This window comes from Arachis stenosperma, chromosome 3 (genome assembly GCF_014773155.1).
Source record: "Arachis stenosperma cultivar V10309 chromosome 3, arast.V10309.gnm1.PFL2, whole genome shotgun sequence".
Taxonomy (NCBI): Eukaryota; Viridiplantae; Streptophyta; class Magnoliopsida; order Fabales; family Fabaceae; genus Arachis; species Arachis stenosperma.
Window position 1 is genome coordinate 172471647 of NC_080379.1, and position 71635 is coordinate 172543281.

Below are 71635 nucleotides of genomic sequence, written 5' to 3' on the forward strand. Positions count from 1 at the left end.
GGGTCTCTCCTGTGGCAGATTGAATGCTGGTATTGTAACTCCATAGAATTTATGGGATGAGGTCGGCCCATTCTCCTTTAGCGTCGCCGAGATTTTTCTTTAACCCCTGCAAGATAATTCTGTTAGCCAATTCAACTTGTCCGTTAGTTTGCGGGTGCTCTACTGAGCTGAAATGGTGTTTGATGTTAAAGTTTGTTAGAAAGGTGGCGAGCTTATGATCTGTAAATTGTCTCCCGTTATCCGAGATTATCTCTCTTGGGATACCGTATCTGCATATGATATTTTTCCATAAAAAGGATCGCACTTTTTCTGCCGTTATGTGTGCTAATGGTTGTGCCTCTATCCACTTAGAGAAATAATCTATTGAAACTAAAAGGAACTTTACCTGGCCTGGCGCTTTCGGGAAAGGTCCGAGGATATCTAATCCCCACCTATCGAAAGGCCAGCTTACCTCTATGGTATGGAGTTCTTCGGCCGGGGTCTCCGAGAGGGTAGCGTGCTTTTGGCAATTATCACATGCCTTGACTTTGGAGATGCAGTCCCGTTTTATCGTCGGCCAATAATATCCTGTTCGCAGGATCTTTGCTACTAAAGCTCGGCCACCGATATGGTTGCCGCAGACTCCTTCATGTGTTTCGGCCATGACATCCTCGGCCTCCTTGTTGCTAATGCACTTGAGTAGTGGTTGCGAATGCCCTCGTCTGTACAAAGTGTTTCCTAGCACTGTATAAAATCTTGCTCTTCGTCGGAAGAGCGGCAAGTTCGGCTCGTCATTTGGTATAGTGCCTGTGTTGATGTAATTGAGAAAAGATGTTCGCCAATCTGGGACCTGTGTAATACTCAGAATTGTATCCTGCTCAAAACTCGGTTTGTCAAGTGTTAGCTGGGACAGTGCCGATGTGTTTTCGGCTTGCCGAGTTGTGGCTAGCTTAGATAACACGTCGGCCCTGGTGTTTTGTTCTCGGTTTACATGAATAATATCAAATTCTTTAAATTTTGAAATTAGATCCTTTGTTATGAGCCAATATTTCTCTAACAAAGGATCTTTTACCTGGAACTCGCCCTTTATTTGATGTACCACTAACGAGGAGTCGCAGTAGGCTGTTATTCGAGGTATTTGTAGTTGTAGGGCGAGCTTTAGTCCAGCGAGTAGGGCCTCATATTCTGCTTGATTGTTGCTTACGTTGAAGCGGAACTGTAGTGACTGCTCGGCCACCACTTTGTCTCCTTCTTTGAGTAGTATCCCAGCTCCACTGCCTTCTTTGTTGGATGCTCCATCTACATGTATGGTCCAACTGACTTCTGTATTATGTGTGTCATTGGTCATCTCTGATATAAAGTCGGCTAGCACCTGTGACTTCAGTGTTTTCCTTGATTCGTACTGAATGTCAAACTCGGAGAGCTCGACCGACCATTTTATTAATCTGCCGGCGAGCTCGGGTCTGGTTAGTATCTGCCTTAATGGTTGGTCCGTTCGTACTATGATTGTGTGGCTCTGGAAATAGTGCCGCAGTCTTCTTGCTGTTGTGATTAGTGCCAGTGCCAATTGTTCTATCTTCGGGTACCTTGTTTCTGTTGGTTGCAGTACCCTACTGATGAAGTATACTGGGTTTTGCTTTTTCCCTGTTTCTGTTACTAGAACCGAGCTTATAGCATGGTTAGATACTGATAAATATAAGTACAATGGTTTACCTGTCTCTGGTCTTTGGAGGATTGGTGGTGATGTTAGGCTTTGTTTGAGTTCGGTAAAAGAGTTCTCACATTCGTCTGTCCAGGTGAACTTCTTGCCTTTAGAGAATGTCTGGAAGAAATGATAAGATCGGTTTGCCACTGCTGGTAGGAAACGAGATAAGGCGGCTATTCGTCCTGCTAATTGTTGGACTTCTTTTACCGTTTTTGGACTTGTCATGTTCAGTACGGCTTTACATTTTTCTGGGTTGGCTTCGATGCCTCGTGAGGTTAGCATGAATCCAAGGAATTTCCCTCCTTGGACTCCGAAAGCGCATTTGTCCGGATTAAGTCTCATGTTGTATGCTCGGAGTTGTCTGAATATTTCTACCAAGTCATCACAGTGTGACCCTTGTGCTGGTGTTTTTGCTACCATATCATCTACATAGACTTCCATATTCCGGCCTATTTGCTGTTGGAATACTTTGTCCATTAACCTTTGATATGTAGCACCTGCATTCTTTAAGCCAAAAGGCATTACCTTGTAACAAAAATTTCCATGTTCTGTTATAAAAGCCGTTTTGCTTTGGTCTTCTGGGTGCATAAGAATCTGGTTATAGCCAGAGTATGCATCCATAACACTCAAAGCTTTGAAACCAGAGGCGTTATCAACTAATTTATCAATGCAAGGTAATGGATATGCATCTTTAGGACAAGCTTTATTTAAGTTTGTAAAGTCGACGCACATGCGCCATTTACCTGAGCTCTTCCTTACCATTACCATGTTGGACAACCATGTGGTGAAACGAATTTCTCGGATGAATCCTGCGTTGAGGAGCTTTTTGGTTTCTTCTAGCGCTGCTTGCTTTTTCTCCTCTCCGAGGTTCCTTTTCTTCTGTGCTACTGGTCGGACTGTTCTGTCGATTGCCAGCTTGTGGCAGATGACTTCTGGGCTTATTCCGGGCATATCATCTGGTGTCCACGCAAAGAGATCGGCGTTCTTGCGCAGTATCTGTATGAGTTTTGCTCGGTCTTTCCCTTCTAATGCCTCTCCGATGTATGTGCATTGATTGTCATCTGTCGTTAGTGTTATTCGTTGGAGGTTGTCCATTAGGCGAGGTCTTTCGCCGAGGTCTTCTCTTGGATCGAGATCGGCTAGCACGGTGGTGTCAGCCGAGCTATGTATGGATTGGACCTGGGGCCGAGTTATATTTCTCGCCTGGTCCTTCTTTAGACAAGCATTGTAGCACTGCCGAGCTTCTTGATGGTCGGCGTGAACTGTAGCTATCTTGTTTTCCTGCACTGGAAACTTAACACACAGATGTAATGTGGACACCACCGCTTTGAATATATTCAAGGCGGGTCTCCCGAGTATAATATTATAAGGGCTATAACAGTCTACTACTAGGTATTGAATATCGATGGACTTCGACATAGGGATTTTTCCCATTGTGGTCTTTAGCCATATATGTCCCATGATGGGAACTCTCTCTCCGGAGAACCCAATCAGCTCTCCCGAGGAGGGTTGTATTAGTTTTTCTGATAATTTCATTTTTGTAAATGTAGAATAAAATAAAACATTCGCAATACTACCTGGGTCTAGCAATGTTTTTCTTACCAACAGGTCTCCGACCTGGATAGTAATTACCACCGGGTCGTCGAGGTTAGGGCTTGCCGATCTGAAGTCTGCTTGGTTGAAGGATATGGTGACGCCAGGGTCTTTGTCCCTCTTTGGCTGTATGGTTCCTTCGATTGCTAGCATCGTCCTGTAGCTTCGCTTCCTGGCCGAGTTTGTTTCTCCGCCGCCTGCGAATCCTCCTGATATGTGGCTAATGATTCCTCTTGGTGGATCAGGAGTTGTCCGTTCTTTTTTGTTGTTGTCCGCCGTTGCCTGTTTGTTCTCTCCCCTATCCGGGTTTCCTCCTTTGCCTCTCCGATTCTCGATATATTTGTCCAGGAGCCCTTGGCGTGCCAGCCTTTCCAGGAGGTCCTTGGCGACTATGCAGTCATCCGTGGTGTGACCGAACTTCCGGTGGAAAGCACAATGCTTTGTCTTATCTGCAAACCTTTGATCCTGGTAATTTCCTGCTCGAACTGGTGGCTTTATGATTTTGGCGTTGAGAATTTCTCTGATGATGTTTTCTCTTCTGGTGTTGAATCTGGTGTACGTATTGTATTTTGATGCGGGCTTGGAGGTCTTCTTAATGTCTCTGCTCCCTGGGGATCTGAAAGTTCTTTATTCCTCTTTCCGATGAGGTGGTTTGTCCGATTTCTGGGCTTCTCGGAGTTCTTCAATCTCCATTTGACCAGCCGCCCTTTCTCGGAATTTCTCTAGCGTTTTTGGCTTTGTTATGGCAATGGTCTCCCGGAATTTGCCGGGCCTGAGGCCGGCCTTGAGGGCGTGCAGGTGGACGGCCAGATCTAAGTCCTGGATCTCCATAGTGGCGTCAGCGAACCTGGTCATGTAGTCCTTCAGGCTTTCGTGTTGACCTTGCTTAATGGTGCCGAGGTAGTCTGAGCCATGTACGTAGATTCTTGAAGCGGCGAAATAATCAATGAACGATCTGGCAAGATCTTCGAAGGAAGAAATTGAACCTTCAGGAAGTTTAGAGAACCAGAGTAATGCGGCGCCGTCGAGGTAGGTAGGAAATGCTCGGCAAAGGACGGGCTCGTTCTTAGGGCCGTTGAAAAAAATCATTGATTGGAACTTCTTTATGTGGGCTCGGGGGTCGCCGAACCCTTTGTATGGCTCCAGCGCGGTTGGGAGAGTAAAGTTTTTTGGCATCTGATAATTTGTGATCTCTTCGGAGAAGGGGTTGTCGAGGGTGAGCTTCTCCTTTGGCGGGGCAATGTTCAGAGGGTCTGTGGCACCTTGAGCCGAGTTTTTGGAGCTTTCTCCATTGTTCTGTGTAGACAACTCGGCTATTCTTCGTACTTCCGCCTGCAGCTCGGCGATTCGAGCCAGGAGGTCATCCTGTGAAAGTTGTGGACTTTCCTTGTCAGCCATGTCCGAGGATCGGGAATCCTGCAAAATAGGGTAGAAGACTAAACAAAGAAAAGAGTGGGGTTAGATGTACTCTGGCCCCACGGTGGGCGCCAAGTGATTCGTCCGAACACTAGGGAGGCTGAGCTTAAGCGCTTCCGAGCAAATCTCTGATGAAGGGGAAGAGCTTTACGTCGGCCAAGATCAAACACCGTGGCGGGAATACCTGCACAAGATACTCCGACGCTCAAGTTAGCAGTAATTCTCAGTAAAATGAGAGAGAGAATAATTGAGTGAAAGTGAGATAAGTTAATATGAAAACTGATAGTTGAACCTGACTTTAGCTGAGGATATTGGTTCGGCTTTATAGGGATTGTTTTACCGTTTTCATGTGGATCAGTCCTAGTTTGTAGGTTGGTTACGATATTCTGTTTTTATGTGATTTGATTTGTTGAGCACGTGTCTTATTTCTTCAAATGGTTGAGGCCGAGCTTATCTGCGTGCCTGCCGAGCTTATCGGGCGGTTGGTGCAACGTCGGCCTCGAAATGTTTACTTGCCGAGTATGCCGGGCGGCCGAGGATACAGGTAACGTATCAAATCTAATTACCTGGGTCATTTCAAAGCACAAACCCAAAACCAAAAAGTCCCTCTTCATGGTATACGCCACCGTCAAAATAATTGAGTTTTGAGAAATTCGGTTAAGGCCTAGACCATGAGCTTAGTGGTAATTGGAACCATCCATGAGAAGCTGTAAGCTCGGAATTATTAAACAATTCCTCCTTGGATCAAGTTTTGAAAGCAATTGATATTGTCGAATTGTTTGAGTTGTCATTTCTATCAACTCCCACAATCCATGGCCAGCTGCAAATGTCATGGCCTTCTCACTTCCAAAACCCTTCTTGATCCAATTAAAAAAATATTGCTCAGTGAAAAAGGTTGCGTCAATAAAACCTAATATCCTCCATACTTTCTCCACTTTGAGACAATCCTTAAGACAGTGAAAAACATTTTCTTGATGGCACCAACAATGTTTGCAACTATCAGAGCTTGTCATATGAGGACGGTGCCATATAGTTGCAGTTGGAAGGACTTCGTGTAAGCTCAACCAAATTAGGATAGTTTCCAAGGCCATTTCCAATTCGAACCAGTACCCCAAGTCACTGTGCACTCTAGTAGCCAGTAATAACCTAATTTAGCTGAATATTCATTGTCATTCCGCAACCAACTGCCTCGGCGTTCGTAGCTTGGTCTCTTCCATAACACAGAATCTCCATTGCAATGCTTTTTGGAATATGTGAATAAATACGACTAAGTTCCCAATTGTTATATTATCTGTAACACCAAACCACACATAACTTTACGCTATAATCGTAAATTAAAATTGGTGAGGCATCACGACACAAAAACAAAAGATACATATATATTACTTAAAGAATAATATAATTAAGAGCATGTGAAGAAAAGACAAATAAAATTGCCAATAGTCATCACATACGTAAAATACTAACGTAAGTAAATATTGTATTCAGAAGTTATATATATAAGTTCTAGAATAGGATACATAATAGTTACTAGTCTCGACCTTAAAAAAAATGCTGGTTAAAATATTATAAAATCAAAAAAGTATACAAAATAGAAATCGTGTTTTCTCCAAATAAAAACTTCTAAAAAAAATATACAATAAAATTTTTAAAAATGGAAAAAGTTTTAAATAAGCTCAAATAAACTTCAAAAAATCTTCTTCGTTTCGCTAAACCAGATCCTGCACACTTAGCGATGTGCATCATGTCTTACATCTGAAAAATAGAAAATTCACGACAGGTGATAATCCAAAGATTCTCAGTAGGGTAATAGTTCCAAATAAAGACTACATAAAAAAATATGGACTAGGCAATTCTAATCTCCAACTTCATAGAAGTTCAAACCTAGGTTTTTAATTAATCTCAGCAGGATTAAATCTTTTAAAGTCTCAGCTATATATACACGTCTAGTCTCATTTATTTCCGGCACATTATCATTGTCTTACGTCAATCTTAAGATCTCTTAGTCATATATTCAATTCAGTAGGATCAATCACAATCACAAAGTAAATACAAAGCAATCACATTTAAGCATAATTAGAACAAGTAGTCCGGTTAACAGTTAAGCAGCATAATCAGCTAGGCAAACTAAAGACAATTATGCACACTAAAATTATAACAAACAAATGTACATGATGCAGCCTATCTTATTAGCCGTGAGTTCACGTGTTTGTTATAATATTAGGCCCGACATATCTAATAACTAATCCGAACATCGTCTCTCATTGCGCATCTTCAATAAGTAATAGTTTCATGTATTATATAATACAATCTCGCAAAAAGAGTGCCTTGTTTATATTTTGCAAGGAGAGTGTCATGTATACCTCGCATAAAATATTAAAAAGAAGAGAAAATTTGAAAAAAACTAAAGAATGTTAGGACTAAATAGAAAAAAAGAAACTAAATTGGATTTAAATTATAATTTTGCCATTTAAACTAATTAATAATTATTATATACTTCTTATGATAATTATATTAGCACTAAAATAATTGAGTCTTCACCAAAAAAATATTCAAAAATTATTATAATGTCTGAAACTCAATCTAAAAACTATTATAATAAAATTAAAATTTCAAAAAATAAATCAAATAATCTCGTAAATCTCAAAAATTATTCGAAAATTTACTCATTTAATCATCAAATTAGTCTATAATCAATTAATAGTTGAGGTGATCCCAAGTATCTCTCTCATCATCGCATCTTTATCTTATGCACACGTTAACGGCTGAAATCGACCAACAACTATTACTAATTATTAATCAGTAATCACCGATTACTACAGTAAGAAGCAGAATTAGAAAGTGTCCTTAATTAACTCGGCAGTTAGCTCAACTACTCCTCCGCTTCACACACTGCAGTTTCCTCGCCTGAGAATCCCGGAATTAGAACAGAACAAACAAATCTAGTTAATCAACCATTACCAAAAAGGAAAAGAGATGTTTTCTTCTTCAGCAGTTTCTCTCTCTTCATCTGCAACAACTTTCTCTCTCTACAATACCAAAAGGATCGTGAGCACTGCTGGCAGCAGGGCTTCATGCCTCCCTATATCTTCTTCTCCTCCACTCTCTCTCTCATCGTCGCTCTCCCTCTCCCATGCCTTCAATCCCCTCAGGTAGGTCACTAACTAACTCCATTACTTCTCCCTTCCAAAACGACCTCGTTTCGCATCTGATTTTATTTATTTATTTATTTAACTATGCAGCTTAAGGTCTTTGATCGCTCAACGTGATGAAAGGATCGCCAAGTCGAGGAGCAGAGTCCGAGGTGTTAATGTTGTTTGCTCTGCCGTTCCTCTCACCTTTCGCGATTTGCGGTGGATCTCCACCGTTTCTTCTGTGTACGTACTTCCATTTTCATCTGCATATATTTAATTCAATTTCATGTTAAATGATGGAAATTTAAGGTGTGGATGATGGATTTTTAGAATTTTCACAGGGTTTTGATACTGGCAAGGGGCACCCCTGTGCATAAATCATTCCTTGTTCCATTGTTTGCTTTGCAAGCACCTGCTGCTGTCATTGCCTGGATCAAGTATGTCTAATTATTTTTTATTTTGTGGCCTCAACATATGCTTAGAATTGGTTTTCCTCTGTTTGTTCAACAAAATTTGTGGAATCTTATTAATTATTCATTTATTCTATTTGTATTATTTGTATACCAAGAGTTTTAGATTATTACTCTCTGTATCAACTGTGTTATTGTCTACATTTTTTATTTCATCAAGATGTTTTACACAATTTGGATATACGACAGAGGTACATATGGTGTGTGGTTGGCATTTGTAGCACTTTTGGTTCGACTCTTCTTCTATATTCCTGGTATGTGCTCCTATCCACCCACACTTGGACACGTAAATGAAATATAGGAAATCTAGAAAGAGTAAGAGTAAACTTTTTTTTTAATCGATAATTATTGCAATGTTTTAAAGCAGAAGCACTTACATAAGTACATAGACACCATCACACCATCCACCGGTAGATCTGCAGATATATCTGGCTCATATTGGATTGACCTCAATAAAAGCTCAAAGGAGTAAATCCAGTGGGGGTAAAACCCCTAATTAGTGAATTGTATTACTGACTTCAAGAACACTATTTTTGGAAATAGATATAGCCAGTGGCGGAACTTGAAGAATTTTTTTTTTTTTTTGTGTGGGGGGAGGGAAAATTTTTACGTTGACATTATATAAGCTATATTTTCTCCTTCTTGAAGGTTAGTATTCTTCTTAATGAAGAAAATGAGTGTTGAACCTCTTGACAATCAATTGAAAGTTCAACTGTGCTAATTGTTTTCTTTGCTAAATACTACTACTCATTTAATAAAAAAAATTTTTTTGGGGGGGATTGCCCAAGCTAAGCTCCGCCACTGGGTATAGCCATTATTTTTGGAACCTTTGGATGGGCTTAATATCTTATTTTTGCTGTAAATAATGCAAATAATTCCTGTTTATTTTGTTCTTCACACTTTCAAAAACTAATTGAATAAAGAATTTTCTGCTGGATCTTTTTTTCAAGGTGAACTTGAGTTGCCATTTCTAGCACTTCTCTTGGTCATCCTTTCCCCTTATGAGGTCATGAGATTTAGGTAAGCAAATCCATCCTTTTGGGTTTTGAGTTCATCAAGTCATTGCCTCTTCTTCATAAAACGATTCAATGTTGTTGTCTTTGTCAGGGACACAAAAGAAGGTGCTATCATTTCATTATTGATTGCAGTGTATTTGGCTTACCAGCATTTCTCAAGAACAAGTTTACAGAAATCACTTGATCAAGGTTCAATTGTTGCCACCATAGCTGTTGTTTGTATCACTATTGCATCTTTGTTGCTTCTGATCTGAGTTGCTTTAGAATGATGTAAACTCATAATATGTTGTACATAATAATGCCTGTCAGTGGTGATCATTGTGTAATATATCATATCTGGATTCTGTACTTTTTCCACTAATTATTGCTGATTCAAATAAAGAGGTTAGGTTTGTTTTGTGATAGAAATTGGCATTCAGAGAATGATTTTATTTACATATCATTGTAGAAGCTAGTTTTATTCTTAGATTGCTATGAACCTATCATAACGCGGTTCTCTATTTTACCCAAGTTGTCTCTACTGCATTTTTATAGATTGCTAGAACATATATGAAAATGCTGCTCCTGATATTTTGTTTTATTCTAATATGGTTCACCAAATATCAAAGCATTGTGTTAGAAAGTGATGGTACTATTCTTCGTTTTTTACGGGTGTGTTTGTTTGCACTTCTGGCTACCATGACTGAGATTACTGTATCACGATTCCACCTCAAAAGAATGGTTCCTTGAAAATTGAAAAGTGTAGGAAGTTTTCAATTTACGCATTTTAGTAGAATTCCTTACTAGTGTTACCTAGCCAAATTAAGTTGCTTGCTATCCCATTGCACCAAACTTCAGAAGTTATTTCGAATGGTTAGGCAGCTTTTTGTGTAATCTACCACTATTTTGGTTAGCCAAAATGAAGCCTGCATGCTGACATAGTTAAATATATGTGTGTGCGTGACTGCATGTGGTGGATAAGGTATATTTTTGTTAATTACATGTGGAGCTTCGCTCGCATAATTAAGACTAACCTGTTTTAGCCTAACCAATATATTTTCAGAAGTGAAGTAATGTATTTATTTCACTAAATTAAATGGCATGCTAGCTGATATTAGTTACAGGGATTCTCTATGGAAGAGAAAACTAATACTGCAGAAAAACTTCCTACGAAGACCTATAAATCTTTTTGGCTCTACTGTATTTCTGGGGATTTATGATCAACTAACAGCCATACATAGATGAAAGGTAATAATGGTACTAATTACTTTAAGGGAAATACTTGTTGACTTGGAGTCCTTGAAATTTCGCAAAAACTGCTGGAAGACAGTGAAATTCCAGCTTATCACTTAAAGAATGGCTGGATCTTGTTTGCTTTCTAAATAAAATTTGCTAATTGAAGTGGTACAAGGAGACTGCATGCGACCAACAGCAGCAAGGAAGAAAAGGCAGTTGTGGCTGCATTGGGGCTTTCTGTTGGTTCTGAACCATAGACTGATGATCCACCTGGCATTGTCATATCTGGTGGAGTTGGGGTCATAGTAGTTGCTGGACTTGGTGGACTTTCATATGTTGCTGGTGGCGGGATGACATCCGTTGGTGGTGGTGGCGTGCTTGTGCTACATTGATAATATTAACATATTAATACTCACAGGATTGCATACTGATATTATTCATCATAGGGTGTGAATAAGAGGTATAGGTGCTGTAAATCCATACCTTGTTGAAGTGGGTGATGCCCAGTGGCAGTTCCCAGTACCTGCAATGATATTAGATATTATTTTCTGTTTTTAATTTAGAGAAGCACATATAATAGGCATGATAAATCAGGAGTTATTGGCCTTCTAGTCCAAACAAAAAACAGTGACTAATTGAACTCTACAATCCTTGGACAGGAACTCAGAAAGCTAACTAGATTGCTGAAACTTTTAGGACATTAAACCATCACCAAAAAGGACTGAATAGACAGCAGGTGGGGGATTGAGCAGCTACTGAAAGAAGGGAACTTATTGTCCATAATTCTTAGGAATGACTTAGCTTGATTCCTTCAAGCTATGCACCACATAGCAAGGTAAAGGCATATTTGAGATAGAAACAGGATTACGGGGTAATCAAACTAGAATAATTCGTTTATTTTTTCTGTTTTGGTCCCTAAACTACATCTTGATCGTCCTAGAAAATTTTTGAAAAATATTCATTTTTCACAAAGACCCAGTAGATATGATACATTGGCAATACCACATAACCTTTAAGATTTTGGAATTTGTGTTATTTTATTTTAGGTTTTTGTTGTGATCCCAAGAAGAAAAGGAGAACGAAGTAACTAAGATTTGAGTTTGCTTGGAACTTGATGAAGTTCTTACTTGGATCATTGTTTGATAATGTTGCTGTTCCTCCAAAGTCACAGCTGGTAGGTACAGGATTCTTCTGGAAATATTGATTGAAAGCATAAGAAGCATGGTCACGGACAGTGTTTGGTTCATAACAGGAAGCTCCTGGTTGAATTGCTGAGCAGTCTGCACCTCCATAACCACAAGCGTAGTCAAGGGCAACCTGTAGAGTAGTGTCTGAGGCCCCTTGTTTAGCAACACACCATTGCCCACCTGATGATGACGTAGGAGTGGTAGTTGGGGTTGTAGGATTTGTGTTTGTGGTTGGGGTTGTAGGATTTGTGTTTGTGGTTGGGGTTGTAGGATTTGTGTTTGGGGTTGTGGGGTTTTGCCCTGTGGTGTCTGGTGCTTGATATGTTGGGTTTGTCGAAGGATTTGGATTTTCTGTCCCTGGAGTTGTAGGATTGACTATAGGAACATCATCCAGTTGTGTACCTAAACCATAGGATATTCTTAAACCTGAAAAGAGAAATCAACAAAAGATCATATTAGACTCTTCAATAAGTCAAATGAAAAGAAGTTGATGAAACTTAACCAGTCAACCCATATCATGGATCAATATATGTGAATCATGAACTCAAATTTCTTCTTGTTGAATGCATAGGGTGCATGACTATGATCTCAGAATTGAAAACTGCCATTATTAACACTTGACGATGAACTAAATCATATTTCCAATTGATGATGGCTTCCATTTTTTATGTCTCAGTAATAAATTGGTTTTGCTATATATGTGCACAAGAGAGATTAGTAATGTTACCTGAGCTGAATATAAGGCAGATGGAGAATAATGCCAGGTGCAAACTTCTAGTTCCCATTCCTGAAGGTTGGCGCTCTCTGATTGGATTGCAGATATTTTCTTCTTAATTTTGGAGGAATGTTTACGAGCAAAGATTTATTAAACAAGGTAATCACCTTAGATGTTCCTGTGCAGAAGAATTTTTTTTCTTTTAATCTACATCTATATATTATAATATAAGAAAAACCTGAAGAATCATAGCTTTCTTGGATCAAAGAGAGAAGAAAGAATATAGGCAAACTTGAGAAAGGAGGCATTGGATAGTTGAAATAAACAAGCAAGAGAAGGTGCAAAAAAGAGATTAACAAAAAAAAGGGTGCAAGGCAAAGTTGGAAAAGGCAAAAGGGTGATCTGTTTGAGATTAAACTTGATGCTTGAGGAGCTGCAATCTATTAATATAATTAATATGACGGTGATATATGTGCAAGGTTCTTTCTCTTTTTGTGAAACTCTTTTCCTACTGTTTTATGGGACTGGAACAAAAGCTAAAGCCTATACCCTCTGATTTTGTTGCCTTTCAGGGTTTGTGATGAAGAATGTTGTCTCCTTTCAATTCTTGTTATCCTACACCTCTAAGACACAAGCCTTTTTTTCCTCTCCGATTTGAATAAGTAGCTCCTCTGAAATGTTTTCTACGATTCCTTTCCTCAGTAACTCGAGTTATCTGATTGCAGCCTTGTCCAACAAGAATTTGGGTTGTTCATGTCATTCTTAAGCTACCTTGTCCCAATGTTCTAAGCAGTCTACAGCAAAACTCAATTGCCTTATTCTTCTATTAATAATATTGGCCAAAAAAAATAATACAATAAATAAAATAATAAAAAAGGAAAACACTTGTGGAAAAGTGTAATGGATTATCTGGAGTTTAGTGGCAGAGAGATACTTCTTTCTTTTATTAATTTATTTATTTTTATTTAATGCAAGGATTATGCTGCAAGTAGAGACATAAAAAAAAGGTTAGGCCTCCTATATAGTAGTTATGTAATGGAAATCTTTAACAATAATAATATAAGATGTACCTACCTTAAGTTTTGAATTTGTAAATATTATTCGACAATTAGTTGCACAAGTTATATGCATCAAAAGAAAGATTATTCAGCAGATCATTTGTGAACTAGGAGAAAAAATGTTTAGGTGATTAGCTATGACTAAGAGTTCATATTATATGACATCTTAGTTTTACGGGTCATGAATAAATAGTAAGTAAAATACAGTAAAGCTATACAACAAACAGATGATAAGAGATTTGCCTTGTAAACATGTAAAGTTCTACATTATGATATATGAACAAGCGATGACAGGAAAATTGGCATCATGCTTTTCGCAACATAAAATCAATAATATGTCAGTCATGGGCCTCATTCAGCACACAACATCTTGGAAGAACATAATAATACGTTCAAGAAAAATATTACCTGTACTTACGGTGGAGGAATGATTCGAAATTGGTTTTTAGATTCAGCTCTCTTATATATTTTGTTCCTGTTAGTTTTTGGCTATTTGTAGTCATCCCCATTACTGAATCTTAATAGTAATTCTGATCACAACTGAATCACAAATTATGTCATTTAAATGAAAAAGGTCAATTAATATGAAATCATGCGAAGGTTTAAACACTTTTATCCATCAATTCAATTCTTTTAGTCTAATAATCCAATAATATACTTTAAATTCATACTTTTAAACACTGATGACCAATTGATGGTCAAAAACAATAAATTCTGACAACCTCTTAGTATTCCTCTTTAGAAAAAAAAAAAAAAAAACATTAATGCATCGAAAAATGCAAAACCGTAACAACTTATTATAACCAATATGAATAATACAACCAGTTTATGGATATGATAATACAACATAACCAATTTGAAGAAAGGGGAGAAAATATACACCAAGGGAAAGATGAATGGTTAATTTGATATAGTTTGGGTTTCCTATGTTAGTAAGTATAAGTTAGTTCGGTTCTGCACTGATACAATTTTGCTTGCTTCCTGAGTTCACTCCTCACCCCCATATCCATTATTCAACAAGGTTCAAGAAATATAATTGAGGTTCATCTTGATTGACACACTTACAAATGTTCAATAATCAAAGACCAATCCCTCACCAATGAATCCTGGTTGTTGGAACAGCTTTATGTCGATTGCCATTGTGATCAAGAAGATTATGCAGACCGTTTGGACATTCCATCTATTATTAATGTTGAGAGCAAGTAATGTTCATGGTATCTTCCAGCAAGTAGATTCTTCAAAAATAGCAATCGAAGCAATAAAACCTGATTGAGTGTTTGCAACAGAATACAAAGAAACCTGTATTATCCTTGGTGATGAATACTACATTGCGAAAGATGTCGGTTGACGTCATCCCAAGCTGCAATTATGGGTTTAAGATCATGAAAGCCATATTATTATATCACCATTTGGTTATGAAGGGGAGAAAAATTGTAAAAGAGAAAATGTTCTACCTGGAAGTTTCTGGAAGTCAGGCTCTATGCCATTGCCATTTATGTCCATGTGATTCGGTGTTACATATTTACCAACAGTGATTACCACACCAGATCCATCTTGAAGCTCAAATACAGACTGGATTAAGCCCTATTGAAAGCAATGTGATTTTTTGTTTAGAATAGACGCATTCAAATGGACATTGAGACTCTCAAAACCAAAAGGCAGAGCGAAAATGTAGACTTCTACATTTTCAGGGGTTGTGAGCAAATTCATAAACCTTGCCAAACGTGCGTTTTCCAACAAGAACAGCTTTACAATTATCATGAAGTGCAGAAGCAACCTGAATAAGCATCACCATGTACAGTATCATAAGTAAGAGTTAAAAAACAGTTAAAAATGGCAGTTTGTGAGTGTGTCTGCGAAAAAATAAATTGTAAGATATTGAGGTCCTCACTATTTCACTCGCACTAGCAGTTCTGTCATTTACTAAAACCTGCAAGGATTAGAACCAAGAGCCTTGTCATGTGGTCCACAGTAAGAGAATTTTAATAATTAATTACAAGTAATTACCATTCAAAAAGGAACTATTTTTTAATGATTGTTTTTACAAAAGAAAGCCATCTCGTGTTAGATTTTTTAATGCTGTATTCTAATTAATATCATATTACTACCAAAGTTCATGAGACAGGCAGCTAGAAACCAATGAAAAGCAGCAATTGAAGAGTGCTTATATTTGGTAGTAGTTAGTTTAATGATAAAAATGAACAGATGGAGAAACATTTACAATAACAGGAGCTTGAACCAAAGGAGAAGTATCTGTAACAATAACTTCTTGGAACTGTGGATCTCTCCCGACGGTGTAGATGACCTGCCATGAAGTCATTATAAAAGGACAAGTAGGTGTTAAGCAATGAACGGCAAAAGTATCACCAAGCATCCTACATTACGTACGGTCTGAGGAAGGGCCCAAAGGGTCTAATGTAGACAGCCTAACCTGATGCAAGCATCAGTGGCTGATTCCACGATTTGAACCTGCGACCAAGAGGTCACATGGAAACAACTAAAGTACTACATAATCAGAGCAGATTTACCCTTAAATCAGAGCCATGTATTGAGCAACAAGCAGAAAACAAACTTACCGTGTCTCCTTCGCTGAGGAAAAGCTTTGCAATTTCAATTCCAGCCTAAATAAGTTAAAAAGAAGCAACAAAATTAGATCATTTCAAAACCAAAGTAAATTGCACTCAATATGGAAATAATTTATGAAAATAAGTTTTATTTTGTCACAGCATTTCCTGCAATTCACAAATGCCAACAGGCAAATATGTACTGATCATTGATCAAGTAAATGAAAATAAATTCTACAAGTCCTCAAAGAAACAAAAAACTGAAAGCTAGCTGTTATGCTCCAAGTCAGTTTTCAAGTTCTTCATATAATTTACCTTAAACACGTCAAATTCAAAAAGAAAAGAGGAGAAGAGAAAAAGATAGAATTTCATTTCTCATATAACATACGATTAGGATGAAATATTTATCCCAACGAATCACCAAAAGGGGTATATCATGGAAAAGCAACCTGTACTAGCCCACCAAGATTGTCTCTAAGGTCCAATATGAAATATGATGCACCCATGCCTTGAAGTCGCTTCATTGCTGCAAAATTCATAATTTAAGTCATAAAAGGACAGTAAATAACTATTTGGATATCCATACAAGTGAATATAAGGATCCAAAGCAGTTGCCATTAACACAAGTTAAATACATAAAATAAAAGAAACAAGGTACCAATATTTGGTTGGTTCAAGTGGTTTCACACTTCCTTTATTTTATTTTCTTTTTGAGCAAGACTTCAAGTTCAAATTTTGTTAGTCTGAACCAGAAAAAAAAAAGTTGCATAAAAAAGTAACCCTGACCAATAACTAAATCTTTTCTGGCCAATGCATTGAACTCTTTGAGGCGTATGTACCCAACAGGAGTAGCACCACCATCCATTTGTTCCAGCCGATAAAAGACTGGTGTACGAGCAACAAGTTGCCGCTGGACTTCTACTAATTCAACAGGACCACAGTTGCCATGCCTTACCTGAGAATAGTAGTACCAGAATCAAACCTGGACAACATCAAACCTACAGAAAAGACTAGAGTAGGTTCCAAACTAACTTGGAATCAGAATCCAAAACCTGAATAGTGACAGAAGTGCCATTAGGACCTTGCAATATGGACGATGCTTCAAATGCTGATTTTCCCTTTAACTCCATGTTGTTGACAGCCAATACTTCATCCCCCTAGCCAAGCAACCGAAAGAATAGAAAACATGTTTTATGAACAGTAGTTCTTAATACATATGCCACTCAACAATTCCAAGAGAGACAATAAATCAGGAAAGAGTTTATGCCAATAAATGTCAAAGATGGGACAATAGGTTGTTCTAATGCCCAAAAGAACAAATCAAATTGTTGATCAAGACAGCAATTCTGTCCAGTGCTATACCATGTTGCAATTGTAACACATAACAAGCATGTTTTCAAAATCGATATTAAGAGTTACTTTCTAGAGTTGTCTTTGTTACCTGTCTTACACCAGCAGAATAAGCAGGGCCATCCAATATGATTCCAAGCACTTTCAGTCTGGGTTCTCCATTTTCATCAGGAATTTCCCTAAGGTTTATTCCAATACCAGTCATGTCATACCTCGCCATCTTGGAGAACTTTTAACAGTGAAAAGAAATCCAAATGCCATTAAGTAAGAAATGTGAGAAGCACAACGTTATAAGCTAGTAGTCTGTATATTATATCATTATACAGAAGCAAAGCAAAGAAAAACTATGAAATCGTCAGATTGATGATGCAAGAATCCAACTACTTGAGAGATAATAATTTGGATTCTGTAGAAATTATGAAATATATACATATTGCACAGGTGTGTGTAAGTCTGCATTTGTATGTATTTATATATGCTGATATGCATGTATGTATGTTTCTTATGTACATCCCTTTTTTGAATTAGATCATGTAGGGATAGTAAAGCAAGCATCAGCGAGCAATTCAAGCCATGTGGCTGGTACCTCAAGACATCTCATGACACAAAGAAAAACCTCCAATGAACAAGACCATGAAGTTCCTAGAATCAATTACCTCCTCAGGGGAAAGAAACCGCGTATAAGGATCACCCAAGCTGGCAAGCATTCGCTTGATTATCTGGTGTGCCTTTGATCTTGTCTGAATGGAATTACTCAAGAGATCCTCCCTTTTCATCTGGAAACAAGAAATGCTATTAATATAAACACAAAACCATCAATATAACACACTGGCATCATAATAACAGTGAATTAACATTGAAAATACCCACTTTTGGAGTCTATACTAATTGTGGAGCACATAATCTTCAAAATTTTCTTTTTTATCTCTCACCTTGATTTTCTTTTTTCTTTGACTTTTTTCCTTATGCACGTTGTCCAAATGACAAGATTCACATTAACAAGATTGTTTAACATTAACACATAATAAAGAAGCAAACTTGGGTTAGAAAACGTAAAGGGTGTAAACAAAAAAATACCAGCCATCAAGGTTCATCACTGTGGTCTAATGTCTATGGAAAAAACGGAAAAAAGCCAAAAAGCTGCAAACTTTTGAAGTGGGGTGGGTGTGATTCTGTGATGCAAGTTAATACCTGCCAAGCATCCTGCGACCAACGGTGGCGACCAGCATCAAGAAAGCTGTCATTGACAATCTGCCAAGCTTCTTGAACAAGCCCTTCATTGGTGACAACCTCAGGAAGCAGCTCCTCTTGTCGTGGCTCAACAACATCATCACGGCATGTTTGAAGGGAACGTGGTGGAGGTTCAAGAAGTGCAGAAGTGGCGGCAGAAGAAGAAGGAAGAGGAAAAGGCAAGGAGAAGAACAAGCCAAAGGATAGGGCACCAGAGATAGCTCCAATGAGTGTGCTCTGGACCCAGTTACTGCTGCAGCAAAGGATTCTTGGATTTGCGGTTGGGATCGGAAGTTGAGGCCTTGATAGAGAAGAAGAAGAAGAAGAAGAAGAAGAAGAAGGTCTTGAAGAGGGAGTTGGGAGTTTCAGGAAAACACAACAGGAACTCATCTTTTTGGAACTGTGTTACACACTTGAGAGTAAGGTGTTGTTTATCACTCACTCTGCTACATCACACATCATCAATTTTTGATAATGTTAACAAAACCCATTTATCTGATATGTCTTTAATTGTCCAGTGAACTACCAACTTGGTCTTGGTCCTGTCCATTCCTTAGAATGATAATCTGTTCATGACATAACGCGGTTTGTGCGAATATTTTTCTATTAACTCTCAACCAAAAATAGGACATGTCAAATTTAGAAACGGACAAAACTTAATTGTCCATAAATTTAAATTATTAAGAATTTATTAAATATATAATATAATATATTTTTTAAATTTTTTATTTATTATATTAATATTTTTTTAATAAATTATTAAATATATAGTATAATAAATATAAATTAATTAATAAATTATTTAAATTTAAAATATCATTTATTTTTAGAGACAATTAGATTTTTATTTATTTCTAAACCTGATATGTGAACATTTTTCATCCAAAATTGACAGAAATTGTATTATGTCATAAAAGTAGAAGATAAATCATTTTTATTCTGAAAAATCATGTTGTCATTTTAAGAAATAGACAAGAACCAATTGGTAATTCGTTTTTAATGGTTTATTTATAGATTTTCAAGTCTGATATAAAATATAGTATAAAAAAATTTCAAATGTACCTAAAACACCAGTATTTCAATAATTTTAACCGTTGATTTTAATTAATATATATTATATATTTTTTATAATTGAAATTAATAGTTAAAATTATTAAAATACTGGTGTACTTAATACACTTAAAATTTTTCATATAATATATAATATAAGAAAGAATTTTAAATATATCAAGAACACCGGTATTTTAATTGTTTTAACTGTTAATCTAAATCATAAAAAATATATATAATATATATTAATTGAAATCAACGGTTAAAATAATTAAAACACGATATTCCCGGTACATTTGAAAGTTTTCCTATAGTATATACAATACAACCTACCTCCATAGCCTAATGCCACTCATGGCTTTTTCCCCCTTCTAATCAAAATAGTATTATTAGAATGCCATTAATTATCCCTTTCCCCTCACCGTAACTAAAAAAACTTAAAATTTGTTAGAAGTAACTAAAATGATTTGATTAAAAAAATTATTTCTAATTATCTTTAAAATAATATTGGTTATGTTTTTTTTCCTATATATCAAAAGAGGATAAAATTAAGTGATTGGATTATTGAAATATTTTTTGAAAAATATAACCTTTCTTTATCCAGCTGTATTCTGTACATATTAGTGTATTCCATTGAACTTGCTTATCGCACTCACCCAAACTCAGTCCCTCGTCATTTCTCATAAGAAACTTATAAGAGGGACAGTAAACCTGAGTTTCTTGATTTTGGGTTTATTTAAAAATCAATTTTTTTTCATTCTTTCGTTGAATTTCGGTGGGTCAGTATTTATCTAAAGTTTTCAACTTCGATTTTGTTGACGTTGCTAAAGCTGATGTCAGTTCCTCTCTTCAACATTGCTCCCAATCTTGCTGTTTCAAGACTATGCTTAGGTGCGTGCAAACTTATCCACCATTTCAGCAAGTTAGAGATTCTTTGAATTCAGTTCAATTCAGCTGAAAGAAAAATCCCATTTTGTTTTTTAATTCTCCCAGGAACGATGACTTTTGGGGAGCAGAACACACTGTCTCAGTCATTTCGCCTTCTTGACGAAGCCTTTGATGGCGGCATCAACTTCTTTGACTCAGCAGAAATGTACCACCTTTCCTTTCTCAACTACTCATGTTATCTTGTGATTTAATTAAATATCTAATTCAAGATTTTATTTTTATTTTTTGGTTGCCATTGTAGGTATCCGGTGCCTCAGCGGGCTGAGACTCAGGGTAGGAGTGAGGAATATCTTGGCCGGTGGATTAGAGAAAGAAAAATCCCCAGGGATCGTGTTGTAATTGCAACAAAGGTTGTGTATTTGTGATTATGTTAAGCTTAAGTCTCATGTTTTTTGTATGTTTGTGATTATGTTATGCAACAAAGATTGATTCCATACTTTTGGGGGCCTGCTCATTAATCTTGTTAAACATGGAATTTCATTATTAGCATGTGAACTTTCTTCATACTGAGTGAAGATATGTGACTTTTCCTTTGAAGGTAAGGTGGCTACTTTGTGAGGATGATAACTAAGATTTGAATACATGCTGTATTAAGCAATTTAATCAAACCATCTGACAGCTCTCAGTTATCATCTTCACATGAATCCTTACGGGAAGATGTGAGTAGGCACCAATTGTTAAAGGCCTCGACACATGGATGTCAATATAAACAAGCATGTTGCTGCTTCTTTTCTTCTTTTCTGAGTAAAAACTTTGTTACTTTCAGTTACATATACATTGTGTGATCTGATGAATTCTTTTTGTTCAACTTAAATTATCTTATCATTGTTGTTTATAATGTCTACCTTTAATTTTGTACAGGTTGCTGGACCATCTGGGCAGATGACATGGATTAGAGGCGGTCCAAAATGTTTGGATGCCAGCAATATTATTGAAGCCATTGATAATAGGTTGATTGCTCTCTTTCTGAATTCACGGTTTTGTTTGGTCTAGACACTGGAATTTGTAGGTACTTAGGAATAGTTGTTTATCTTCCAATGGAATTCTTTAACTGAATGAATAGTGATCATTGTAAAGTTGATGCTATATTACATTCTGTTTGAAAGGGATTGCATCTCATGATCCTTTGTCTGGAACTATATTCTAACAAAATTTTGATTTGATTTATGCAGTTTGTTACGCATGCAAATGGATTATATTGATCTTTATCAAGTTCATTGGCCTGATCGGTTTGTATGCTTATGTTAGCTCATACGTATTTTGGCCTGATCGATATATGTATATATATTCTCTAATTGATACATTGACATTGTAGGTATGTTCCAATGTTTGGAGAAACTGAGTATGACCCAGTTCGTCAATACCCTTCAATTGGTATAGATGAACAACTTGAAGCTCTCGGAAGAGCTGTCAAAGCTGGGAAGGTAATTGGTGTTATCAATCTAGTACAAATTTCAATCTTTCAATAAATAATTACCGAATCATGACTAATAAAATGTGTTGAACTTCTTTGCAGATCAGATATGTTGGTCTTAGTAATGAAACTCCATATGGCATGATGAAGTTTATTCAGGTTGCTGAAAAAGATACTTGCTACCCAAAGATAGTAACTCTGCAGGTTTTTTTTTTTCCTCCCTACCATTCAATTCATCCTCGTAGTTGTTGCTTTATTTCCATCATGGATCCCTTGCCCTCAGCTCTGCAAATCCCTCCATGGAAATTTACTTCTTGTTCTGATATTCTTCTGTTTAGTGACAGAATTCATATAACCTGCTATGTAGAACTTTTGATTCTGCATTGGCTGAGTGCTGCCATCAGGAGAGGTATCCTACTGTAATTAATCTATAATTTTGATATTACTTGATTTACTTTAGGTTAATTGTTATGCACTAATAATGTCATCCAATTAGATACTTGTGTTTGTAAAACTTTCAAGTTAAAAGGAGTCAAATATTTTTTTGCCAATGTGACGATATATTATAGGAAGAATTTCAAGTGTACCAGGCACCACCGGTGTTCCAGTAATTTTAACCGTTCATCTCAATTATAAAAAATATATATAATATATATTAATTAAAATCCACGGTTAAGATTACTTGAACACCGGTGTTCCAGGTACATTTGAAGCACTGGAAAGCTCCATTTTCTGAGCAGTAAAAGCTTAGTGCATAAAAATTTCTAACTCTTAACATCTGTACTATGATAAACTAATCCAAAACTAATCTCGTTAGATTTTAGCAAATGCCTCATTGTTGGAGATTTCATTTATTTTTTTAGAATAAGCTTGTTGGCCTACAGTCCCCTGGCAATGGGTATCCTTACAGGGAAATATTTTTCCCCTGGTGGTGGTCCGACAGATGCTCGGTTGAATCTTTTTAAAGGTTAATCGATATTCGAACATTTTTACAGACGTTGATGATGACTTGAAGGGAATCTTACATTGTTGTTGTCATTGACAGGGAAATATTCAGAAGGAGAATCCAGATACAACTTGTCCAATAAAATTATAAAGGCTGCGGCTGCGGTAACTAGATTGTGTTTGAACTTGATTTTCCATATATATATATATATATATATATATATGTTGAAGTGTGAACTAATCAATAATTTTAGAATCTCTTGTTTCTGACTTAGTTCTATATAATCTCTATATCTTTCCCACTTTGCAGGAGCACCTTACCATTGCAAAAACTTATGGTCTTCATCCTGTTTCTCTAGCAATAGGTTTGATAAGATTATAACTCCTTATGTGCAAATCCTAAACCCTTAACCCTCTTGCTCTTTGATTTTTCATTATATCTGCTACTCTTTATGTTCCGTCGCAGCCTTTGTTTTGCGGCATCCACTCGTCGCCAGTGCTGTTTTCGGGGCAACTAAATCCTGGCAACTCCAGGAGGTGCTTAATGCATGCAAGGTTGAGCTCACATCTGGTGTAATTGAAGAAATTAACAACATTCATTCAAGGCTTCCCAATCCATGTCCCTGATTAAAAAAAAATGCATACAATAGGTTATAAGCTGGTTGTTACTATTACATCATTATAAAATTGGAAGAATATCAAATGTACCAAGAACACCAGTGTTCGAGTAGTATAAATCGATGATCTTAATTATAAAAAAATATATATAATATATATTAATTGAAATCAATGATTAAAATCATTGGAACATTGGTATTCCGGGTACATGTTAAAATTTTCCTATAAAATTGATCAAGCATGCGAAGTTAATGAAAATTGAAATTTAATAAACTTTTAATAAACGAGCAGAGTAGCAGATCTTACAGAATATTTGTTGGTTGAACGTTATCTAGCAATATAGTTGGGGCTGTATTAATGACATTTTAAATAAAAGAAAATAGAATTTGTCTCATAATTTTTAAGAAAGTTATATTCTGTCTTTCATTGTAAACCTTTTGGATGTGAATGGATTTGATTTTAAAATCAAATTTTTTGTTTTAAAATTGATAAAAAAAATAGAAATTAAATTGATTTGCAAATCTATGAGATTTACATTATAATTAAATTTAAATTTGTTGATCGAAGAATTTTGATCGATTGAATCTACAAGGACGTTGACTCGAGGGATAGGAGATCGATTTGTCATGGCTTGTTGAAAAATAAGGTCAACAAATTAAGTATTAAGATGGATGGTGAATTGTGCAAGGGAAGTTATTTGATTATACATTTGGCCGGAGCAGATATTTTTAAACTTTTCAAGGGATGACACTTGGTAATATAAGATTGGTCGACTTGTTCTATAAATTAAGAAGGTTTGGAAGTGGCAAAGGATTGGAATTTTTCATTAGAAAATATTCTCGCACACTTACGTCCCAACGACTTTTTGAGGCTGCCAAGAGTTTATTCTCTATAAGATTCTTTTCATATCTTTACCTTTTTTTTAAATTTTTTGTAATTTTCTTTCTTGCAATTTACTTTTCCTTTGCAAAGTCTTTTCTTTTATTCTTTTAAATTATGCGTTGTCTTTTTAAATTCAAAGTCCTTCAATTATGTTGGAGGCATTTATTGCTTTTTTTAATTTGAAGTCATTTATTCTGTTTTCTATAATTTAGAATTTAAGTAATTCAATTCCAGTTTACATTCTGAGTTTTTCTCTCTTTTACTTGTTCAAAATGGAGTCTTTGGTGCAATTTCTGGTATCCATAAAAAATGAGTAGATTTTGCTCCTAGATCATAGATATCGAACCAAATAAGATTTACTTAAAATCTGCATAATAAATTGGCATGTCCAGTGGGACAATTTTTATAAAATTGTGTCAAAGATTTTTATTCTGGGCTTATTTTAGTACATGCAACTTCGAAGTAGAAGAATTATTAATATGGCTGAAGAAACTTCAAATAATAATGTTCCTGTTGTTGTGGAACAAACTTTTGCAAGTTTGACATCACATGCAAATGGAGTCATTCAAAATTCTGTTTCTGGAAAAAAATATTGCAATTAATAATGCAACCGTTGGAGATAATGTGCAAGGTTCTGAAAATCGGACCAGATCGATTGAACCAATCGGGTTAACTGGGAATCGGTCATCTGGTTAGTCCGGTTGATTTCCAGAACCGTCCTACAAAAAACCGGCGAAAATTTGGTTGAATTGATAGTTAACCGGTTAACCAGCAGAATCGACTAGGTTTTTAAAGGTATCGGTTTTTTATTGTTGGTTCGAAACGGCGTCGTTTTGACCTAAAAAAAAAAAAGAAAACCCATTACTGAACCCACATAGCTGACCCAAGTCACCCAATCCCTTTTGCGAAGAGCTCCCCTCACCACACCTCAACCCTAATTTCTTCTTCCAATCTTCCTCCAACTCCAATGAAGGCCACCGTCCTTACCACAATCAACGCGGGATCGGAGCTGCTGTCGCCGGGTAGAAGGAACTCACCATCGCGGATCGAAGCTACTGTCAACGGCGTCGTCGTCTGGTCATCTGAACTCCAAAGCTTCCGTGGTCAACTATTCGTAGATGTTTGGTGGTCTGGTCGTTGGAAGCTTCTCTGTTAAGGTTAAGGTTAGGAAATGCATTAATGATTTGGTTCCAACCAACATTGCTGTTAAAGGGTTAGTTATCCTTAAAGTTCAAGTTAGTTCTTCAATACAAACAACTGTCTTCGTGGTGGTAACTTCAAAGGCAAGTTATAATACTTTGTTGGGTCAATATTGCATTCATGGTGTCGGAGCGATACCTTTGACAATGCACCAGAAACTCCTCCTTTGGACTAGTGAGGAGAAGACTGAAGTGGTAGAGGCTAATGATAGTCTTTATATTGAGCTAATGCTTGTTGACTTCTAAGGTTATAATAACAAGCTGAAACCTTTAGATGTTGACAGAAATTTGACTTTTGCTAATTGTGAAGGCTGTTTCTTGACTAAGGAAGGTCTCAACATAAAGTTCAAGCTTCTGATACCAGAGTATACCCCCTCGTCTGGGAGTAAGTTTATATTTAAAAAAAAATAATAATTCGACAACTTATATACTCGAGATGACTAATGAAGAAGATGGTGTCGAATTATTTATTATCTTTAAAAATTATGTGAATAGTATTTTCTTCTACAGTATGTTTTTTCTTTTTTAGTAATGATTCTTCTGATTAAGTCGAACCAAGTAGGAATTTCAATTAAAAAAAGTGTACTTCAATTCCTAATAGTAATTTATCTTCTATAGCATGTACTTTTCCTTTTAAGAGTAGTGTTGGAAAAATTGTCAGTCATTCAAATGTTGATGTATCTCAGAATTTTTGTATTGTAAAAGATCCAATAGTTGTTTTGGATGATAATTTTAATAAAGTTGATGTTTCCTCAAGTGATTCAATAAATTTATCGTTTAATTGTATTATGACCTCGAACTTTTAGGTTTCTAAAAAACTTCAGTTGATGATGATCATATCGACAAAGGATTTGAATCACAAGATCCGCTTGATGAAATCGACTTAGGAATCGATGGTGCTATAAGGCCTACTTATATTGGCAAAAACATTAATGAGGAATCCAGAACAACATTGATTAAACTATTGACTGAATACAAAGATTGTTTTGTTTGGGACTATGAGATGAGATGCTTGGTCTTGATCGATCAGCATCGATTGCCACTAAAGCCATTCTCTCGACTAGTGAAATAAGCTCCTCGCCGTTTTGCTTCTAAAATAAATTTAAAAATAAAGGAGGAGATCGAGCGATTAATTAAGGCTAAGTTCATTCGAACGGCTCGATATGCTCATTGGGTCTCAAATATTGTTCATGTAATAAAAAAAGAATGGAAAACTGGGTGTTTATATTGGTTTTCGAGATTAATATAATACAACTCTTAAAGATGAGTATTTCATGTCCGTAGCGAATATGTTAATCGATTCTGTGGCTGATGATGAAATTTTAAGTTTTATGGATGGATATTCCACTTATAATCAAATATTTATTGCTGAAGATGACCCTACAAGAAATTCGGTCGAATACCATCAAATTTACCAAAAAAATCTGCCGGTAAATAATTAATCTGACGGTATAAACTTCGTTGTTAATTATTTACTGGCGAATTTTTTCGTCCACTGCTAATTACTGTTGGAAAATTTTCGCTAGTAGTTTTTATTGTCAGATTTTTTTCCGTAAATCCAATGGTAATATATTATTAATTAATTCTTAAATTAATAACTATCGGCAGATTTTACCGACAGTAAACTTAAATTTTAAATTTTTTAAAAAATTGTTTAAAAATTAATATATAATTTTAAATATTTAAATTCAATAATTTATAAACTAATAAATCGAAAAATACAATACTAATTAACTCAGAAAATATTAACTCAAATAATAATAAATTTAGAAAATTAACAACAATAAACAATAAGTAAATAATTAACTTAGAAGATAAACAAGTTAAGATTAACTCAGACAATTAACAACAATCAACTAATTAACTCAAAAAATAATTAACTTAGATAATAATAAACTTAAAAAATTAACAACAATAAACAATAAATCATTAATGAACTCAGAAAATAAACAAATTAAGATTAATTCAAACAATTAACAACAATCAACTAATTAACTCAGATAATAATAAACTTAAAAAATTAACAACAATAAATAATAAGCCAATAATTACCTAAAAAAATAAACAAATTATTATTAACTCGGATATTTAACAATATTGGAACAAAAATCAAAACAATACAGTTGAAGATCTTACACTGGCAGATTCAAACAACAATCAACTAATTAGAACAATGCAGATATTAAATACATAATCATTAAAATAGAATTAAAAAAAATTCTAAATCAAAACAGAATTAAAAAACCCTAAATCTAGACTAATAAATGAACAAAATCTGGAAAACAGTTAAATCTCTAATTAAGGCTGCACACGGATCGAATCGGATATGGCCGAAATCTAAATTCGATCTGCACTGATCTCATTGGATCAAATATATGCACTTTTTGTTCTCTGATCTGACCCGCACATTTGCGGATAGGATCGGATCAAAATTCGTATATATTCGTAAAAATAAAAATATTTTTAATTTTAAAAGAATCAACAAAATAAAAAATAGAAACTATAATCTTAAATCCCTAATTTGGCATCCATGGTTACACTAAAATATATCAATTACAGCATACACAACAATAACAAATGTATACATTTCAAAAATTAAAATCACATTTGTTTTAACAATGGAAACAAAAACAGAATCAGATAAAAAAAACAAGCATAAACAGATCTGTATTTCAAAAATCAAAGATCAACAAAAAATATTTAGAACCCTAATTGCGTAGAAGCAAATCTGCATTGGAGAAGCACAAGCAGAAAAAAGAAACTGCAAAAAGAGGATGCAACACCGAGCGACGAAGAGCAGCGATGAGCGGGTGAGGCATAGAGGTGAGTGCGCGATTGAGGAGCAATGGTGAGCAGAGATGACGACCGCGCCAATGAAGGAGACGAGATGACGACGGAGGTGACGGAGGTGAATAACGGTGATGGATGAAGTGAACGGTAGTGATGGATAACAGGGAATGGGACTGGGTCTGGGTGAGAGAGGAGAGGGAGAGCAGCACCGTTTACTTGAGTGTCTGGGTTAAGGAATTAAGGTTTCCATTTCTTAACTATAGTATTTATACTATGGGTGCGGATCCGCGGATATGCAGATCGGATCCGCGAATATCATGGCAATATCCGCTATCTGATCCTATCAGAGTGCGGATCGGATGCGGATAAATACGACGGATATGCGAATATTATCCGATTCATGTGCAACCCTATCTCTAATACAAACCTCCTAATTGCAAATTTTCTAATACATAACAAATTAAAATCAGATAAATTAGGATTTAGGGTTTAATTACCCAAAACTAATTATTGAGTTACCTGTAGACAATGGCAATGCAGAAGACTTTACTGGCGTGGTGGCAGCACAGACGACAAAGTAGTGGCGGCAGTGACCAAGCGGCAGGGGATGCATTAGTTTTTTTTTTAAATAAATTGAAAAAAAATAATAGGAAGAAGGAGGAGGACAACACACTTGGAGGCAGCTGTGGCGGTAGCAACAGTAGCGAGAGCGACGAAAACGGTGGCAATTGAGGGACCAACGCGACGCAAGGAGTCCACACATTTTTTGAACTTGTTGGTGGTGGTAGATGCTGGTGGAAGGGCTGCCGGAGATGGTTTGTGGGAGAAGAGAGGTTCAAAAATGAGGGGGAGAGGGTTCGCGATTCGAATTTAAGGCAAAATTACTGTCGGATTTACCGGCGGGTAAATTCCACAGTAATGATCTCGCCAATTTTTCTTTTTTTCCTCCAATTATTACCGGTGAATTTATTGTCGGAAAACCAAATCTGACGGTAATTTTTTTACCGGACGAATTTTTTGCCAAATCTGCCGGTAAATCCGCCTCTAATGTTCAACACTAATTCCGACAGTAAATCCGACGATATTCAGCATTTTTTTTTTGTAGTGTGATGTGTCGAAAAAGTCTTTCGATGTCCTGGTGCCTTAGGTATTTATGAATGTTGTCGAGGTTGAACCCCGGAAATTGATTTTCAATGGATTAAAGCATAAAGATGATACTGGTGTTGGCATTCTGATCATATCCTTGAAAGGAGTCCCCTCGAAATTTTGTTTGAATCAAAATATCCACATTCAAATAACGTGGTTGAGTATGAGGCCTTGATATTAGGATTAAAAATATTGATTGACAAGGGCCATTAGATATTCAAATTTTAAGAGATTCTCAGTTAGTTTTAAAGCAATTATCAAAAGAATTTAAGTGTACAAGTGAGATACTGCAAAAATATTTATCAACAACATGGGAATTGTTGGTGTCGTTCCGCAAAGTATCATTAATACATATATCTTATATGCATTTAATCTATACTTTATTATATATATACATATGAAATAGTAATATATGATTATATATATATATATATATATATATATATATATATATATATATTAATGATCTTAATTATTTAAAATTTTATATTTATTTTTTATATATAATTTTGATGTAGGATATAAATAAAAAATTTATAATTTATTGATAGATAAATAATATATAAAATTGATCTTTTTAAATATTTTTTAAAATATATAAGTTATAATTTATTTGTATAGAATTATAGATTATATTCCTATTATTTGAGCCAACTGGTGAGTTTTCGATGAGTCGGAGTTTGAGTTCAAGAAATAGGCTCAATTGTTAAGGCAAACTCAATTTTTGTGAACCGAACTTGAGTTTGGTCTAGCTCAACTTAACTCGACTCATTTACAGTTCTAATCTTATTAGAAAGAGCAAATTAAACAAAAGAATTATAAGGTACAAAAGAATGATAAAGTACTAAAAGTATTTAAAAAAATTATATAAAAATATACTAAAAAAATAAATATATTTTAAAAAAATAACACTATAATTTAATATTATATATTTTAATAATTATCTATTTAAAAATAATTTTAATTGATATTGTGCAAATAATATTATTTTATCAAAATTAATTTTAATATAAAATTATCATACATAAATTATATTGATACAAACTTATTTTTATCTAAAATTAATTCTATAGATTATATTTATTAAATTTTAATTTGATAAACGATAATTTAAATAGACAGTTAGTAATTTCATTAATTAGCATCCAATAATTTTTTTGGGAAAAGGGTAAAAATTGGCTTTCTCTCTTGTTTGTATGTGCAAGATTTAGTATTTTAGTTTAATTCATTATAAATTATTTTGTTATAAAAAGAAAGAAAGAAAGATAAATATTACTCCTTATAGCTAAGGATAAATACTCCATCATCAGGTTTGTACTTGTGAGTTGAGACATGATAAAGAGACAAGCTAAGTGATTAGTTAATACTTTGGAGATATTGTTGGACAAAGGATAGATCATGGATAAATACAACATCTTCAAGGACATTTTCGAATTTGTACAATGTTCTGTTTTCACAAAAGAACTGGAAAACTAGAATCAGTAACACCAATAAGATTTAACCACATCACCTTTGAACATATTCTTCTCAATCAAAATAACAATGACTACTATAAAAAGTTAAATCCTAAAAGGATCTAATCTTAATCCCCAATAAAAGTTCTCCTCCCATTATCATAAAGTAGTGAATTACAGTGGAAGAAATTCTTTTTTAAACATTACATATTATTCCTATTTTAATATTAGAATTTTATTTTTCTATCGTTAGGTTATATTTTCTCAAGAAATTTTTTTATTGTGAAAATATCACAAAAGTAGTCATAATATAAAAATATATTTAGTTAACATATATGTTAGAATTATCAATTATGAAATTATATATAAATATAAAAAATTAAATTTTAATGTATTATTTATATATTAAAGTAAAAAGGTTTAAAAAATTATTATTAATAATAATTTTAATATATGTCTTAGAATATATGCTAACTAAACCTATAAGTCTATAACTAAAAATGGACAAAGAAAGCAAAATAATAAAAGAAGAGAGAATTTGTAGTCAAGGATAAGTGGTTAACAATTAGTATCAATCATTATTGTTATTCTTGGTAGTTTAATATTTTAATGCATTTTTGTTGGTTCCACTTTAAATAATGGACATTCGTATAATCGTATGGCTTGTATTATGATTTCTAAGACTACTATTTAAGACCCACCTTCTATTATTCAATGACCAAAGTACCAAACCTATACACGCTATACACGGTCTTATCCATTTCTCTAGTATTTCCCTTCTTATCATACACACACATTTATATATGAAAGTGAAATGTGAATAACTCTTAATTTGGTTTAGTGGAGATTTTTCATTCACTCTTTCTTTTCATCTTTTATTGTCTAATAATAACTCTTAAATTATTTGAGATAAGTATTTCTAAGAAGTATTCAACTATAATTATTTTTTTTTTGCTAATAATTAAGTGGGACAAACTACACATTTAAATAAGATAGATGTTACAATTATTTAAATATAATATTTTTAAAATAGTTACATTCGTATCTCATAATTAATTTATATAAATTACTATAGCTTTTATTAAAGTTTATAGATAAATTATTGTAGAAAACATAAATTTATATAAAAAGTACTAAGTCATAAACATCTAGAGACAATAATATTTTACATAAATTAATTATAGGATGAAAATATAGCCTTTTCGAAGATATTATATTTAGATAATTTTAATTTTTCTAATAAAGTTGAGTAGTGAGATAAACTAAATTTAAATTTTGGAATAAATAATAAGTCTAATTTTTAAAAATTTACGTTAAGTATATAATAATAATAATAATTTGAAACTCCTTGGTACTCCAATATATGAAAGCCTCTAGCATCATCTACAGGCAGGGAACAAACAAAATAAAGTGAGTAATAAAAATGGATGTGTTCAAAATATTTTGAACATACAGGTATGGTGTATATATTTAAATTTATTATTCTACATTTGATAAATAAAAAATAAATTAATAGATATTTAATAGTTTATGTATATATCTGTGAGAAAAAGACGTTCTTATTTATTCATAAAATAATAAAATTTGAATATAGTATTAAGGGATGTATTAGGTGTTACTGTTTTTATCTTTAAAAAACATTCATATACATGTTTAATTTAACTTGTGTTAAAAATCTTATATAACTTTATATATTAAAAATAAATAAAACTTAACATTAGTTTTTATTATAAATAAAAAATCAATTTTTTTGGGTGACTATATAAAATCAACTTTTTGAAAAACCATAACAAATTCAATTAATCAATGTAAAAAGAATTACAAAAATAAAATTTTTAAATTATTTGAAGAGTAAATATAATATTGAAAAAATAAAAAAAGAGTTAACTTTAAACAATAAAAATATCCATGTTAAAAAAAATACATGTGAAAAATCTTTGATTGGTGATCGGAAAACCTAACAAATTCACCCAAAGAAAACATTTATATTTAAAAATTGAGAAGAGCGAGAGCTAAGACAGAAAAAAGGAGAAGAGGGCAAAGTGTACGAGAGAGAGAGAGAAAGGGTTTTTGTTCTCATTTTAGTTTCCGTTTCGGTGCAAATCCAAAGAGAAACAGAGCATATATATATCTCTTTGCTTCCATATTTCAGGCTTTCTTTTCTTGTTTGTTTGTTTCGTTGGTGGTGTTGTTGCGGCGGAACCCTAGGAGAGCCCGGCGGGGCGCGCGGTGGCAGATCTGACGCGATACACAGTTTAGGAGAGGATGAGCGGGAAGAACAATGGCGGTGGTAAGGGCTTGCCGTCGGGGATTCCTTCCGGGTGCCGGAAAATGGTTCAGAGTTTGAAGGAGATAGTCACTAACATACCCGACCATGAGATCTACGCCGCTCTCAAGGACTGCAACATGGACCCTAACGAAGCCGTTAGTCGCCTCCTCTCCCAAGGTTCTCTCTCTCTCTCTCTCTCTCTCTCTCTCTCTCAGCTTTCTTGAGTTGCAGTTGCAGTGAGTAGTTTTAGTTGGATATGTATATGTTCGCTAATCTTTTGCGTTTAAAATTTGTTTAGATCCTTTTCACGAGGTCAAGAGCAAACGAGATAAGAAAAAAGAGGTTCGTTGTTCTTGTGTTAAACCTATGCATTTTAGGATTTTATCATTATTTTCAACCTTTCAGAATTTACTTTTCTTTACGTTTCTTGCTTATTAGTTTATGTATTTGCTTTGCTCATTGCACTTGCACACTTATATTATATATTTCATTCATGTATTTTCTTTAAAAAATTATTTGTTGATTATTCTTTTATTTTTTTGAACAGAGTAAGGATACAACTGATTCCAGGCCTCGTGGAACAAGTAATACATCTAGTCGAGGCAGCGGGGCAAGGGCCGGGACGGACCGGTATGTTGGTCGTGGTGCCGCAAATCAATACAGTAGCAGTGGTATGCGCGCAGTAGTGTTGTTTTTGTGGCTAGTTTTTAAATTTTGATTTGGTATGCATTGCTAAGACGATGTTGCTTTGAACTTGAATTAATATTCTTTTTATTTTTGGTTGTCAGATTCCGGTCTATTGCAGGGGAAACCTGTAACCAAGAAAGAAAATGGAACCCCTGCTTATGGCAGCTCAACATCATATGCATCTAGTGTGTTGGAGAATAACGTGAGCAGACAATTGCCATCCTACAGGTCTCTTTTCCTTCATTTGTAGTTATATGTGCATGGAGATTTGGAAAAACTTTTTCTCAGATTTGAGTTTACTAAAATTAATGAAAATCTTATGGTTATGGCTGCTTTTGAATTGTTCCTAGTAAACAGTTGAAATGGTTTTATTAGCACTTGCATTTATGTAGCATGAAATTCAGTTGCCAGGTGATGGATATGTAAAATGGTTTTCCTCCATTTTTTATCTAAAGAAGAAAGCCGCCTCTAAAAGCCACATTACGCAAGCAATTTTCAATGTTGTTTTAGTTTCGTGTTGTTTGCCTCTTAAACAGTTGATGCATTCTGTACTATTGATTCTCTTGACTTTATGGTTCTAATTATGAGGAACTGATGTTCCTTGTGTGCATTTAATGGCCAGTTCAAGCATTAATAGGCAAAAACTCCTACACATGAAGTTTGATATAAAAAAATAGTAATGTTTTTACGTATCTGGCTATTAATTTTTTATCTATCTTTATTCTTTTTGTGGCTTGACTTGGTTTCCTAACTATATATGAAACATCAAAGTATTCTCTCAGCATCCAATATTTGCTATCCAATATAGTCCTTATAATTTAGTTAAACTGGTATTTGGATGAGTAAACTCATGACATAGTTATGTTATAAAAACCAATTTTGTTGTTGCTAGCAAAAAGGATGACCAATATGATTTACTCATAAACCTCTAGAAGGCTATACAATGTGATTTTGTTCATGATTATAAATATCTTCAAAATTGTTGCAGTGATTCAGTCAGTGTGAGTGATGCATTGTCTTCATCTTCACAACTTGGTGGATTTCAATCTGCCTGGAGGGGGAACCCTGGTCAAATATCAATGGCTGACATTGTCAAGATGGGTAGGCCACAGTCCAAGACAATGCCCAACACTTCTATCCATGGTGGTAATCATCAGAATGCTTTTGCTCCTCCAGCAGCTTCGCACAACAATTTGCATTCATTGCAAGGTCATCCTTCCAAGGCGTCGGAGACAAATAATGATCAGGGTTTTGCGGTTAACCACAATGTTCAACAGAATGATGAATGGCCATCTATTGAGCATCAACCTGCTATTTGTGTATCATCTGCCGCTGATGTCCATGCAAATGCTGACTACAATACAAACTCTTCTAACTTTGTGGAAGCTAATCGGCAATTGAAGCCACATGCAAATGAATGTGTAACTGAAGATGGTCCAATGAGGAACCCAGACAATGCCGGATCTGTTTCCTTATCTGCTAAAAGTTTATCTGAGGATAATCCAGAAAGCGCATCTGCTTTTGAGAGTAGTCTGTACAAGGACATAAATTCCTACCAACCTCATCAGCATCCTTTCGAAAACAACGAAGGTGAAGAGCATGCTAATGATTTGCAGTTTTGTGTCTTCCCCGCAAAAATTTTACTAATGATCATATTTCTTTGTTTTCATGATATATTTTCTGCATCTGTTGTAGAAATGATAGAGAGATTGTGTGTTTTCCCTCTGGCAAGTCAATCTGATGTCATCCTCATGTTGTGTGTATTTCACTACTTGTGATACACTAATGGTGGAATACACATGAGGATAGTTTAGTTCATGTGTATTCCCTCCGTGATGCAATTGGTTAGTTCTTTGGAAATCTTTAGTTCTTTACCATATTAAATATATGCTGCATCTTCCTTTCAGCTGAAGATGGTGTTTCATCAGCAGTGACAAACTTAGAGCAGCTTAATCTGAACAAGGATGATGAAGCCAAAGAACAAGAGGAGGACAATCCTCCACTTCTTATTCCAAATCACCTCCAAATACATACCCCAGAGTGCTTTAGTCTGAGCTTTGGAAGTTTTGGATCTGGAAAGAACGCTGGCATCAAAGGATCTGGGCCATATTCATCCCAGCCACTGGAAAGTAACTTGGAGGATACATCTGGAACAATAGATGTTTCAACAATCGGGTCCTCAGATGTTAGGTATGTGCTTATGGCTTATGTGTGCTCACACACATAGTTGCATTTCTAGTCATTTGTAGTTTACTTACTTTAATATCTTCTTGCAGAAACCCTGACTATTATGGGGATGAACATCTTGATACTACCTCGGATGGAAATTTAGCTCACAGGGCTGGTGTGGATGCTGGGTCCTATGAACATTCTTCTGGTTCACAACCCGAGGCTTTGAAATCTGAACCTCCTGAAACATCTCACGAAAATCAATATTCATTTCATTCGTCTTCACACGAGTTTAATTATGAAAATGCTCAACCCCAAGATGATGCATTTTCCCATTCACAGACCAGCTCTCAAATGCAGAATCTGTCTCCTTTCTCTAGTGTAATGGTAAGTATACAGTTGTTAGAATTTTTAATATTTAATGTAAAACATATCAAAAGGCCAGCCATTTTATCCTTTTGTGTGTTTTAAGTGAATTATGGTTGATTATGGAATAATTGTAATATTAATATGGTCCAACAATTTTGCTATCTACACCTAACTCTTGGTGCTGTTTTTCAGCAGGGATATACGAATTCTTTGCCCAGTTCTCTGTTGGCATCAACGGTTCAAACAGCAAGGGAGGATATCCCATATTCACCCTTCCCTGCAACACAATCATTGCCTGCAAAGTATAGCAACATTGCTTCGTCAATTGGTGGTCCCACTATTACCATGTCTGAGGTGCACTTCCAGTTCAAACTTTATATTTTTAGCCGATTGAGTGAGATTTTGTCATATCAAGAAAATCGAGTGTTGTGGTTTACAGAATATGTGGTTATTCTTAGCCCGGAAAAAAGGATATCGGAACTTATAATCCATACTTTTACTGTATTTGATGTTGACTTCAGTCAATCAGTTGTATAGCAAAATTCTTTAAACAATACCTTTAGTTGAACCTTGGTGAAAATTATCTCCAAAGTTATGCTATAAGTTCAACCTTGTCCTTTTAATGTTACTCAAGGTTATTGGTGCATGTTGTTGAAAAAAAAAAAAGAATTTGTGCAATGATCCCATAAATGTTCACCTTGTACAGATGTTTGTATAGGTCACTGGTGCATTCTTTAAATAAAGATTGTTCACTAGAAGAGAAGATTATATTTCACAATTAAATTATGTTTTTGTATCTTGAAATTGTTGATATTGGAAGAGGGTGATGTAAATGCAGTCTTATAATAACTTCTCTTTTCCATTATACAGGCTCTAAGAGCAAACAGTATATCTGCAGCTCAACCAAATCCGCAGGCACTGCCTGCCAGTGTTGCCACTGCACCTGCACTTCCTCAACACCTTGCTGTGCATCCTTACTCCCAACCTACTCTTCCTCTGGGACATTTTGCCAATATGATTGGCTATCCATTCATGCCTCAGAGCTATACCTACATGCCATCGGCATTTCAACAGGCCTTTGCTGGAAATAACACATATCACCAATCTTTGGCAGCTGTGCTTCCACAGTATAAAAATAGTATTTCTGTTAGCAGCTTGCCTCAATCTGCTGCTGTTCCATCTGGATATGGTTTCGGAAGTTCAACAAGCATTCCTGGAGGAAACTTCCCTTTGAATCCACCTGCTGCCCCTACCAGTACAACCATTGGATATGATGATGTATTAAACTCCCAATACAAAGACAACAATCATATGATTTCACTACAGCAGGTATAGAGATTGCTTCATAGCATTGCTTTGCAACACTCTCTCGTTGTCGATGGTGAAGTTTCTTATGGTTCAAGGCAATCTGATGTGGTTCATTTTGTTGTATTAAAAAAACAAAAAAACACTACTTAGTCTATCATTTTATCTTTGGGCATGTTGGCTAATGTTTGTATTTACTTGTGTGCAGAATGAGAATTCTCCCATGTGGGTACAAGGGCCTGGATCAAGAACGATGTCTGCCGTTCCACCCAGCACATACTACAACTTCCAGGGACAGAATCACCAACAAGGTGGATTCCGGCAAAGCCAGCAACCATCGCAGCATTTTGGACCCCCCGGATACCCTAACTTCTACCAACAAGGCATGTCCCTGGAACATCAGCAGCAGAACCCTAGGGAAGCATCCCTTGGTGGTTCTCAGAGCCAGCCATCAAAGCAGTCCCAACAATTATGGCAGAACAGCTACTAATCTTAGTCACTTCCCGGTTTTGAAGGGTCTTTGATGTGAGTTTGATGAAAAGTGATGACCAATCAGAGGCATTTCCGCGGTCTAATAATAATATTATATGTACCATTATTTTGGTCTTCTGAAAGGGACCGTGATGTGGCTGCCGCCCTGTGCGACGAGATTGTATTCTACATAATTATGTTCCCTCATGTTTAACGTAGGTACTCTGTGCTAATTCCGTACGATACTCTTTCTTTTACATTGTTCTCATCCGGTTATAGTGGAAAAGTTTCGTTCGTGGATGTTACCTCCTCCAAGTTCTTGGTTCCCTCTCTTATTATTATTCCTTTTATTATTCCTCTTACTAATTATTTTTACATTATTTTTAATTTTACAATTAAATAGTTGAGTCTTTTAAATGTCAAAATATTAAAATTAATAGAATATTCTTTTTAAAAAATATATGGTCAGATTTAATTAAATTATTAATTACGTGTATTTTAATTTATAAAAAAATATTTTGTTAATTTTAATATTTTTTATATTGACAAAAGATTAATATAAAAATTTAATTAAAAAATATAAAAATTTAATTATAAATTTAATAAAATTATAAAAACTAATAGAATAATTAAATTTAAAAATAATTATGTCAATATGTATGAAGTTTGACCAAAACCAAAAGCCTATAGCTAGATCGGCAGTGGTTATTCTGCTAGTGTTTAACACCATCCCTAAAGAGGAGAAATCTAGTATATAGTTCATTGAACTTGTTCAAAATGAGATATTATTACTTATCAGCAGATTATTTTATACTTATAAGTCATACCATGATATTTCAGAAACCAATTAGTATCCGTCTTTGGTATTGAATAATGTAGGTAAGGAAGTGAAACCTTTAGTTGTCTTAGGTTAATAGAAACTAAGAAAATGAGAGAGGTGACGTGAAAAGTCAGAAAGAATAAAATAACTGAAAATAAAAAAAAGTCATAGAAGACGAATAGGACAAATTATGCAAGATTAAAAGGAGTTTCTATTAGTCATCATCGTGTTGTAATATACACAATAATGCAGATTATATATAATCCCCGAATTCATGTCATACTTAATTAGAAAATCCACAATACAGCAAAGGTTTAATTATTTGTTCATCTTTATAGTTTTATTAAATTTTTAATAATTTTTTTATATTTTTTAATTAAATCTTTACACAATTTTTAATTTTATAATTAGATTTTTTTATATAAAAAAATATTAAAATTAATAGAATATTTCTTCTAAAATACATATGATTAAAGATTTAATTAAATTTTTAATTATAAATATCTTCAATTTGTAAAAAAATATTCAGTTAATTCTAATTTTTTAGATTAAAAAAGATCTAATTATAAAATAAGGTTTAATTACTCTCTTGGTCCCTATAGTTTTACTAAATTTTTAATTAGGTCCTTCTATTTTTTTCCTTTCAATTAAATCCCTACATTGCTTTAATTTTGTACTTAAGTTCTTCCTAGTGTAAAAAATATTAGAGTTAATTGAATATTTTTTCGCAAATTGAAGATATTTATAATGAAAAACTTAATTAAATCTTTGATCGCATATATTTTGGTAAAAATATTATGTTAATTTTAACATTTTTAACATGAAAAGGACGTAATTATAAAATTAAAAGTAGTATAAGAATCTAACTAAAAAAAAAAAGTATAGAGACTTAATTAAAAATTTGATAAAACTATAGAAACTAACAGAATAATTACACCTAAAATTAAAAATAATATAAAAATTTAATTAAAAAATATATAAAAATCTAATTATAATTTAATAAAATTATAAAAACTAATAAAATAATTAAACCTACAACAAAACTAAGTTGATTATTAAAAGGTTTGAATCACAATTAGTGCAAAGGTTTTCCGTACACTAAACTAATTTCTTGACAGGGATACCATGGTTGACATGAATTGTTTGGAAGGGAAAGAATTTTTTTATTGGTAATAATTACAAATTTATAAAAGTTAAGTAACTGGTCTGTGTTATTAGGAAATGGATTCTCTCTAATTTTTTTAATATTTGAGAGAATAAAATGTAATCTCTAATCTTTAATTTTATAAATGAAATTAAAATTAAATATAAAAGAAAAATAATAAAAAATTAAATTTAATATTAGACACCGATTCAATTTTTTTTTTCTGGAGAGGATCACTCCCGTGTTATTGACATAAGGATGATGAGCATAGAATGTTGAATGCATATAGTATAATATCCAGACGAATAATTAAATATATAATATGCAACAACTACCAAACTTTGTACGATACCTCGGAAAATATTGAAATCCAGATCTATTATTTGTTTGATAAATATAATACTTCAGCATTTAAAAGTAGAATGTTTAAGGATGTCCTATCTAATTCAATAATAAAAAAATCGAAAATTTGAATTTTTGAGGCTAATATATTGACAATGTAAAAAATTTTATACAATTATATAATTAGATAGTTTTGCTGATGTATTATTATATAATTCGATACACGTATAAAATTATTTTAGAATAATAATGTATTAAAATTAATTTTTTTTAAAGAAATTAATAAAAGTCTTTGCTGCTGTTGTTGTTGTATGGCTTTTAGGTTTTTTCCAACATTTTATTTTTTATTTTTTAGATATTAGTAAAACTTAAAATATACGATACATAAAGGTATATTATTAATATTATTGAGCTGTCCAAAACTTTAAAAAACATCATTAAATTCAATAATTAAGTATTACACTAAAATTTTTTTCATATCCAAAAAAATTAGTCTTTTTTTTTTTCTTTGATTTAGATCATCTAAACTGGGAAATTGTAGTTTGAATATTAAAAATAGCAAAAATATTAAATTCATAGGTTGAATACAATAAGTGACGGAAAAAAAGATGGTTGACATGAATCGCTTACAAGGGTTGGGAATTTTTTTATCGGCAATAATTACGATAATTGTAAGTAAACTAATAGTTTTCAACTTTTCATGTAACACATTTTCGAATAATATAACATGCAGGTGCAAGCTGCTGTACCTCGGAGTTGACATAAACTATTAGATAGCGTTTGCAAACCCAACTCTATTATTAATAGAAAAATGATAAAAAGTTTTCTAATGAGTGTGTTAAAAGTTACCTTTATTTGTTAATTAAAATTTCATTTAATATACGTTAATATATCTTAGAACGTTGTTTAAATTACAATGAGATGATTGTTCAGCATGCTATATATTAGGCGGCCTCCACTCTTGGTATTTGAGATGCAATACAAGACTATTAGTAGGTGTGTATGGATATTCAGTCCAATTTAATAATAATATCTATATTCTATATCTATTATAAAAAAATTTCAGCGAGTTATAAAATTATTTGGTCTGCTAATTTATATGCATGGTCTCTCTTAACAACTCATTTGTTGTCCCTCAAACCAATTCATCATATTAATCCCACTAAACATACATGAAATAATAAAAAATAAATATTATATTAATATTCTAAATAAAAAAAAATAACTAATAGGATCATCTTTAAACGGCTTTTAATAAGTAGGAGTGTATTATTATTTGTTGAGTAATATTATATGACAAATAAAATTTATTATTTTTAATCAATAATTTAATATTTAGCCGAGTCCAAATAATAAAGACTAAATTTTAAATTTTAAATTTTAATTTTTAAATCTAAATTTAAATACTATAAAAATAATTATTAGTCTAAAATATTAATTAATATTAATAAAAGATATTGACTCTTTAATATTTTTTTTATTAATTAAATAAATTTTAACTCTTTTTTAAATATTAACATTTTCTTAATATTAATAAAAATATTGAGTCCTTAATATTTTTTTAATATAACTAGGTATCTTTTAAATATTATTCTTTATTCAGTTTTTAGAAGAAAAAAAAACAAGTAATTTTTTTATTTTTTGAACAATTAATACGTAAAAATAGGTATTTAAATTAATTAAATAATAATAAATTTTTAAAAAATTGACCAAAAACTAAAATTTAAAAGACAAGTAATATTTTTGATATTTTTTATTTATTAATTAAACAAATTTTAACTCTCTTTGTTTGTTAATTTTATATTGTTTAAATCTAAAAGGATAATTTGTTAATTAAGTTGACGAATTTTTTGTTAAATTTATAAAAAAATCTAAAACATATTAATTTGTTTGTTACATATAATAAAAAGTAAATTTAAAAAAAATTACATTCCTTTTTTTCGTAGCGCATTAATATTTACTTTAAATGGCTGAGGTATGTTAAAATGATAATAATCAATATAAAAGAAAAATACTAAATGATCAAATGAGTATCGAGCTGGGTAGTCGTTAGAAAAGCTTAGGTGTTGTTAAATCATTGTCTAACGATTTTTTTTAAGGAAGTCATTTTCCAAAAAATTAATAATGAAGGAAGCAAATACCGCTGACTTTTTTGTAACTGCCTATAAAATCCTAAGAGAAGTTGTAGTAGGTATAGGTAGGAGAGATACAAAATAGGTATCTCCGAGAACATAGTGGTGAGTATAATAATGGAAGGCATGAAGAGTGAGAAGGAAACACTAGCATCAAGTAATAGCGAGCCTAAGAAGAAGAAGATAATTAGTGATAGAAAGGCTTCTTGGGGTAAGCTTGTTGGCCGTGTTGATTCCCTCAATTTGGAGGCTGCAAGAATTCCTTCCACCTATCACCGCCATTTGGTTTGTCATCCTCCTCTCAATCTTATCAACTTTCGAAACTTATGATACATAATAACATTGTAACACCTTTTAACATGAACAATGCTACATTACCAGTAAATATTATTATTTTAGATTGATATTTAGTTAATAATAATTTACACTTACATTAATAAAGATTTACACATATAAATTAATACAATTTATATTTATATTTTTTAAAATTTACACACATAAATTAATAGAATTTATTTATTAAAAATAACTTAAAATTTTTGCTAACTAAATATTAGTCAAAATTACTAAAAATTAATGGTCATAATAACAGTTTTAGGCCATAATAACAATGTTTATATTTATTAAATAAATAAAAAAACCTAAAACATGATACGATGACCCTAAAATTTGATGTATAACAGATAAGTTGGAGAACAACATTGAGCTTAGCATTTCAAAGCATAGGGGTGATATATGGGGACATTGGAACATCTCCACTTTATGTGTATTCAAGTACCTTCACCGATGGTATAAAAAACACTGATGATCTTCTTGGATGCCTCTCTCTCATCATCTATACCATTGCACTCGTTCCCTTCCTTAAGTATATTTGCATCGTTCTGTGGGCTAATGACAACGGTGATGGTATGTTAGTGTCTTATTTCTTAAGTATAGTGTGTATTTAATTTTATGTCCTTTCTTTTGGCGTCTTAACTAATGTTATTCATTAATAAAGTGTATATACCTTGAAAAATTAATTTTCTATGGAAAAATGTAACTATGAAATATAGTTGATAATAATTATGGAAAACTTGAAAAGAATGACATCAATTATATGTAATTAATAAGCTTTTTAGCTTAGTTCTAAAAATCTTACCGATGCACCGGTTTAACTGAATTAATTGGCAATTAATTTTTGTCGGTATGCTTCAGACAAAAAATCGATTGCAAAATCAATTAAACTAGTTTTTTTTTTTTGGTGACTAATTAAACTAGTATAAAACCAGTAAATCTGTCTTTTGTTATTGAAAAACGTATAATTTTTTTTTTGAAAAATATACATTTTATAAAAATAATTCTTTTATTATATTCTTAAAATTTTAAAATTTCAACTGAGTTGTAACTCGGTTAAAATTTTAAAATTTTGAATCTCTAGATTTGTAAGTTCAATTACTATTCGAATTTTAAAAATATTTTTGAGAGAGATAATTTATGTCATATCAAAGTTTTACCTTAAAAAGTCTAAAATTTTCTATTGTATTTAGTTTAAAAATAAAATAAGACAACTAAAATATGACATAAAAGACAACAATATAAAATTTAATATTTTGTATTTTGTTTGATAATAGATTAAATATAAAGATAAATAAATTATGAAAAGCCTAATTTATCTTCATTTTCTACCTCACATAAGATTTAGAAAAAAAATATAATAAAAAAACATAATTATAAAAAAAATAAAAATAATAAAAGAAAAAATACAAAAATAAACGGTATCTTTTATTAATGTCTTTATATCTTTATAAAAAATATATAAAATACACTAATTCAATATATTAGAATATAAATATCTGTATTTATGTTTCATTTATCAAACATTATTTTGTATGGTTGTATTTTTATTACAGCGTTTTGGTACATATAAACAAATACGGCCTAAATAAATATATTCCAAGAAACATTATTTTGTCCTTTTTAGTATTTTTTATTATTTCTAAATTATTATGATGTGTATTTAGGTGGGACATTTGCATTGTACTCTTTGATTTGCCGGTACGCTAAGGTGAGCTTAATTCCAAATCATCAACCAGAGGATATGCAACTTTCAAATTACAAACTGGAAACACCATCAAACCAATTAAAGAGGGCACAAAAGATTAAGGACAAGCTAGAGAATAGTAAGTTCGCTCAGCTTCTGCTTTTTGTTGTGACTATCATGTCAACCTCTATGGTCATCGGAGATGGAATTCTCACACCATCCATTTCAGGTGAAATTTTGTCACTAAAGAAATTCAACTCAATTAATTAATGAATTAATATCAATATAATTGTTAACATTCATTTTCGAAATTGTTTGCAAAGCAGTACTTTCTGCAGTTGGCGGGATCAAATCAAAGAGTGAATCACTTGGCCAAGGTACATACATGCTTCCCTCTTCTACTTAAGTGTTTATATTTGTACATAAGTTGCTGAGGAAAAGTATATAATGGTACTGTTGTTTCAGGTGCTGTTGTGGGGATCTCAATAGCAATCTTGATAATTTTGTTCTGCGTTCAAAGATACGGCACTGATAAAGTGGGCACAACGTTTGCCCCAATAATCATTGTGTGGTTTTCATTCATTGGAGGCATAGGCCTCTTCAACTTGTTCAAATATGAAGTTGGTGTGCTTCGAGCTTTGAATCCAAAGTACATTGTAGATTACTTCAGAAGGAATGGTAAAGACGGATGGATTTCTCTGGGTGGAATTTTTCTATGCATTACAGGGACTGAGGCCATGTTTGCAGACTTGGGTCACTTCAGTGTACGAGCAGTTCAAGTAAGTGAATAAGCAGAGTGTGGTGCTTCAAGCCATATTCTCATTAATTTGCTTTTCCTCAACAAAATATACACTTACTTCCATCCTATGCTTATTGCAGCTTAGTTTCTCCTTTATTACATTTCCTGCACTAGTGTGTGCATACAGTGGACAAGCTGCATATCTTAGGAAGTTCCCGGACCATGTGGCGAATACATTTTATGACTCGATACCTAGTAAGTTTCTTCTATCTTGGTAGTAAATTCAGTACACACAGATTCATCAAATGGCCGAAATGCCGAATTTTCAATATGCAGGTGCAATATATTGGCCAACATTCATTGTGGCAGTTGCTGCTGCCATCATTGCAAGCCAGGCTATGATTTCAGGGGCATATTCTATAATCCAGCAGTCTCTAAGTTTGGGATGCTTCCCTAGTGTTAGTGTCATACATACCTCTGCCAAGTATGAAGGTCAGGTTTACATACCCGAGATCAACTACATTCTTATGATCTCGTGTGTCATAGTCACCGCTGCCTTCCAAACCACAAATAATATTGGCCATGCTTATGGTATGCTATTATTAAGAACTCCAATTTCATAGTTTATCAAGTCAAACATAGACCTTGTGTGCTAACTGCTAAGTCTGAATTTCCATGACAGGGATTGCTGTGTGCATGGTGATGCTTGTCACAACGGCCATGGTTGCTCTTATAATGCTTGTTATATGGAAGACAAATATATGGTGGATTGTTCTTTTTGTTTTGGTATTTGGTTCAATCGAGATTGTGTATTTATCATCCATGTTAACTAAGTTCATTCAAGGAGGCTTTCTTCCACTAGTACTTGCTTTGTTCTTGATGGCTATCATGGCCATTTGGCATTACACACACAAAAAGAGGTATATGTTTGAGGCCAACAACAAGGTTTCTAGTGAACATCTAAGAGAAATAGTAAGCAAACAGGTTGTATCCAGAATACCTGGAGTTGCACTTCTATTCTCAGAGCTAGTTGAAGGAGTTCCACCCATTTTTGCTAAAGTTGTTGCCAACATACCTCATATCCACTCTGTTGTTGTGTTTGTTTCCATGAAGTCCATCCCTATTAGCAAAGTCGCATTAGAAGAGAGATTCCTTTTCAGACAAGTTCAGCCAAAGGAATATAGAATCTTCCGCTGTGTGGTGAGGTATGGCTACAATGATGTGATTGGGGAACCAAAAGAGTTTGAGGAACAATTAGTTCAACAGCTAAAAGAGTTTTTAAGACTTCAAAATTTTACTCATGTATACGAGGGGGTGGGAGTTGGTGATGCTGAGCATCCAGATTACCATTTGCAAGTGAGTATCCAACAACAGCAATCCAGCAGTGAATGGTTTGCTAAGGATGGAAAAGGTTCTTCTAATCGAATAATGCCTGCATCATTTTGTTCGCACCAAGTGGAAGACCAAGTGGTGCAGTCCCAATCTGGTCAACAACATTCAAGGTCTAACCCTGCCATAAATGTGTCCCATGCTTCATCAGGCTCCATTCAGTCATTTGGAGCAGTTAGTAGAATCTCAAACCCAACTCTGCAGGTAATAGAAGAGGAGATAGCATTTGTGCAGAAAGCAATGGAGAGAAGTGTGGTCTACATGTTGGGAGAAGCCGAGGTGGTGGCTGATCCCAATGCATCCGTTTTAAAGAAAATAGTGGTCAATCATATCTACAGTTTCTTGAGGAGAAACTTCAGGCAGGGAGAACATCTAATTGCAATCCCACGTTCAAAGCTACTCAGGATTGGAATGACATATGAGATATGAGATATGATGACACACTGAAAGATCAATGCTCTAAAGATAATATTAGTAAGTAAATAAGAAATATGAATATTGTACTTCAAATGGTTTGGCTTTCGCCTTTCGTAATTGGCTTGATGCCAACTAGGTTGTTGGTTGTTACCATGAAATATAATGTAATCATATAGTACTAAATGTAATGTGTTGTTGTGCATGTTGGATAATGTTAGAAATTAACAATGAGGAAAATTCTATATTCTAGGAATAAATCCTCTCTACTGCATGTTTAATTGTCGAGTGTCGACATGACAAAAGAGAAATTTACTTCAGCACCATAAATGAGTCCCACCAGGTTAGATCACATCCTAAAAGTTACAAACAGATCTAAAGACAGAAAAATAATTGAAAGCAACCTTCGAACAATAATACTCAACCAATAACTAGGATCTCAAAACAACAAAGATAAACTCAGTTATTCAAAAAATTTAGGGATGGAGATAAAAAAGGTCTATCCTATCCATACAAAAGAAAGCATGTATCAACCAAATGAAGCAATAAGGTAAACCCTATTTTTTTTTTTTTGTCTGATCACACATACAGTTACAAATTCAGCAAGTAAGCATAGGACTAAAATGCAACTCCAACACAAATATTGTATAAAATCACAAATCATGAGATCAAAACATGCGGAGATTGTTGAAAATGTAATAGACATTATACCACAACATGGGAAAATTGAGGCCATAACTAGCCAACATAACCATCCCTGAAACTAAAAATTTTCAATAAAAGTAAAGCCTTAAGGGGGCACACCGCACTGCAGTCCCCAGCACAAAGCCTGCTATTTGTAGTTGTTTAGTTGGCGCGGCTCTTGAACACATCGAGATCCATCTCAGTAGGATCAGTTGCTTGCAACTCCACTTGAATCCCATCGAGCTCTCTCTTGAACCTGTCTTTGGAGCTTGCATAAATCATCTTATTTCTAACCCTTGATGTGTCAGGAGACCTTCAAATAAAAAAAGCAACAAAGTCCAACAAAAGTTAAATTAATATCAATCGCAGCGACAATAAACAATAAAAGCAAATAGCTGGAGTATAAACAAACAAACAAACAAACAAACATCTAATTACCAAGCAATGAAGAAAATCCTGCTTTTAGGAACATTGCCTTCTGTCAAGTACTCGAAATCATATACAGCATAGCGGCACTCATTAGGAGGGAGGCAAGCAGTGAAATCTTCATAGCCTTGAGCTGGCTCACCAAGCTTCTCTACAATGACTTGCTTCTGATTCTCCTCAATCTTGAAAACTATGAACCTGTGAGTCCTTTTTGCCTTGAGCTCCAAAAACCGCAACTTGCAGTCATCATGGACTGCCATTCCTGAAGCAGCATTTGCCTGAGAAATTGAAAGACACACAAAATCAAAGCAATTATGATCAAGCATCTCCACAGACAAGCCCAAATGATTGATTACATGCACATACTTGGGTTTAATCTCTTCGCCACCAAAGAAGCTAGTCAATAAGAAAAAGAAAATCAAATTATTTGATCTTCACCTCTAATTGGTGAAGATTCAGTGGATGCGAGAATTTTTAAACAAATCTTATCCGAAACCCAAAGCATTTGACTTAAAATTAAAATGTTAATGTGTATGAATTTGGGGTTAATTGGAGTGTATAAACAACTTTGAAAATTAGGAAGGGAAACGAGTAATCAGATCTGAGGGGAATGATGTATAATGATCAGATCGAGAACATGGAAGGTGTGTAATCCGAAACGAACAAGATCAGCAAACAAATACAGTGTCCAAAGTGATGATCAAAATAGCTGTTGATTTTAAAGTTAAATAGCAGCAGCAGCAACAACAACAACAACAATAATAATAGTAATAAGGTAGCAGGAATTGAAGCAGTGAGAAGAGAGAAGTAGTAGCAAAGAAGAGAAGAGAGCAGACCATGGTTGCGTTGAGTAATTGGTGTTGATAAGTAAGAAAGAGAGAGAGGGAAGAACGGAAGGAGAAAAATCGGAATGAATTTGAGTTCTGTTTTTCTCTGTCTCTCAAACAGCAAAAGGTTGCGTTGATAATAAGAAGACAAGAATAAGAGAATAGTAGGCACAAATTTAATTAATTAATACACGAGTGATAATGGGTATTGTGGTCCATATCATGTCATGTGTACTGTATTCACCTGATGTGCCTCGACTAGCATAGGTGTATAAATAACATTAAATATATATGGATTTATATATATGTTGCGCCTTAAGAGCATATGTAGTTGTCAAGTATCAAGGGTGGTTAATTATTATTAGTATATATGGTACTGATTATTTATTTGGTATATTTTAAAGTCAAAAGTTTAATGGTAATTGAGAATTAATGTATGAACTGATATTGATTAATTAATTATAACTTAAAAGGTTGGAAAAAGAACAACATTATTATCATTGTTCATTGGTAGTCGTCGATACATGACCCAACAATATGAACTGAAATAATTTATTATGGACCGAAATAAGGTAATAATCACTAAAATAAAGTGAGTTAATCAGTTTGTGACATTGACGAAAACAAGTGTATGAATTCTAAGTTTACGCGCAGTTTAGAACTCACGCACCAGCACTTGAAATTTGTGTCACAACTACACAAAGTACGGGTTAATGTTCAAATTCGTCCCCGAAAGATCACGCGATATTCATTTTCGTCCCTGAATGATTTTCTTAATCAAATTAGTCCCTGAAAGATAAACTGTTAGTCAAATTAGTCCTTCCGTCAATTGAATGATGACGTGTCACGTTAAGTGCCACGCGACATGATGACGTGACACGCCACGTGGCAGGACAGTGACACGTGGCACGCCACGTGACAGGTCAGTGACACGTGGCATGTCACGTGTTACTTGACATATAAAAAAATGTTCTATTAGTCAAAATAGTCCTTAAAAGTTCAGACGTAAGTCATTTTCATCCCTTAAATTTTAAAAATTAGTCAAACTAGTCCTTATATAATTTTTTTTTCTTCATAAAATTATCTCTCTCCTTTAATTCTTCTCAAAATTGAGAGATGGGGCACAATATTGCTTTATCCTTTTAACAAATGAAACCCATTCCTTTGATCATGTTACTGCATGCTCCAACAGATATCACTTTTACTCTTTGGTGGAATCCAAATTTTATTAATTGGAGTTATTGCAGACCTTGGAACAACGAGAGAGAAAGTGTGATTGACATGATGGTGATCATCAATGCTACACGCTACTCAACCAAAGGGAAGTAAAAGCAAATCATTTTAATTAATTTATTCAAACACATTTAATTGCTTTTCTTTCTTACTCTCACTTTTCTCTCTACTTGCTTCTCTTTCGGTCATTTCACTCTGCAACCATGGAAGCTACAGCAAGCTACCATAGAAAAGAAGAAGCACGCCTAAAGACCATCGCTATGATGGCACGAAAAAGAAAACATAAAAAATGTAGTGGCTGAGATTCTTATCACTTATGGTAAGATATGGTGATGAGATCTTGGCTTCTCCATACCAAAAATGGTTGAAGAAAATTCGGCCAGCAAGGTGAAGATCCTTGGAGAGATGGCTTGTCTCTGATTCTGCTCAACCACCACAGGAAGTAGCTAGGGTGGCTACGTGATGGAAGAGGCAAAAATTAGAGCAGATGAAGCTGTCATCATCATGAAGTATCAAGGGCCAGAAATTCATCTTGGAGAGCAAGTCAAGGATGGAGCGCTCGGATTGATGAAGATTGATGACCAAGGAAGGACTAAAGATAATTGCAAGTTGGATTTTGCATGGGTTATCCTGAGCTAACAGTTTTTCTTCTCCTTCAATGTATTATGTGGGAATCCCCTTGTATGTTGGGTTAGCACTTTACAGTCTGTAATCAAAGAAGATTATAGTGAAATTCCATCATTGTTGTGATGGAGACTGGATGTAGGCTGCACTGCACTTAGCAGCTGAACCAGGATATATCTGGGTGTAATATTCTCTCTCTTTTACTTCATTTCTGTTTCTACTGCACAGGAGATAAAACTGAAAAATATCTCGTGCCAAGTGACGAGACAAAAATAAGAGTCTTGTGGCTAGGGACGAGACAAAAATCAAATAGTCTCCAGAAGTTGTTTCAAAGACCAGCAAGTGTTCAGAGTACGAAAAAGGTGCTAAGATTCAACCCCCTTCTCTTAGCCACTGAAAACCATCATATTCTAAAACATTTTTCTTACATTACTACTTTTTGCTTGAATATATATATTACTATTTTCTTACATTACTATTTTTTTTCTACTACATCTTTCAGGAATGAATTTGAGCATTAACCCATATATATATATATATTCCAGCAAAATGTAGTAATGTAAAAAAATATTTTAGAATAGAAAAGAATAAGAAATATTTTGAGAAGAATTAAAGGAAAGAGATAATTTTATGAAGAAAAAAATTATATAAGGACTAGTTTGACTAATTTTTAAAAGTTAAGGGATGAAAATGACTTATGTCTGGACTTTCAAGGACTATTTTGACTAATAGAAAACTTTTTTATATGTCAAGTGACACGTGACATGCCACGTGTCACTGACCTGTCACGTGGCGTACCACGTGTCACTGTCCTGCCACGTAGCGTGTCACGTCATCATGCCACGTGGCACTTAACGTGACACGTCATCATTCAATTGACGGAAGGACTAATTTGACTAACAGTTTATCTTTCAGGGACTAATTTGATTAAGAAAATCATTCAGGGACGAAAATGAATATCGCGTGATCTTTCAGGGACGAATTTGAGCATTAACCCTAAACGCATATACTCACTTATTTTAATGTGCCTAAAATACTTTAAAGATAAATATACAAGTTGAAACAATAAGCAATCAACAAGAAGCATAAGAACTTTGGTGAATAACCAAGTATTTGTGAAGTGGAAGGAAGAGAGAGAATTGATTGGATGTGTGAGTGAAATTATGAGACAAAGCCAACCAGAAATCACACCGCAATCAATTACACCAATCAAAGTTAGTTGCATTGTCTATTTAATAAAAAATTATGAAAACATGGTTGCTATGTACTTAGGAAAAAAATGGGTTAGTTGAAAAAGAGTTAGTTGTCATGTAACATAGCAAACATAGCCCTTAGAACTTAAATCTTCCAGAAAGATAAAAATAGGCAAGCTCATAATCCAACTTCACGAATCATGTATTATACCAAAATGAATGATTTAAAGTATGTGTAGCACATAGTTAAGAAAATAAGAGTCAACATGTCGTCAAAGTATAAGCATAAGCAATTGACGATGAATCAAACAAGAACAACTTTAAAACAAAACATATTCAATCATTAACACTTTCAAACACTAGTATTGCAAGATTGATATGAAAAATAGAAAGTTCCATGCCTAATGTAACTCAAATCGATTAAGCATAAAGGAAGTGAAATAAATGAGTTACATAGGCCAAAAGTGTGTTAATCTTGCAATAATAGGTAAAAGAAACCTCAAATACTCAAAATGCCCAAATTTTGGTCACTTGGGGGTTTAGCGTATTCACTTCAATGCAATTAGGCAAAACAGAAGAAAAATCAGCATTGAAGTAAGAAATTGACCAAAATTGTTCAATACGAAATTCTTTGAGACAAAATTGCAAACATTTGGTGTGTAAGGGCATAATAACATACAATAGCATCAATAAGTAAACTTGCAACACCAATTCAAAAGTTCAGCATGAAATAGAGCTTCAACAGCAATTCAAATCAATTTAATCAAGCAATCCAACATTTAGAGTGACAAAATCTTAGCAAAACCATCAATGATACAATAATTGATACAACCAAGCAGTTAATCAAATCACCAGCAATTCACAGCAAGTTAGTGAATCCGACATCAACCATCAATCTCAGAATAATTCCAAACACATTACAGCAACAGTGCAAAACCTATAAAACTAAATTAAACTTACAGCAACTGATTTAATAACCTAGAATCAACTAACATAACCAATTAATCTAAGAAATTAACCAAAATCACCTAACTAACAAAATTAATCTAACCTAACTAATTACTAAAACTAAACTAACTAAATAGGATTAAACTAACTAAACAGAAATTAAAGGAAAGAAAAAAAATCAACAAAACCTGGAAGTAACCAAGAACAGGGTAGAAGTGAAGGAGCATAGGGTTGTGCAACAGTAATTAGGGGTGTGCATGGCCTAGCTCGACCCGAAGATCCGACCTGGCCCCGAACATTTAAGGGGCTAATTTGGTGTTATTTTACCGGGTCTAGGGCTGGGTAAGGATCTCAAAAATAGACCTAGTCATTATTTTGGGTCGGGTTTGGGCCATAGTTCGGGTCACCCGAACTCGGTCCGGTGGCCCGGTCATCATACACAATTAATATTTTGTGTTATTAGTGATGGATGATGGCTATTCTTATGTGGATTTTGTGTTATTAGTCATTATAAGACTATAAGTTAATGTTTTATGTTTAAAATGCATAAGACTTTAGATTAATGCATAATATTGTGTTATTTGTATTGGTTAAATATTTGGTGTTATTAGACAATATTAGTATTGATTGTGGTTATACTTTAATTTTAGAAAAGAGTTGATTCTTGTTATATTTTTCTAAGTAAAATTTACCATGTCAAATAATGGTTGGAATCTTAAAAATTTGGATATTTTCACATGCTAGCTTACAGGAAGGTATCAAGGTAATGTAATGTTAACGGCCTGATTTTTACCCGATTTTTACCCAATATAATCGTGACCCAAAAGTGTGTTAGTTTCATCGGGTCTAGGGCCGGGTTTGGGTCTAACAAATAGACTTGGTATATTTTTGGGCCAGATCTAGGTCACATCAAACCCAGCTTCACCCGACCCATGAACACTCCTAGCAGTAGTGGCTAACCAATGGAGGGGGTGCTGACAGTAGGAAGCTCACCAGAAACGATAGAGAACTGGGCGCTTCCCTGTTTCTGGATTCAACCATGAAAGTTGGAAGTGAGAGAAAGAGAAATAGGGACCTGAAATGGGGGTGAAAAGGTGATGAGAGCTGGAAGGAGGAGTGGTGGCTGTCGGCAGTGAGAATGGTGGTTGCCGGCGATAGGTTGTGGAAGATGGTGGAAATGGATGGTTGGGGTTGGTGGTTATGGGCGAAGAAGAAAGGAAGGAGTGTAATGGTTGTGTGTGAATTAGGGTATTCGCATAAAAGGGTTAAGTTTTTGAATTTGTGCATGCATCTGCCATGCGTATGTACAACTTGAGCGAAATTTGGAGGTGGTGCATACATACATAGCGTGGGTATGCATGATTTCAATTCTGTAAATGGTGTGATGCGTACGCATACTCCATGGGTACGCACGATTTTGGTTCTGGAGGGGAATCATGCGTATGCACGATAATATTTTTTTAAAACCTATTCCTAAAAAATCTTTAACCTATTTTCTAACATCCTAGAGACCATATTTAACTAAAAAATTATTCGTAAACTTAATAATTGCAACAAGGATAGAAAATCAAATTAAGAAAGCTATTAACTATTTCAAAAGTGACATCGAACACGATGTTTAAACATGTAATTAACAGTAAGAATCTACCAAATGAAGCTAATAACTAAGAAAAACATGTACAATAATAGTAAAAACAAGTGAAGGTTGGAAGATTTTACTTTGGTGGGGTGTCTCCCACCTAGCACTTTTATTTAAAGTCCTTAAGTTGGACATTTGGTGAGCTCTTGTCATGGAAGCTTGTGCTTGAATTCATCCTTGTACTTCCACGAATGCTTGGACTTTTAATGCTATCTATAATTCCAATTGATGTACGCCAAGCTTTGATGAAGTTTGAAATAAGCTAAGAGCTCCCAAAGTTGATGATCCTTATTATGTATTCCGGGATCCCAAACCTTGTTTTTGCACCTGTCTTCTAGTTGAGTCACATGATTCCATCCAGGTGTCAACACTTCTGAATTCTCCCTTAATATCCAAGCTTCCTCCTAGATCCATTCAATTGAGCATTGCACCAACCTTGGAACCCAACCAAACCTTGAGGTTTCAATCCTAGTGAGCCTTGATTTATGTTGCCAACCACTAACCATCTCTCTCTTGCTTTTCAATCCACACAGAGATCTAAGTTGACCATCCGTTTCTAGAAAGCTGTATGAAAGTGGGCCAATAAAGTTAAAGGACAAGATTTTTACCCACGCAATGATGTGATCGATGGTGGTGACTTAGAAAGAGAGGCTTCCAACAGCTTTAGCACCAACAACTTTAGCAAAGTGATCTCCACTCCCTTTTACTTTTCTTGGATAACTTCCACATCTTGACAAGCTTCCTCAAATTCTATTCCTTGCTCACCAACTTCTTCTAACTCTTCCTCATTACTCAAGTCATGTCTCGGAGGTTGTGCACGATCTTTCTCAATATCAATACCACACTTTATGGAGAAAGGTTCAACAATCTCAACAAGATCATTAGTTGGAGTGAAAGTGTCTTCAATCTTGGAATCTATCTATTACTCAACTCCTTCTAACTCTTCAACCACTTTTCCAAATTCACTGAGTTCAACTCCCTCCACTTGTTGTAAGTCATGCTTCAATTTCTCTTCTTTCTCTTGAAGTTCCAAGCTCTCTTCCACCCCACATTCTTCAATTGAAGTTGATTCTTCGCATTCATTTGAGGAAGTACTTGGATTGTTGCAAGAGCGTATTGAGGCCAATCGGGTTAAAGCTTCGGCTAAGATAGCCATGATAGTGTTTTGACGCTCGATTCATTATTGCTTTTCCTTCTCGCCTCACTTTGTTCTTGAAAAAAGGAGTGGAGAGTATCATCTATGGAGTGACTCCCAAAACTTGAAATGGTTCATCTATCAACTCCTCTTCCTCTATTTGGGGCTCCAAGGTCTCTTCCACACTACACTCTTTGGTTAAAACCAATTCTTCACATCCATTAACAAGAGTGCTTTGATTGTTGTGTGAGTGAAGTGAGGTTAAACGAGCTATGGTTTCTGTTAAGGAAGCCATGATAGTGTCGTGCCTCTTTTGAGATTCTTCTTGCTCTTGGAGAAAATTTGATGAAGGTTGAAAAGCTTCTTCCATGGAGGGTTATGGTGGAAAATAGAATTTATCATGTGGGTGAAAGTTTTCATATATGGGAGGTGGTTTATAAGGGTGAGAGTGTTGAGGTTGTGTATATAAAGGTTGTTAGTTAAGGGAGGTTTGAGAGTATTGGTATTAGAATGGTGGTGGTTCTAAATGTGATTCATATAGCTCATATGGTTGTTTTTTAGGCACATAAGGTTGGTGGTATGGCGGATATGGATTAGGATCATATGGAGGTGTTTGGTGGTAAGATGGGGCTTGTGAGTATGGTGGTTGAGGACAATGTTGAGGAGGTGGATGATAGGCATATGGTAGTTTTGATAAACATAGGGAGGCCCACCATATCCATTGGATTGGTATGCATTATGAGGTGGAGTGTGATCATAGTAGATTGAAGGAGGTTGTTGCCATAAAGGTTGTCCATAAGAACGTGGCTCCCCCTGCAATTGCTTTTTTGATCCATAATGCGAACCATCATTGAAGTTTTCATTTCCTACAATATTGTTATAACCAAACTCAAAACTAAAAGGGTGAGAATTCATAGAGAGAAGAGAAAATAAAAATAAAAGCTATTAAGAAACAAAGAAAAACATACTCCTAACTACTAGCAAAAACAAGCAAATAAACAAAAAGCAAACTATTCATAATATTAACAATAACCAATAACAAGCACACTTTGCAATTCTTCAGCAACGGCGCCAAAAACTTAGTGTGGGCCAAATGTCAGTTCAGAATTCCTCAAAAAGAATCTCATCGCAAGTATAGTTCCAAACAAACAAATAACCCGTATCAGAGTTTAGAAGATTGTCACAATTCAAATCAATAAAAATTGGGATTTTTAAATCCTGGATTGTCTCTCAAAATAATTGCACTGAGGTGTGCATATCATTGACTATGAGGAAAAAGAGGTTTGAAATGCAAGAGACAAGAAATTACATGACAAGAAAGTAAAGAGCAAACAAGGAAATTCAAGTGCTAAAAATGCATATTGGAAAAGATTGAGAGTCAAGTGTTTCAATCAAAGTTATTGACGACAAACATGACAATTAAGAAGAGTTAATCCTACTTCGTCATCCCAAATATCGGAGGAAAGTCAAATAGGCATAATTGATCTTAATTCACAAGTCCTAGCTAATTCACTAATTAGACTTAGTGAAAGACTAGCGTCAGTAGAAACAAAACTAACTAACAACCCTAAATTACCAATCAATATTGGACATCAATGATTCAAGGTCACCTAAGTCCTCAATTCCAAGCCAAAAATACAAAATTCTACTCTAAAACTAAGAAAAGACATTTTAACAAACACTTGGAATGCATAAAAAGAAAACATGGTAAATTACAAGAATTATAAAATCTATATCTACCAAATGAAAGCAAGCAATAAGAACAACTAAAAGGAACATCAATAAATATAAGAACATCAAATTGCATTAAAGGAAAACTAGAATTCAAAAAAGTGTTCATAAACTAAAATTGATAAAAATACAAAAAATAACAAGTAAAACTAAACAAATTAAGATACTAGAATAAGAAATTGTAAAGAAAACTACACTAAAACAAGAATTAAAACTTAAATCTAAGAAGAAACTAAACTAGAACCTAAAATCCTAGAAAGAAGTTGGAGCTTCTCTCTCTAGGAATTAATCTAAAACATGGTTCTACACTATTAATACTATACTACTTCCTACAGTGCTTGCTTGATCCCCTTTGAGTCTTGCCTTCAAATGCTTCAGAAATGAGTTGGATTTGGCCCAAAATAGGCTTGAAATTGCGACCCACATCTTTACTTAAGTAAATCATGTGCTGCTACTCGTGCATACGCACAACTGGGCAGATTTATAAAACTTCATTTCTTCATGATTCTTCCACTTTTGCATGCTTTTTCTCCATTTCTTCAAGCTATTATTGCCTTCTAAACTTTAAATCACTTAAACAAACATATCAAGACATCGAATGGAATAAAAGTGAATTAAATTTAGCAATTTTAAAGCATAAAAATCATATTTTTCACAATTAAGTACAAATAGAAAAAATTCACAAAGACATGCAATTTCAATGAAGAAATACAAGATAAGTTGATAAATTCCACTCTTTTCAACCCAAAATTCATCATAAAATAGGGGTTGATGCATTTTTTGGCGGTAAAAAATTTGATGCGAGCTAGATATCGATTCAGAATTTCACAAGTTTCAAAAACTCAATTATGTCGCAAGTATAGTCTAAACTGGCAACCAACTCACAATTAAAGTTTAGAAGGTTGTTACAAAAATCAAATCAATAACTGGGAGTTGAATCCCGGGTCGTTCTTCCATGGACTTGCAATTGAATGCACATCATTGGTTATAGAATTTGAGGGTTTTGAATATGAATGTGAAAAGATAAGGTAACTAGAATTTAAAGAGCAATCAACAATAAAATTACAATAAATAAAAGCAATAAGCAAGTAAAAAACTATCTAGTAATCATGCAATTGAGATGGCAATAATTAAGAGGTAATTATACTAGGAAGCAATGGAATTAAACTAAAAGGTCTAAGAGAATTGAATCAATAAAAAGATGGTAATCAAATACTTAAAAAGGTTCATGAACTAAGGGAAATAGCAAAGGAACTCAAGTAACTCTAAGGAATTCATTTGAGAGTGATAGTAGCATCCGTGCATGTTTGATTGAGGCATCTATTTTATGATTGACATGTGCTTTACGAAAATTATTTGTAACCATCTTAATATTTTGTGAGCCTACAAATGTCAAAAGTCTATGAGATAAACTTTTTTCATATATGGTGGATGATTATCTATCAACTAGTACTATAATAGCCTTAGGGTTAACAAATCACTATTCAAGGATTTAAATGATATCCTCCTTCAACATGAAAACAGATTACACAATACAATTTGCCAACTCTAACTTCTAAAAATGACAATAACAACTTGATACCCAGAGTTATCCAAAAAGAGCTATGCATTGAAGTGCCTCGAGAAGACCTGTATTCTATAGAAAAATTAAACACTGACCAAACTAAAACTTTCAAGTGCATTATGGATACAATTAATTGAAGAGAAAGTGAATTGTTCTTCGTTGATGGGCTGGGAGAACAGGCAAAATATTTTTTACAGAACTATAATTACAGAATTGAGAAATAAAGGTAATATTGTCTTAGTAATTGCATCATCAGGAATAGCTACAACATTATTGCTTGGGAGTTGAACAGCTCATTTTACATTTAAGATTCCAATTAATGCAAAGCCATCCTCCATTTGCAACATAAAAAAAACAATCTGATCTTGCAAAGCTAATTAGACAAACAACATCAATAATTTGGGATGAAGCATCTATGATAAATAAAGAATCTTTAGAATCATTAGATTGCACTTTGAGAGAGATATATTAGCAATAATATGCCATTTTGAGGTAAAATGATGATTATGGGAGGAGATTTTTGCCAAGTACTGTATATCATACCGAAAGGTAGTAAATCACAAATGATTTTAGCTTTTATAGTTAAGTCTCATTTGTGGGCTTTCATTCAAATTCTTCGCCTGCAATAAAATATGTGATTTCTTAATGATAATAATTTTGTTGAGTATCTTATACGCATCGGTGATGGAATTAAGCCTACATACATGAAGACTAGATATATACAAGCAAATATGGCAATTTCATGGGAGGATGAAAAATCATTATACAAGTTAATAAAATAAATATTTTCAAACTTATAATTTTATGGGTCGGATGCTTCTTACATGGTAGGAAGGATAATATTGACACCCAAAAATCATGATGTGCAACATCTTAATGAAATAATTATCAACAAATTTTCAAGATAAGAATGAAATTTAGTATTATTTGATGAGGTATAAGGAGATACTAATAATTTGTATCAACAACAATATCTTAATTTTCACAGGCAAGTTGCCACCTTATATATTAAAGCTAAAAAAGGGTGCATCTTTAATGTTATCAAGAAACATAGACCCTAAGGCTGCTTTATGCAATGATACAATGTTACTATGTCGTAGAACTTTTTAAAATATGTTGGATGTAAAAATTTTAACCGACCATCACTGTAGACAAATAGCTTTCTTGTCTCGGATAAAATACAAAACAGTTGAGAATTTAGGATTTCTCTTTATACTTATCAGGAAGCAATTTTTTATAAGGTTGAGTTTTATAATAACAATGAATAGATCACAAGGGCAGACTACTTCCAAAGTAAGAATCTATCTTCTTAAACATGTGTTTAGTCATGGTCAATTATATGTTGTTCTATCTCAAAGTGTTTCTGAGTCAACTACAAAAATTTAATTAAAGAAGAAAAATTAGATCGAAAAAGTGAAAAATTCACAAAAAAAAATGTGATTTTTAAAGAAATTTTGTTACCTTTACCACCAGGTAATTTATGTTCTTAGTAATTATATGTAGTTATTTCTTGGTATAATTCAATCTTTACATAATTTAGTCCTTATAATATTTTCATTGATATAGATATTTTTATGTACAAACTTCAACTTATTGACTACTGATGACTTACTATTTTTAATAGACAAATTAATTTCAAAAGAGTTAGTCAATATATGCCAAGAGATAAGGATAAGGAAGTTGAACATTATTTTACTCAACATACTAATTATGATTAACTGAGATAAAAAAATATATTAACAAATATCAAAGAAGAATTCTAAAACCTTTGAAGTATATAAAAAAATGAGCAATCAAATGCATCAATAGAACTAATAGACAATAAAGTAACTATTTTATTATTAACTACGGTAAAAATTACATTAAATATACATACTTCTATTTCTATGTTAGTAATCATATGTTTTCTAATAGGTTCATTCTTTTGAAATTTATTTTATTGGTTGAAAATGTACGATTAAAGCAGACAATACTCAATTCTAAAAGATAATAAAAAAAATAAAATACTGATAAAAAAAAGTTAATGTAATCATTGTAATTAAAATGTTATGAATATATGCCTATTATTTATCTCCTTATATATTCTACTATATAAAGAGAAAAAGTTTTGACCTGAAAGATTAATAGGTTGCTCTTGAGATAGCAACGAAGATTATATAACACATGTTGAGATAACATAAAATTTAATATGCATTATGATAACTAATTTTTTTTTATTATGAATTCAATTATGTGTAATATTTATATTTTGCTTTTTAAAAATATAGGACTGAAAATAAAGAATAATGGAGCTTGTCTAAATAACAGATGTGATGATAACATAATTAGTTGGTACTTTATATACTTAAAACATGTAATAATTTCGATTTAAGTTATTTTGCATACACATTAAATCTTCTTAATACGGAGGGTTAACGAAATTAACTAACTTAATTTACATGGTTTATTTTATTTCTAAGTATTAATTTTTAACATTTAAAAAAAATTCTACAACAATGTACTCATTGATCTTAGTCCACTTTTATATTTATGGTTTGTATTTTTTTAGATCGAGACACTACTGCTACTAGTTCAATATCTGAACCAATTCATTATAATGAACTAGTTTCAAATAGTCTTAGGAGCTATACAAATATAAATGATTGGTACTCTATTTATATTTTTAATATCTTATCTTTATCATATAATACTTTTTAAAAGTATTTTTTGTATTAAATAAATTTAAAGATATCTTATTACACATTACTATATAAAATGCCTAATAACAAACAAGATTATGAATTTCATAACAAAAATAACATAAATAATTAACGAATAAAAAAATTAAAAACTAGACAATACATTCATAAGACTAATAACAACAATAATTTTGTAATAAAGCTTTGGTAACCAGGGAGGGATTTATTCATTGGGGAGTGGGGGTAACTACCCCCAGTGAAATTTCAAAAATTCCTAAGTAATTCTTTGTAAAATGTCTTAATTATCCCTACTATAAAATTAATTTTGACCCCACTGGTGCACGAAATTAAACTTCGCACAACTGAACCAGCAAGTGCATTGGGTCGTCCAAGTAATACCTGAGTGAGTCAGGGTCGATCCCACGAGGATTGTGATTTGAAGCAAGCTATGGTTATCTTGTAGATCTTAGTCAAGCGGATAGAGAAGTTGTTTGTTTGTTTAAAGCACATAAAAGGAAAATAAAGAAAACGTTACTCGACTGATGGTGAAAGCAATGATAAGAAGATGGTTAACGCTTCGGAGATGCTTTGTTCTTCTGGATCAATTCGGTTTCACTGTCTACTCCAACTGTGAATAATTTCTTCTATGGTAGGCTGTATGTGATCAATGCCTTTCTTGAGAGGTCGCCAATGCTCCTCTAGATTTGAACCCCAGGGTTAGTGCGGATCCAGTCTGATCGAGGGTGAAGCTTCTGCAGTCCATTCTCCTTAGTGATCCTACTCAAAACGCCACAGACAAGGTCGAATCTTTCAGATCAGAGAATTTTGTGCCTTTGGTTCTAGCCTCTACCACAAAGACTCTAATCTCCCCATACCTCGGTTGAACTAATGTCTCGAGAAGTCCCCAACGAAGTCATGGATTAGCTGTCTAAAAGATGTATAATCAAGCTAGTGGTTCATCATTGTCCGATGAAAGACTGACTCTGAACCCATGTAGAATGAGATAACCTTGTGCTGGTTCAATGCATTCATAAGGAAAAAGAACGAAGATACCTCTTAGAATAGAGAATCAAACACGAATTGAGATAGAACAATAATACTTTATTAATCCATAAAACTCAGCAGAGCTCTTCCCCTAAACCTAGGAGATTTAGAAACTCATACTGATAGAAAATAAAATGTGTAATTCGAAAATATGCTGGAAGCTCCTTAAAAATATGAAAGTTCTCAAATAAATACTAGACTAATAACTAAGGATTACATAAGAAGGGTAAAACAGTCTTGTAGTGCAAAAACCCACTTCCGAGGCCCACTTAGTGAGTGTTTGGGCTAAGATTGACTGAGATCCACGTGCTAGAAGGCCTCTAGGGCGTTGAACATTGGCTAGGGGGTCTGCTTTGGGAGTTGGACGCTGGTCTCTTCTCCTTTGGGCGTTGGACGCCAGAATAGGGTAGGAGGCTAGCGTTGAACACCAATTTTGGGCCTTCAATTCTGAAGCAAAGCATAAACTATTATATCTTTCTGAAAAGCCTTGGATGTTAGCTTTCTATAGCCATTGATAACGCTCCATTTGGACTTCTGTAGCTCCTGAAAAGCTCTTTCGAGTGCAAGGAATTCAGATCTTGACAGCATCTGCAACACTTTCTCTGTCTCTGAATCAGACTTTTGCTCCAGCTCCTCAATTTTAGTCAGAAAATACCTGAAATTGCATAAAAACACACAAACTTATAGTAGAATCCAAAAATGTGAATTTTACACTAAAACCTATGAAAACTTAATAAAACTTAAACAAACATACTAAAACCTATATAAAAATGATGGCAAAAAGCGTATAAAATATCCGCTCATCACCCACCCCAATCAAATCCCTAACCCTTCTTTTTCTCTCCCAATTTTCTTCACTGCTCTAGCCTCCGTAGTTTGCCTTTCTGTCTCCAGAGACCAGAGCCATTGCTGGCTTGCTGCTGCGTGCCGTCACTCCGCGTCTCAGTCAGTGTCACGGCTCTCTCCCCGCTGACGTCTTCGCCCTCCTTTCTCCAGAGTCATTGCCGCATCTCCGCCAGTATTATTGGCTCACTGGTTCTGTCAATTTTTCCTTGTATCGCCGCGATTCTCTCGCCGTCCCGCGTGGCTTCATCGGTTTCTCCTTGTTGTTTGATAATTGATACAGTTGGTTTGTTAATTGTGATTGAATTTGTTCTAATAATTAATTGCAAATTTTGTTTCATTAATTTTTTTTGTTAATTTTTTTAGTTAATTTATGCTCTTCTTTGATTTTACAGCAGCTTTTGTGGAAAAATTTTATTTTTTTCGATGAGTTTGGCTTACTGCATACTGTTCACTGTCAGTTTGGTTTTAAGGTGAGTACAGAAAAGGAGATTGGTTAGGTTTAGGTTTCTCTTACTATTGGAAGTCCTCAATTATTTTGTAGTTTCATTTTGCTGATTTTGTTTCCTTAGAGAAATTTTGGAGATTTGTTAGAGTTTGAAGATTTGAGCATGTGATTAATTTTTGAAACTTTGGGGCTGCATGTTCAAGTTGTGGAAATGATAGTTTTAACTGTTTTGAGTATTATAGTTGATTGTAGGGTGTTCTCATTTTGCCTTTCTTCAACAGAGAATGCCTTCGCCTGCTGCCTGCTGCCGCTGGGCGCTGCACCGCTACTGGGTTCTACCTTCTAGAGTTCAGCTGTTCAGATTTAGTCTTGGATTATTCTTGGTACATTCATTAATCATGATTCACCGAAACTGATATCTGCTTGCTTCATTGCTTATTCACTTATTTGCTTCATTGTTGTTTGATAATTGATACAGTTTTGTTAATTGTGATTGAATTTATTCTGATGATGTAATTGCAAATTTAGTTTCATTAATTTGTTTGTTAATTGTTTTTGTGTATTGACTTATTAGGAATTAAGAATTTGGGATATTATTAGTTGTTGTTTATCAATTTTGTATTTATAATTTTATACTGTAATCTTCAATTTGTGTAGAATTGTGAATTTTTTTATTAATTAATTAACTTAGATTTATAATTTTATCCTATTTGTAATGGAGAAATATTTCAAAAGAATCTCATCATTGGAGATTGGATCCTAAAATAATTCATCGACTTCGTAACCATATGTGAGATGAATTTTTAAATGACTGTTTAGTGACATACATTGAAAGAGAGATATTTAATTGTATTGAGAATGAAAAGATTATTCAGTCTTTTCAAAATATGAAACCTAAAAGAATGAAATTCTAAATTATTTTTTATTATTTTGAATTATTATTTTATTATTTTAATTTATTGGTTAAATAATTTAAAGAATAATAATATTTTATAACGTCATAGTATAGTTATAAAAATTATTATTATATTATATATATTTTTTCCTACTAATAGAATTTTTTGGATCCGTCACTGTTGGTAACAATATATATTTGTTAAAACTTAAAAGTAAGACCATGAGAAATTTAACTTTAACACAAATACAACAATAATAAAAGAGAGTAATAATATTTATATTTTATCTCTTGTATTTGAAAATGTATTGTGCAAATTATATTAACCCTTTCTTTATTATAGGGTCTTTACCCAATTAAAAAATTAATAAATGATAAAATTTGATGACGGTAAAATGTGTCTTATTTTCTTAAAAAGTCTCAATGCTAGATTAAATGTTATAAGTCAATAGATAAATAAATTTCAAATTTTCGAATAAAAATATAGATAACGTGTTATACATTTTTATGAGTTATTGAACTAATTTTTATTGAATAACTAATTTAAATACAAACTAAAAAAGCTACTATAAATGTTAACCAATGACAATAATTATGAGACACATATATAAATCATTTAAAGATAAAAAACACATCTCAATTTAGTAATAATAACTAGGTAACAAATTTTTTTTATCATAAAAAAGATCTTATCAAATTAAAATTTAATAATATGAAAAAAATTAACGTAAACACACATAAAAAATCACTCTTTATTCCGCTATTTGAAATATATGAAATAATTAATGAATTCTTTTCAATAATCTATAATCACGGGCATATGTTGAAAAGAAAAACTCAAACAATATTTTATTTATCTATGCCTGTGCATAAATTAGACATAGTATCCGAATATTCCAGAATTATGTTCGAAATTTTCAAGAGAATACAACAAGACTTCAAACTATATTACCTATTCTAAGGATATGTACTCACTGTTATGCACATCTATTTCAGCATAAAACATTTGACATATGTTGCAATGGAGGAAAAGTCACTTTACCACAAGTAAATGCTTCTTAGAAATTACTTGAAATCTTTTTAGACCTTTTTGCAGAAAGAAACCATTTCAAAAAACAAATTCGTAGTTATAACCATATTTTTTCTTTTGTTTCATGTGGTGTGCACATAGACAAACAATTAGCTACAACAACCAAGGAATATATACATTTCATGCTAAAGGATCAATATACCATAGTATAGGAGAATTTTATTCGGATTAAGGAAGGCAACCATGCTTCTTGCAACTTTATATATATAATACTAAACATGAGTTACAAAATAGGATGCTGAAGAATGCACAACTGTATGAAAGTTTGGTTTTCAAGCTACAACAGTTATTGCACTATAATTCTTTTATCCATGTATTTCGCCAGCTTGCACAATGACTAGATGTACAAGAGTGTAGTTTGGTAATTAGAGAGCAACTTGCTAATCAAATACAATACCATCTCCCAACTACTTCACAAGTAGCAGCCATAATAGTTGGTGATGACATTGAAACAATGGTGAGCGGACGAGATATCAAGGTTCAAACTCATGCTAGTAATCTTAAAAGGATTAAAAAATTTGTAGGCTATTATGATCCGCTACAATATCCTTTTTTTCCCATTTAGAACCGATGGGTGAGATATCAATACTTGAATTCAAAGTGGGAACAAAGTATCATGTCGGACATATTATAGCTATATGCTCTAGGTACAAACTCATATTTTCTATATAATTTATAGACTTCCTTTGATAATAGTTTGTGCCAATACATTATTTCATAATTTCAATCCGTTTCCTATTATTCTCAAAATTCATAGATCTACCCTGATAATTGGTGCACGAATCCCCACACCTTCGTACAGTTGTACCAGCAAGTGCACTGGGTCATCCAAGTAATACCTGAGCGAGTCAGGGTCGATCCCACGCGGATTGTGGTTTGAAGCAAGCTATGGTTATCTTGCAGTTCTTAGTTAGGTGAATAAAAGAGTAGGAGATGTTGGTATGTTATTTTTAAATGCATAAAAAGGAATAAAGAAAAAGGAAATTAGAACTCAGAAGTCGTGTAAACTATAAAAAGAGAATGGTTAAGACTTGGAGTTGCTTTGTCTTTCTGAATTAACTCTGGTAATACTGTTCTCTTTACTTGTGAGTAATTTCTTCAATGGCAGCCTGTATGTGATTGATGCTGATTTGAGTAGCCGCCATACTCCTCCAGATCTGAACCCCAGGGTTAGTGCGGATCCATTCTGATTGAGGGTGAAGCTCCTGCAGTTCATTCTCCTTGATGATCCTACTCAAAACGCCACAGACAAGGTCGAATCTTCTGGATCGGAGGATGCTGCGCCTTTGGTTCTAGCCTCTACCACAGAGACCTTAATCTCCCCGTAAATTGGCTGAACTGATATCTCAAGGAGTCCCCAACAAAGTCATGGATTAGCCGTTTGAGAGACGTATAGTCAAGCTAGTGCTTCATCATTATCCGATGAAAGACGTACTCTAAACCCATGTAGAATGTGATAACCTTATGCTAGTTCAACACATTCATATTGATGAAGAACGAATATACATCTTAGAATTAATCAAACACGGATTGAAGAGAAACAGTAATACTTTTATTAATTCATAGGACTCAGCAGGGTTCCTCTCCTCAATCTAGGATGTTTAGAAGCTCATACTGAAAGGAAAATACAATGGTGAATTCAAATATAGGCTGATCTCTCTCTCGATAATCCTTGATAAAACGTATAAAAGTCTTTAAATACTAACTAATTACATAAAAAGGGTAAAACAGTCTTTTAGTGCTAAAATCCACTTCTAGAGCCCACTTGGTGAGTATTTGGGCTGAGCTTTGATGAGATCCACGTGCCAAAGCTCTCTAGGGCATTAAACACTGGCTAGGGGGTCCTCTTTGGGCGTTTGGTCGCCTGGTTTTCTCCCTGGGCGCTGGACGCTTGGAATAGGGCAGGAAGCTGGCATTGGACGCCAGTTTTGGGCCTTTTAATCTGAAGAAAAGTATTGACTATTATATATTGCTGGAAAGCTCTGGAAGTCAGATTTTCATAGCCGTTAAGAATGCTCTATTTGGACTTTTGTAGCTCCAGAAAAGCTCTTTCGAGTGCAAGGAGGTCAGATCTGGACAACATCTGTGTGCTTTCTCTATCTCTGAATCATACTTTTGCTCCAGCTCCTCAATTTCAGCCAGAAAATATCTGAAATTGTACAAAAACACACAAACTCATAGTAGAATCTAAAAATGTGAATTTAACACTAAAACCTATGAAAACTCAATAAAAACTAAACAAAACATACTAAAAACTATATGAAAATGATGCCAAAAAGCGTATAAAATATCCGCTCATCACTAATAATTCAATAATTTTGCAAGCGGGGCGACTTCTTCAACAATATGTTGCTGATAACTATGTGAAAATCGATACAGACAAGTTAAGATGGGTTCGACAAAGACAACACAAACTTCGAGTGAAACTATATCAAGGCTTACAAGATGCTTTGCATATAGGAGAGACAAATGTTGGTAAATATTTTTTGTTTTAATGGCTACATTATAGATCATTACGTGTTTTCAAAATAAATTTTCAAACTAGTAATACTTTCCTCTATAATTAGTTTTAGAAAATGTTGCCAGAAGAATGATATTATCATCGTCGTTCGTAGGTAGTCGTCGAGACATGACAAAATAATACGATAATGGAATAACTATTGTTCTTAAAGAAGGAAAACCAGATATTTTTCTTATTTCAATCCTTTATGGTCAAAAATAACTTTGAAACTCAGTCCTATTCAAACTCTGCATGATCGTCTGGATCTAACTACTTAGATTTTCAGAGCCAAATTCGAACAATTAAAAGAGGATGTTATTATCAATGGTGTATTGAGAAAGGTGAAAGTTATATTTATGTAATTGAATTTCAAAAAAGAGGATTACCATACATACATATGTTGCTAATCTTAGAAAATAATGACAAGTTGAGTGATCTAACCAGTATATAGTTTGGTACGAGCAAAAATACCATCTTAAAAAGCAGAACCACACTTACATGAGGCAGTGCTAAGGCATATGATCCATGGTCCTTGCAAAACACTTAATCAATTTTCACCATGCATGAAAAATGGTTAATATAAATGCAACTACGTAAAAAAGTTTGTAGCAGAGACACAATAAGATGATGACTCATATCCTCAATAGATGAGGCAATTTGATACTTCAATCCCTTAAACCAAAATGTCATAATTGACAACATATGGATAGTTCCGTACAATCCTTGGCTACTACTAAAGTATGACTGCCAAATCAATGTTGACATATTTAGTAGTATCAATAGTATAAAATATGTATACAAGTATTACTATAAGGGACTAGACCGTGTTGCAATAGAGGTTCACAGAAGTTCTCATTATGATGAGCTACAACAGTTTGTTGATGCAAGATGGATTACCATTACAGAGGCATGCTGGAAAATATTTAAATTCAACCTTTACCAAATGTACTCATCAGTGAAAATGTTGCAGATTCATTTGCCAAATCAATATCAAGTGAGCTTTTATGAGCACCAAACTATTTATGAAATAATTAATGATGACTATTTTTCAAGGACAACGCTCACTGAATTCTTTTCACTTAATCAGGTAGAGAACCAACAATCTAGGCATCTTTTGTATAGAAAAATTCCAAAAATATTATTGTTGGCACAACAAGAAAAAGGAATGGCGTCACTTCACAAACGAGAGCTATCAGTCGGATCTATACTGTTTCACCAACAGAAGGAGAAAAATTCTATTTACGTATTTTGTTGTCTAATGTAAGAGGACCAACCAATTGGGATGACTTGATAATAGTAAATAATGTCCAATATTCATTGTTTAAGCAATTCGTTCAGTATCAAAGATTGTTAAAGAGTGACAGCAGCATAAGATCGTGTTTGGTTGAGGCATCTATTTTAAGAATGCCATGTGCTTTAAGAAGGTTGTTTGTGACCATCTTAATATTTTGTGAGCCAACAAATGTAAGAAGGTTGTGGGATGAGTTTTTTTCCATGTATGGTGGATGGTTATCCATCAACAAGCACTACAACATGTCATGGGTTGACAAATCGCTTACTCAGGGATTTAAATGACATCCTCCTTCAACATGAAAAACATATTGCACAATATGATTTACCAGCTCTAACTTCGAAGAACAAAAATAACAACTTGATACCTAGAAGTATCAAAGAAGAGTTATCCATCGAAGTACCTCAAGAAGTCCTATGCTCTATAAAAAGATTGAATCATGACCAATACGTAGCTTTCAAGTGCATTATGAATACAATTGATCGAAGAGAAAGTGCAGTGTTCTTCATTGATGGGCCAAGGGGAGTAGGCAAGACATTTCTTTATAGAGCTATGATTGCAGACTTAAGAAGTAAAAGACATATTGTCTTGGTAACTGCATCATCAGGAATAGCTACAACTTTTTTGTTTGGGGTCGAATATCTCATTCTACATTTAAGATCCCAATTAATGCTGAGCCATCCTCCATATGCGACATAACTAAATAATCTGATTTCGTAAAATTGATTAGGCAAACAACGGCGATAATTTGGGATGAAGCACTAGTAACTAATAAAGAGATAATGGAATCATTAGACCACGCATTGTGAGACATATTAGAAAATAATAATTCATTTGGAGGAAAAGTGATAGCGATGAGAGGAGATTTCCGCCAAGTACTACCTGTTGTGCCGAAAAGAAGTAAGTCGCAAATGATTTTAGCTTCTATTGTTAAATCACATTTAGGGGCAATCACTAAAATTCTCCACTTGCAACAAAATATGCAATCTCTTAATGATCATGATTTTGCAGAGTATCTTATGCGCATAAGGGATGAGATTGAGCCTACCATATGTGAGGACTTGGTACAAATAGAAGCACACATGGCAATACCATAGAAAGGTGAGGCATCATTACACAAATTAATAGAAGAAACCTTTTCAAATTTACAAGCTCATGAGTGGGATGCATCTTATATAGTGGAAAGAGCGATATCGACACCTAAAAATTATGATGTACAGTAGTTCAATGATATAATCATCAACCAATTTCTGGGAAATGAACGAATTTTAGCATCCTTTGATGAAATGGATGGAGATACAAATAATATGTATCAATAAGAATATCTTAACTTGATCTCCACAGGTCCTCATACATTGAAGGTAAAAAAAGTGCTCCTTTGATGTTACTGAAAAAAATAGACCCTAAGGCAGGCTTATGCAATGATACAAGGTTATTATGTCCAAAAACTTTTTAAAACATGTTAAATGTGAAAATCTTAACAGATCAACACTC

The 71635-nt window shown here is 33.8% G+C and overlaps 7 protein-coding genes across 8 annotated transcripts; 4 read left to right on the top strand and 3 right to left on the bottom strand.

The window, feature by feature from the left end:
- The first annotated feature begins 7492 nt into the window (after nt 1-7492).
- On the top strand, nt 7493-9794 carry LOC130970514 (cold-regulated 413 inner membrane protein 1, chloroplastic-like). Its single transcript, XM_057896627.1, has 6 exons — nt 7493-7845; nt 7936-8070; nt 8169-8264; nt 8487-8551; nt 9248-9317; nt 9405-9794. Exons 1-6 carry the CDS (start codon nt 7670-7672, stop codon nt 9565-9567), a joined length of 705 nt encoding a protein of 234 aa, XP_057752610.1. The 5' UTR covers nt 7493-7669; the 3' UTR covers nt 9568-9794.
- A 382-nt stretch (nt 9795-10176) lies between these two features.
- On the bottom strand, nt 10177-12564 carry LOC130970513 (PLASMODESMATA CALLOSE-BINDING PROTEIN 3-like). Its single transcript, XM_057896626.1, has 4 exons — nt 12443-12564; nt 11656-12141; nt 11012-11051; nt 10177-10911 (listed from the first exon to the last, which is right to left on the bottom strand). The coding sequence occupies exons 1-4, from the start codon at nt 12498-12500 to the stop codon at nt 10671-10673; spliced, it is 825 nt and encodes a 274-aa protein (XP_057752609.1). The 5' UTR covers nt 12501-12564; the 3' UTR covers nt 10177-10670.
- Nucleotides 12565-14257: 1693 nt separating this feature from the next.
- Nucleotides 14258-18976, bottom strand: LOC130969153 (carboxyl-terminal-processing peptidase 1, chloroplastic). Its single transcript, XM_057894766.1, is given in 13 exon segments — nt 14258-14848; nt 14943-15072; nt 15203-15265; nt 15380-15418; nt 15710-15793; nt 16065-16109; nt 16502-16578; nt 16839-17007; nt 17105-17209; nt 17494-17631; nt 18059-18178; nt 18594-18643; nt 18646-18976. Coding segments are annotated over 13 exon segments (1164 nt in total). The 5' UTR covers nt 18734-18976; the 3' UTR covers nt 14258-14792.
- A 1343-nt stretch (nt 18977-20319) lies between these two features.
- Nucleotides 20320-23961, top strand: LOC130969504 (uncharacterized). The gene is made up of 12 exons (XM_057895256.1): nt 20320-20573; nt 20676-20775; nt 20872-20980; nt 21492-21580; nt 21803-21859; nt 21946-22054; nt 22147-22248; nt 22389-22453; nt 22908-23011; nt 23090-23154; nt 23300-23354; nt 23456-23961. The coding sequence occupies exons 1-12, from the start codon at nt 20516-20518 to the stop codon at nt 23614-23616; spliced, it is 1074 nt and encodes a 357-aa protein (XP_057751239.1). The 5' UTR covers nt 20320-20515; the 3' UTR covers nt 23617-23961.
- A 9144-nt stretch (nt 23962-33105) lies between these two features.
- Nucleotides 33106-38657, top strand: LOC130968544 (uncharacterized). Of its 2 annotated transcripts, none has more exons than XM_057893883.1 (10): nt 33106-33524; nt 33646-33689; nt 33895-34018; nt 34136-34262; nt 35023-35624; nt 35942-36224; nt 36311-36590; nt 36765-36926; nt 37443-37901; nt 38086-38657. In XM_057893883.1, exons 1-10 carry the CDS (start codon nt 33344-33346, stop codon nt 38365-38367), a joined length of 2544 nt encoding a protein of 847 aa, XP_057749866.1. In that variant the 5' UTR covers nt 33106-33343; the 3' UTR covers nt 38368-38657. The 2 variants fall into 2 exon arrangements, with proteins under 2 accessions (XP_057749866.1, XP_057749867.1); XM_057893884.1 differs by having other exon boundaries at nt 36768-36926.
- Nucleotides 38658-42861: 4204 nt separating this feature from the next.
- Nucleotides 42862-47610, top strand: LOC130967144 (potassium transporter 5-like). The gene is made up of 8 exons (XM_057891963.1): nt 42862-43071; nt 43470-43692; nt 44787-45035; nt 45133-45183; nt 45272-45585; nt 45686-45800; nt 45882-46136; nt 46228-47610. Exons 1-8 carry the CDS (start codon nt 42904-42906, stop codon nt 47361-47363), a joined length of 2511 nt encoding a protein of 836 aa, XP_057747946.1. The 5' UTR covers nt 42862-42903; the 3' UTR covers nt 47364-47610.
- A 265-nt stretch (nt 47611-47875) lies between these two features.
- LOC130967145 (actin-depolymerizing factor 3-like) lies at nt 47876-49525 on the bottom strand. The gene is made up of 3 exons (XM_057891964.1): nt 49295-49525; nt 48471-48736; nt 47876-48345 (listed from the first exon to the last, which is right to left on the bottom strand). The coding sequence occupies exons 1-3, from the start codon at nt 49295-49297 to the stop codon at nt 48195-48197; spliced, it is 420 nt and encodes a 139-aa protein (XP_057747947.1). The 5' UTR covers nt 49298-49525; the 3' UTR covers nt 47876-48194.
- Between the last annotated feature and the right edge of the window lie 22110 nt (nt 49526-71635).

Coding starts and splice junctions, on each gene's coding strand:
- LOC130968544 (XM_057893883.1), top strand. CDS start 33,344: ATGAGCGGGAAGAACAATGGCGGTGGTAAGGGCTTGCCGTCGGGGATT. Junction 35,625..35,941: donor TCCTTTCGAAAACAACGAAG/GTGAAGAGCATG, acceptor TCTTCCTTTCAG/CTGAAGATGGTGTTTCATCA. Junction 36,591..36,764: donor CTCCTTTCTCTAGTGTAATG/GTAAGTATACAG, acceptor GCTGTTTTTCAG/CAGGGATATACGAATTCTTT.
- LOC130970513 (XM_057896626.1), bottom strand. CDS start 12,500: ATGGGAACTAGAAGTTTGCACCTGGCATTATTCTCCATCTGCCTTATA. Junction 11,052..11,655: donor ATTATCAAACAATGATCCAA/GTAAGAACTTCA, acceptor ATATCATTGCAG/GTACTGGGAACTGCCACTGG. Junction 10,912..11,011: donor GCATCACCCACTTCAACAAG/GTATGGATTTAC, acceptor TTATCAATGTAG/CACAAGCACGCCACCACCAC.
- LOC130970514 (XM_057896627.1), top strand. CDS start 7,670: ATGTTTTCTTCTTCAGCAGTTTCTCTCTCTTCATCTGCAACAACTTTC. Junction 7,846..7,935: donor CATGCCTTCAATCCCCTCAG/GTAGGTCACTAA, acceptor TTAACTATGCAG/CTTAAGGTCTTTGATCGCTC. Junction 8,552..9,247: donor ACTCTTCTTCTATATTCCTG/GTATGTGCTCCT, acceptor CTTTTTTTCAAG/GTGAACTTGAGTTGCCATTT.
- LOC130967144 (XM_057891963.1), top strand. CDS start 42,904: ATGGAAGGCATGAAGAGTGAGAAGGAAACACTAGCATCAAGTAATAGC. Junction 43,072..43,469: donor CCACCTATCACCGCCATTTG/GTTTGTCATCCT, acceptor GATGTATAACAG/ATAAGTTGGAGAACAACATT. Junction 43,693..44,786: donor GGCTAATGACAACGGTGATG/GTATGTTAGTGT, acceptor ATGTGTATTTAG/GTGGGACATTTGCATTGTAC.
- LOC130969504 (XM_057895256.1), top strand. CDS start 20,516: ATGTCAGTTCCTCTCTTCAACATTGCTCCCAATCTTGCTGTTTCAAGA. Junction 22,249..22,388: donor CAAAGATAGTAACTCTGCAG/GTTTTTTTTTTT, acceptor GTTTAGTGACAG/AATTCATATAACCTGCTATG. Junction 23,355..23,455: donor TCCTGTTTCTCTAGCAATAG/GTTTGATAAGAT, acceptor GTTCCGTCGCAG/CCTTTGTTTTGCGGCATCCA.
- LOC130967145 (XM_057891964.1), bottom strand. Junction 48,346..48,470: donor AGGATTTTCTTCATTGCTTG/GTAATTAGATGT, acceptor TTTTATTTGAAG/GTCTCCTGACACATCAAGGG.